The sequence below is a fragment of the Sesamum indicum genome, linkage group LG2 (genome assembly GCF_026168435.1).
Source record: "Sesamum indicum cultivar Baizhima isolate 11 linkage group LG2, ASM2616843v1, whole genome shotgun sequence".
NCBI classification, from domain to species: domain Eukaryota; kingdom Viridiplantae; phylum Streptophyta; class Magnoliopsida; order Lamiales; family Pedaliaceae; genus Sesamum; species Sesamum indicum.
In genome coordinates this window covers 13,776,361-13,848,449 of record NC_142658.1, presented here as the reverse complement: position 1 = coordinate 13,848,449, position 72,089 = coordinate 13,776,361, and the positions used below count along the sequence as shown (strand labels likewise).

General features: G+C 31.1%; 3 protein-coding genes and 1 pseudogene across 4 annotated transcripts; 2 read left to right on the top strand and 2 right to left on the bottom strand.

Annotated features, from left to right (window-relative positions):
• The first annotated feature begins 3,750 nt into the window (after positions 1 to 3,750).
• LOC148789201 (uncharacterized) lies at positions 3,751 to 5,191 on the top strand (annotated as a pseudogene).
• A 21,025-nt stretch (positions 5,192 to 26,216) lies between these two features.
• On the top strand, positions 26,217 to 32,186 carry SCY1 (SECY homolog 1). Its single transcript, XM_011071560.3, has 8 exons — positions 26,217 to 26,510; positions 28,198 to 28,355; positions 28,451 to 28,836; positions 29,105 to 29,404; positions 29,484 to 29,573; positions 30,379 to 30,502; positions 30,964 to 31,127; positions 31,822 to 32,186. Exons 1-8 carry the CDS (start codon positions 26,323 to 26,325, stop codon positions 32,044 to 32,046), a joined length of 1,635 nt encoding a protein of 544 aa, XP_011069862.1. The 5' UTR covers positions 26,217 to 26,322; the 3' UTR covers positions 32,047 to 32,186.
• A 78-nt stretch (positions 32,187 to 32,264) lies between these two features.
• On the bottom strand, positions 32,265 to 38,116 carry LOC105155654 (cyclic nucleotide-gated ion channel 17). The gene is made up of 7 exons (XM_011071558.3): positions 37,787 to 38,116; positions 36,733 to 37,291; positions 35,426 to 35,638; positions 34,967 to 35,268; positions 33,955 to 34,066; positions 33,502 to 33,738; positions 32,265 to 33,400 (listed from the first exon to the last, which is right to left on the bottom strand). The coding sequence occupies exons 1-7, from the start codon at positions 37,813 to 37,815 to the stop codon at positions 32,675 to 32,677; spliced, it is 2,178 nt and encodes a 725-aa protein (XP_011069860.1). The 5' UTR covers positions 37,816 to 38,116; the 3' UTR covers positions 32,265 to 32,674.
• Positions 38,117 to 52,899: 14,783 nt separating this feature from the next.
• On the bottom strand, positions 52,900 to 57,013 carry LOC105155653 (putative alpha,alpha-trehalose-phosphate synthase [UDP-forming] 11). 2 transcript variants are annotated; one of them, XM_020699330.2, is made up of 4 exons: positions 54,601 to 57,013; positions 54,224 to 54,497; positions 53,685 to 54,019; positions 52,900 to 53,202 (listed from the first exon to the last, which is right to left on the bottom strand). In XM_020699330.2, exons 1-3 carry the CDS (start codon positions 56,583 to 56,585, stop codon positions 53,696 to 53,698), a joined length of 2,583 nt encoding a protein of 860 aa, XP_020554989.1. In that variant the 5' UTR covers positions 56,586 to 57,013; the 3' UTR covers positions 52,900 to 53,202; positions 53,685 to 53,695. The 2 variants fall into 2 exon arrangements, with proteins under 2 accessions (XP_020554989.1, XP_011069859.1); XM_011071557.3 differs by lacking the exon at positions 52,900 to 53,202 and having other exon boundaries at positions 53,459 to 54,019; positions 54,601 to 57,012.
• Between the last annotated feature and the right edge of the window lie 15,076 nt (positions 57,014 to 72,089).

Here is a 72,089-nt window from a genome sequence, read left to right as displayed (position 1 = left end):
TCTCTTTGCAGCTTTCGCCACTGGCAAGCAAGTAATCATATGGTTCATTAGTTAGTATACAACGAATTGGTGTGTGAATAAGAGTATTGTCCTAAAATAGTTTTCACACAAAGCTGTTTGTATATTCTCTTTCTGTCCCTTTAGCTATCTTGTTATAACAATACTCATGAATTCTTTTTCTTTAGTTGAATATGGATTCGAAACTTTGTAATAGATTAATCACTTTGTGCACTATTTTTTTTTTTTTATGTCTTGTTATACTACGTACCACATAGCTTAACTTTTTACTATCCAAGTTTAATGCCTAGTACTAATATCCCTCCCACCAGACTGTTATTAAGCGATAACCCAATTTGACCTTGCTAGCTCGGAGGAATACATTCTGTAAATCTCAGTTTGTAATATTTTAGTCATTATTGATTTGCATTGCTACACATTTGTAATTTCGCGGTGTTTTGAAGAATTGAAACTAACTCTCGTAATGGGAAAAACCACTTTTTCCACATCCTTGAGTAACATTGAAATCGAGTTGCAATGGATTTTCTAATACATCGATTTTTGCTCACCAAATGGACATAGCTTGTTGTTTAGTTTTATTCTAATCAATCATGGTCCCTTGCTTTTGCGACTTATCCAGTCTAAATCACTGTAATAGAAAATAGAGACTGGAGTCACAATACCAGGAAAATGGAGACTGGAGTCACAATTTCAGTAGTTGGTGAACAAACTTAAGGTAAAATGCGTCTACTTCGTCCACCAAAATACAGTGTGTATGTATATGCAATCGTGAGGTGGTTGTACATACATTGTGGACTAGTTTGAATCTTGGGAGTTCTTTTGGCAGTTATCCGAGTAATCAGGTCAGTGGTGCGAGTAATTCTTTACAATATCTTATCTATATAGTCATTTCCCCAGATTACATATAGGGGATGTTACTGGTTACTTGTTAAATGATGGCCTTAATATTTGAAGAGCACTTACTGCTGGACATTCCAATGGGTCGATCCACCACGTGTCGAAGTTTGAAGGAGGTCACTCCGGGGTTGCTTAACCATCTTAGCAATACGAAATTGTTATAAAACGTGCCAAAGAACGCATTGAAAAGGAGTAGAATCAACAACGAGGGGTGTACTCGTATACTCATCCATTTCTCGTCTGCTGGGCATTTCCCTCTTGATAACCATCTAGTATTGTCATATGTAGTAGCGTATTATATCTATATCTGTTTTACCAATGATCATACGACTTACAATTGTTCTGAGGGCATGATTGGTACATAGGAATAGTATTAAGTGGAAATAGAATAAAGATAGAAATGAAACAAAAAAGGAAAAGGAATTGCATTTGAATAGCATTCCTATGATTGCTATACACAATAAAGTATAAAGTAATAAACTTGTCATTCCTTAGTTCCTTAGTTGATTCCATTAATATAATTGATAATTAAAAAATAAAAATAAAATCAGATTATGTTTATGACAAATTTGCTCTTTTGTATTTTTTAAAAAATATTTATTTATATTTATTGAGTATGTTGAATGCAGTTATATAACGATAGTGTTTTCAAAATTACTTATGGAATGTTATAAGTAATTTATAAAATATCTCATATATTATTCAATATATATATATATAAATTATTTATTTACATAATAATAATTTATTGACTCATTAAACATATAGATACTATTTTTTGCCGAAATATAAAAAAATAATTTGATTAATCAAATGGACTAATGTATTTAATTAGTCCATACACTATTATTTATTCAGTACCTAATTAAATTTTTTAATTAATAAAATAATTAAATATAAAATCAACATCACTTTTTTCTTACCATGATAATTATTTGTAATACTAGAAACAAAAAAAATACTCAAATTTAATAACACTTAAAACTGAATTCTAAATTAATACAAGAAAAAGAAAACTTTCATTCCCTAAATGTTGGGAATAACTAATACTATGGTTTGGAGAGGGATTGACTAATCCGTTATATAAGGGGATAAGAATTCCCATGGGAATAAGTATTCCTAAACTTAGAACATACCAATCAAGTTGTAGGAATGGACTTGGGAATGCTCATTCCATTCTCACTCTATTCCTATATACCAATCACACCCTGAAGGTTTCATGGCAACCTAAACCTGTTATGTAGAAGTTAAGATAATATTCTGTTGGTTTGTTTTGGCAATTTCCTGAAAGTTGCATACGGTTATTCTCAATTTTTGGGTTCAGTGTCACTCGCTAGATATTAATCGCTCTACGATCCGTGGATCAGTAAATTGACAATCGTCGATATTGCTAATTGTCATTAATTTGGCTCGTATTATCTTGTAGAATTTGCCAATCTTATTTTTTGTGGTTGTTTCATTTATTAGTGCTCATAGTTGAGTTTCCTTAGAGTAACACGGTTACGAGCTGTTTAAATGCATTGGTCATATTACACGTGCGATCAGCGGGGACGCAATTATTTTTTATCAATGAAGCTTAAATTATTATTTACACACATTGCACAACGAGATACTGCAATTTGTTTTTCTTGTATAATTGTCGCCACATTAAAAGAAATAATTATGACCACAAAAAAAATTTCAATGTCGATTGGTTGGTGCATGGATATTCGGGGGCTCACTTTATTTGACGAGTCATTTTATATTAGTTTAACTTTTGTGCTGCTAACAAATTACTATAAACTTGATATATGGCTATATTTACCCCAGTTAGGCCATGTTTACCACATATATGAATATATATCATTAATATGTAATAAGTACATTTATGATTGGTTCATCAAACGATACTTATTTATTAAATGAATATCGTATTTAACTTTGTTTGACATAATAAAATATAATGTGGGAATATTAACTTTACGTTTACGGCAATAAAAGAAAGATCGGTTACCATTGCAGACAGATGGCAGGAGAAAGTAATCATGCTATGTAAACGTCTCTTCATCTGCTGAGATGCAACGACTAATCAAGATTAAGCAAATATTGTTTCCCTCTTTATTATTCACCTGTTTACATAGTGTGCATACACATCCCCTTTAACAAAACATCCATTATAGACATTAAAACGCGCCATAAATGGTGAACCTAAAATGCCTAACATTACATTCGAACTTCTCGTATGCACCAGACTGGACGAAGGAGCAAGACAAGGCCTTTATCAACATGCTGGCGTTGCAAAGAAAATAGGAACACGAGCAAAAGAATTCAGATCGCCCTAATTGTGTTTCCGTGGAGTTCGCATGCAATGGTGTTAATGTATTTCTAAAATGACTTATTCACGGAAATTCTATTTGAAGAAACTCACTTTATTGCACCAGCATTTTCATACTTTCAAGCGGATTTTGGAGGATCATGACTTCATTTGGAAATAAGAAACAAATTGGATACTCGCGTTGAAGGAGTCTTAGAAGAGGATAACAGGGGTGAACTCTTTTTTGTACCCTCATTGCACAAAAAAGTATTCTTTATAAATATAATATAAAGTTGTTACTATAAGGTTGTACTTTAGTTTAGTATGAATATAATATATATAAGGATTCTTTAAATTTTAATTTCTAAAATTATGTAATTGTTTGTAATCAATGACGATGTTATTTACTTCTTTAATGAAGTATAAATATAGATAAAGTTATAACTTTTTCATATGTTTTAATGATTAAAGTATGCTATGAAATTTCAATTTCAGACTTTAGTAATTCAACTATAAGTCTATAAGTATTATTTAGTAATACTATGAGAGATTTTACTAAGAGTAGAGAGATGGTTAGGCCAACAAAAACGCACTTTGCAACTGGGTTGTTAACTTTGAAGCGATTCCATGTTCAAAAGGAGAATTTGAGGAAGATGTTTACATCTGAAAGGTGGACTAGGAGTAGGTATGCGAGAGAAGCACAAGGCAAATTAGTAGCAAGCTATATTTTGATGCCTTCCTTTTGGAACCATGTCCTTTACATAATTAAAATTGCTGGTCCACTAGTCAAGGTGCGTCGATTGGTAGATGGTGAAAGAAAACCACAAATGGCTTATATTTATGAAGCCATGGACTGAGCTGGAAGCTATTGCTACTTCATTTGCCAACATTAAAGAGAAGTACAAAGATGTGTTTGAATTTATTGATATACTAGATGGAATGTTCAACTTCATAGGCCCTTGCGTGCAGGTGGTTACTACTTGAACCCGAAGTTATACTATGCAAATCCTAATGTAGAACAGGATGAAGAGGTTATGCAAAGTTTGTCTGCTTGCATTTGGAGGGTGGTTTCAACTACTGAATTGCAAGATAAAATTCTTGATGAACTTTCAAAATACAAGAAAGCAGGATTTTTTGGGATGCCTTTTGCAGTAAGACATAGTACTACAAAAGCACCAGATAATGAGAATTAAATTTTTTTATTTTAATAAAAGTTGATTTTTTTTTTAACTATATGCTATACCGCTATAGCTATACTTAAGTTGAATGGTGGTCTTCTTTTGGAGGATCAACTCCAAATTTGCAAACTTTTGCAATCAAAATTTTGAGCCTAACCTGCAGCTCATCGGGTTGTGAGCGAAATTGGAGTGTTTTTTTGAACATATAAGTATGTTAGATAATTTATATATTGGTATTTGATAGATATAATTTTTATTTAAGTGTTACTAAATTATAAATTTAAATTTATGCAACTTCATTCTAAGAAAAGAAATAAATTGGAGCAGAAACGCCTCAATGATCTAGTTTTATCAAGTATAATAGAGCTTTGAGGAGGCGATATGATGCACGTGATACAATAGATCCTATTCTTTTGGATGAAATAGATGAGAGTAATGGATGGTTGTTAAGGGAGATTGACTCTTGATGTGACGAAGATAATGCTACAGTATTTGAGGATGATGACTTGACTTGGGTTGATGTTGCACGGGCTGCCGGGGTTGATGAAGATGCTTATAGTTTGCGATCTCAATTACAATAGAACCAAGGGGCACATCAAAGGCTTCTTCAAAATCTAGCAAAAGAGCCTCTTCATCTAAATCTAGTGAATGCCATATAAGTCTTATTGATGAAGAAGAAGAGGAGGAAGAAGAAAGCTTCGATGATTCTAATGAAGAGGAGGCTGAGTATAGATATGACGAAAATAGAGATGATGGAAATGAAAGTGAAGAATATGAACATTATCTAGTAGAATCAGATGATTAGATTTAGGCTTATTTGTTTTTTGATAAACTATTTATGATTTATTTGAAACTTTAGGACTTTTGCTATTCTTCAATGGCTCAACATTGATTGTTTTAATTATATGGAGTTTTGTTATATTGAATTTGTTATTTTATGTCTTATTTAACTCCTTATACATTAATCTAGTCAAAATAATAGTAATTATATAAATATATAGATTATTTCTTATATTTCTCTCATCCTTCCAAATGACGCGCGCCGCGCCGTGCATCATGGCTCCAGGAGCCCCTGGCGCCATTATGCGTCGTGCGCCACTGACTACTATGGATTGGAGGGTAATTTTGACAATGTACAAGTGAAAGTTGGGCGTACATATGGGAAGCTGCAATATCAACAGTTGCTGGACTACGACCAAGACTAAGATCCAGGTGATCATGCATAAATTAAAATCTAGCTTATTTCCAAACTTGTACAGAGCCTTGCCTCAATCTACCGGGCCGGCAAATTAACATGTAAACAGCTCATTATTTCGAATAAGAGCATTTATCCATCTCAATACATGATATATAAACATGGCCTTAAGGGAATCTAAATTATAAAGGATAGAATATTTCATTGAGAAGGGGTAAATTGAAAAATGCCAAACTCCTATGTTACTCTTTCATAAAATATTTACCTAATGTATTATAATCTTATTTACATGAAAAAAGATACAGAAAATTTCAAAAATCACTAGACCATATATAACATAAATGTCATTGTAACTGTCTACAAAATGAAGATAAAATCACTTCCAAATGTCATTATAATGATTACACATCACGTATTATAATTTATTTGCATTAAAACAATCAACATCAATTCGTCACTAATGTCGACAAAAATCTTTATATGTTTGACATCATGACTCTTCCTAGTTTGGATATTTTCTCCCTTTTTCTTTATAAGTTCTTGCCTCGCAACACTTTATAAGATTTTTAATGCAACACACCATTACGGTCAAGCCCCAAGTTCGAGATGTAACACGAGCAATATCACTAAAATGAAACAACTTAGTGATACTAAGCCAACAAAAAATACAATCTCAAATACCCATGACTTATATTTAGCGGTGTCCAAATCGGTTTACCGAACCGAACCGAATTTTCGATTAACCGAAAATTCGGTTCGGCATTTTGAAAAACCGAAAACCGAACTGAAGTTCGGTTCGGTTAAAACCGAACCCAAATTCAGTTTTTCAGTTTAAAAATTATTTTTTTTTTCAAATAATATATTTTAATATTTTAAGCCGAAATTGTGAAAAGGGAAAATTTCATTGACAGCAACAATGCCAAGAATCCGAAAAGAGAAAAAATAACAACATATTTTTTAACTTAGACATTTTATCAAACACCTTCAAAGCAAAATTGTAAGTTAAAATTTTTCCATTTTTTGTAAGAGTCTAAGAGACAAACTAGAAAACCTACCTGTCATGACTCGTCTGAGGTCGTCTTTGCAATATTCCGGTCTCAGTCGTCGTCGGTGCCAAAATCCAAGAGTCTCTCTTTCTTTCTTTCTTTTCTTTCTCTATTTTGTAACTTCTGTTTCAGTGTTTCTCACTTTCTCTTCTCTTGTTTGTCTTATTCTTATTCTATATATTACTAATATAATATTAATATATATAATTATATAAATAAAAATATATTTTATCATTTAAAAAAATTTGATTTTTCGATTCGGTTCGATCACCGAAACGGTGACCAAAAATCAAACCGAAAAACCGAAAACCCAACCGAATTGGGTTCGGCCGGTTTTTCGGTTTTCTGCACACCCCTACTTTTATTTATTTATTTTACTTATTTTTTTTAAGCAAAATACTTGAAGACCATCATTCGAATAAATATGATAAACAAATCCTCAAATTGAAATTAACTTGAAATCAATAAAAAAAAAAAAAGTCCTTATACATCCGAATCGATAATACATAATGAGTCTAATACTAAAAATATCTGTAGGAAATTAAACTTCTACCACAGTCACCATCCCCAATACTGTTCTTCGTCCTTCCATTCCTCTAACTCATTTGCAAGATATTATAATATAGGGAATAATCGACTGATCACCCAATAAATGGCTTTTTCTTTCTATTAGCTTGAGCATGCACAATTATATAATATCAAAATTCATTTATCGAGGGTTTCAAGAAACGAGTAGATGAATAGGTCAAAACATTTCAATCTCATGCACAATGTATGATTTCACTGGAACAAAAGAGACATGAACTTGCATCACTTAGTTTGGTTCAAACGTGGCAAAACTATCATAATTCGACTAAAGAAGATTTCTTTTATGCTCGAAAATATTAAAATCAATTGGTCTAACTGATCATTTCCTTAACTTTTGATCCCGTTAAGATGGACAAGATGTTGTTTTAGCCTATGACCAGACCTCACTTAAAACTAATAGACGGGTCAGAATATATTATCATAACCATACCTATGTCTTACTTAACACCAGTAGGCCGACCAGAAAAATTGTCACTACTACAGTAATGCCCACTTTACACCAGTAGGCGGGTTGGAAAATTTAAAGGCTAGCCCCTAAGCCCAACTTGGTCTTAATAAAGTCTGATCAACAATTTACTTATAATTCTATTGTGAAATAATTTTGACTCATGACCAATTGAGGGAGGTCCAAAGACACTTACTGGATGGTTCTATTTCTTCCACCAAGCCCAACTTACTCACTTAGCCCATAACCCACCAACCCATGCCCATAACCCGACCCGTTTAGCTTTTAAGCCCCAAATACTAACCCTAAATTATTTACTCACTCATTTCTCTCCTCACTTTTTCAGCAGTCGTTCGTCCACCTCTTTCCCTCTTTTCTCACCCCTTAGTCTTCTCCTCCTCTAGTTCTTCAATGGGGCCTTTCCAAGGGTGTTAGGAATATCCTCCACCGCCATTCTCCCCCTTCTATCGTCTTCTTCATGAGCATAAATACTTTCCATTTTCTGTCGATAATAATCCGAACACAATAGCATAAGAATACCTTGAGTTCTTATGTTTTCTTAGTGAAAAATCCTTAGTGATTGATTTAATCCTTTGTGGCTGGTTCTGAGTGAACTTGTGGTGTTTCTCTTGGTGAGAAATAGAGCAACCGTGAGTGCCGGGGTACCGGCCTTCTTGTTGCCGTGTCTTTGACCCCTCCGGATCTTTGGCTCCTTGAGCCTATATATTTATCTACTGCATTATTTTATTATTTAACACCTTTGTAAGTAATTTATTTATTGCAAATCTGATTGTATTATTTAAGGGTTCAAAATTCATAAATCTATAATAGTTGAGTTAGGTTTTTTCGAGCTTCCGCTAAAGGGTAAATACCCAATAGTGGTATCAAAGCAAGGTCTTTGATCCTTCGCCTCTTCTCTTATTTTCGTATTTTATTTATGCTGAAAATTACTATTTTGGTGCATTGTTTGTTGCTGAAAATTGATGCAGTTTTGTACTATTTTTTAAGTGATATTTGTTGTCTTTTATACTGTTTTTGGGGCAAAATTGTTGTTGTCTTTTAGCAAAATTTGCTATTGCTTTTGTACTATTTTTAGCAAGGAAACTGTTGCTATTTTTTACTACATTTGGCCGATAATTGTTCCTGAAAATTGCTATTTTCTCACTGTTTTAGTTGTTGTTTTTACTGTTTTTGGGTGTTGTTTTTGCTGTTTTTTGTGCGACAGTATCTGCTACTCTTTATATGTTCTTGTGCGATAATATTTCTTATAAATATTAGTGTTGATCCATCCCCGATCTCCCCGTCTAACCACTCACTTGGCCAAACCTTGAGGTTGCGGGTATCTAGTTGAGCTTGATCGAGACCCTTTAAATTCTGTAACTTATTTGTTGTGACTATTATCGTATTTATTAAAAATATCTGGATATAATATTCAACCTTTTGACGGTAAAATTAATTTTTCAATTTGGCAACAGAAAATGAAAGGGATATTGATTCAACAAAAAGTTTTCAAAGCTATTGATGGAAAATACTCTGAAAATATTTCTGAAGAAAAGAAATTAGAAAATGACGAGTATGCATATTCATCCATTATTTTGAATTTATCTGACACTATTTTGAGGAAAGTTGGAAAACAAGTTTCAGCAAAAGACTTATGGAAAAAGTTAGAGAAATTATATACAGAAACATCCTTGCCAAGTAAACTACTTTTACTCGAAAAGTTTTTTGTTATAAATTGGATTCGTTTGAACATATAGATGAAAATTTAGATGATTTAACAAAATTAATTCAGGATATTAAAGTAACAGGTGATAAGAATATTGATGATTATTCTGCCATTATTTTGTTGAATGCAATCCCTGATGATTATAGCGATGTTAAAGCTGCCATTAAATACGGTAGAGATAATATTAGTCTTGATACTGTTAGCAACGGTCTAAAGAGTAAAGAAATTGATCTAAAGACTAATAAATCGTATAATGAACAAAATGAGGTAAATTTAGTTAAAGAAAAACCAAAATATAGAAATTCCTTTTATAAAAGACATAGCAAATAAAGGAATAAAATCACAACAGTTTCGAGTCTAGTGATAACGAAGAAGAAGCTAGGGAAGAAAGAAATAAAGATAGGAGATGCTACGATTGTGATAAAAAGGTCACTTTATAAAAAATTGTAAAAGACCAAAAAGGTTTAGCAAAAGTAAAGAAGAAACAAACTTAGTGCTTGAAGAAGAAAATTAAGTGTTTATTGATTTTGTATCAATCTACAATTCTTCGCCTTATGATCACTTTATGTTAAGTGCAATGTTCCTTCGTGAATATAGTAAGTCTCTGTGTCTTGCCTATGTGGCTAAGTGTCATTAAAATGAGCATATGTGGATGTTTAATTTTAGCCTACGTGGTTGTGTGATTGTGCTTTAGTGGCCGAATGTGTGTGCCTAAATGGCTAGTTGAGTTTTTTATTGTGCCTTGGCAATATGCTATAGCTTGATTTTTTATTTGAAAATTAACTTAGTGTTAATTGTTGTGTGCAAATTGTTAAAAGTGCTTAGTGCTAATTACAAAATGAGTTGCGTGCTTACCTTGTGATATCATGTTACTAACATCTCTTTCGCAGGTAAAAGTTTTCGACTATGATAAATGCCAAAGATCCAGCTTTGGGCCAAGTTCCTAATTGGGTCTTGGTCCAAGTTAGAGAATACGAAATTGCGCCATGACCAATTGAGGGAGACTCAAAGACACTTACTGGATGGTTCTATTTCTTCTACCAAGTCCAACTTACTCACTCAACCCATAACCCGCCAACCCATGAAAGCTAACCCTAAATTATTTACTCACTCATTTCTCTACTCTATTTTTCAGCAGTCGTTCGTCCACCTCTCTCCCTCTTCTCTCACCTCTTAGTCCCTCCTCCTCTAGTTTTTCAATGGAGCCTTCCTAAGGGTGTTTGGAATATCCTCCACCGTCATTCTCCCCCTTCTATTGTCTTCTTCATGAGCATAAATACTCCCCCTTTTCTTTTGATAATAATCCGATGACAATAGCATAAGAATACTTGAGTTTTTGAGTTTTCTTAGTGAAAATCCTTAGTGGTTGGTTTAATCCTTTGTGGCTGGTTTTGAGTGAACTTGTGGTGTTTCTCTTGGTGAGAAATAGAGCAACTGTGAGTGTCAAGTTATCAGCCTTCTTGTGGCTGTGTCTTTTACCCCTCCGGATCTTTGGCTCCCTGAGCCTATATATTTATCTATTGCATTCTTGCATTATTTAACACCTCTGTAAGTAATTTATTTATTGTAAATTTGGTTGTATTATATAAGGGTTCAAAACCCATAAATATATAATAGTTAAGTTAGGTTTTTTCAAGCTTCCGCTGAAGGGTAAATACCCAATATCTAGTAAATAAAATAGAAAATTTTCACGATTCCAATAATATATACATATTTTGACAAAGATAAAGACATATTTATACAAAATGCAAAAATACCGGTACACATATATAGTAAACATGCTCGGAACGAAGTATGTATGTATGTATAAATAAAAGGGTTATTTGCCATAAAAATCCTTTGATTCGAATAAAATTTTAAAATGAAAAGTGTAAAAAGGAAAACCCACTTACCTATTTCATTGGTCCGTCCAAATAGATGTCTAGTCCAAATGACCCGTATCCTAAACTAAGATCGTGTTATTACTATTACTATCACAATGATTACTATTCATATTATTGTATCTACGTACATATATATTGTTTATGTATATTCCAGCATTCCTCTCATACTCTAACTACTCTACGGCAATTCCAGGAAAAATTGTCTTATTATTAACCATTCAACAAGCCGACAAATATATAATAATTAACTAGTTTGCCATAACGTCCAAAAAAAGAAAAAACACAATCAAGGCTCAAAGCAGGAATTGGTGTTACTGTTGCTCAACCTATATTAATTGCACAAATTCCCTAAGCATGATGGGCATTTGATCTACATCCCTTTTGATTAGTCAGCCCATTATCATTACACAAAGTCACATGTTTGTCTTGACATAATTCTTGAAATCAATAGGCCAAATACCTGACTACAACTACGATCTGTCAATTTCTTTCTTTTGATTTTCACCTTTAGCTTATTTTTCTCTATTCTTTATAAAGAGGTTTATAATAGGTGCTAATTAATTAATTTTATGATCTGAGTGAAAATTTTAACTTATTTATTTATAGGATTCATAAATGTTCTATTATAAGAAATATGAGTATTACGTCGTGCCATGGTTAAATGATTAACCCAAAATATAGACTTTAAATTTTTTATTATAAGACTTGTACTTTTTTTGTTACTAACAATATGAGGGTTATGACGTATTTTCTTAATAAAATAACGCCAACATACAGATTAAACCTATCTCGTGAGTTATGGTAGCCATCCCCTTCAACGAATTTCCTTCTTTTTGGAACTAAAAATTACTGAACATATGCAGTAATAGATAAAAAATAATAAATTACCTGTAAGGTCTTGTGTTGGCTCATGTATCTCTATAGGAATTCGGGCAGTTTTCAATTTTACTCATTTTCAATTAAATATTTCATTCTTTATAATTTGAATTTCGTTAAATCTAAAGGTCAAGAATATTTTATAATTTAGATTTGGTTAAATCTAAAGGTGAAGAACATTAATGGAACAAAATTAAGAGAAAAGAAATTACTAAATTAAAAAAAAAAAAATGAGAGACTAAAATGGGACTGAAAAAGGAGATAGCCAAGTAACAAAGAGACTTGGCCTATACTAACAGACCATTTCACATGATACCCTTCGAATTGCACCGACACTTAACTGAACAACACAACAATTTTTGTGTTTCAAAGAGTTAATAAAGCTTCAACCCGCAAAAAAACTCTTCAACATAAGGCAATTCATTAATTTGAAGATAATCTAGGGACTAAAAATCGAAATTGTCATACTTGGGGGGTAGGGGAAAGAATAATATTTCCTTTTTAAGCATGGTTTTCAGATAAAATTCACACTAATTTCATGGCGAAGTCTTCATACTTAGGCATAAAATAAATAATTAGAAAAAACGAAATCCATAAAATCTAGGAAAACAACAATTTCAGAATTTAATAATGCAGAGCTTTTGGCCACGAGCGGACAATCGATCAAAACGTTGTACTTACGTGTATTCGTAGGGGAGTGATTGTCAGCTTTTGGTCTAGTGGGCTACGTGTACAAAGCATCACCTATATATATATATATATATATATATATATTACAAGAAAATAAAATAATTTTCACTTCTATATTTGACGTGCCATATGAAACTTTTGTCCCCACATCAACTATATCTCTAGATGATATTAACTATAACTATTATGTAATAATTATATTACACTCCTATTTATGAATTATTTACAAAAATTATTCGAATTTTTTGTGAAATTCCAAAAATGATCTCTGATAATAAAAAAAACAAAGATAATTTATGTAATGATATTGAAGTTTTTATGGGTTGTATGTATAATTTAAAAAAAAAATGTACGAATGATTTGTGTAATGGTGGTATTGTTTATGTTGGGTGTCACTACAGAAAAATAAAAACTTAGGGACAAAAAAGAATGAGTTATAATTTTAATATTATCACTAATTATGTATATTTAGTAACAAGAATGTTTAGTTTGTCACAATAATGATTTTCATGATTCTAATAAAAACTATTATTTTGTAAAAATTATTATTAGTAAGGCTTAGTGACAAATAATGTCCCCAAAGTTGTCATTAAATACAATTAGTGACTCATGTATAGTGAAAATTTAGTGACAACAAATAACAGTTACTATAGTTGTGTCACTAATTGTATTCATCGTCAATTTTGTATATAATTTTTGTCACTAATAATTTACAATGACAAGACCAAAATTACTGTCACTTAATATATATTTTTAGTGACAACTTTGAATCAGTTACTTGATAATTTATGACTAATACTATATTTTCTTGTGGTGTGTATGTAATTTTTTTTCAAAAAATACTTTGTATAAATAAATGGTAGATAAAAAATATAAATATAATTATCTCTTTTTACATTAACTTAATTGTTCTACTTATAAATATTAGCAATTTGAGAGAAGAAATATTTCGAGAGGTAGTAATCTCGAAAGAAACAATTGCAATTCATAGCTCCTATGCATAATCCCTAAGAGGAACTAATCAAACATAGTTGTTTATATTTTAAGAATAGTTTTATTTTTTCTATTTATGCATCTATAATCCCATAAAATGTCCCTAAAAATCGAACCAGTTTAAAAAGATTCAAAATGTCCAATTTGATAAAAAAAAAAAAAATCCCGTACCCAGAGTAGTCGCAAGCCCAAGGGTCCCCCAACCTTAATGAAGGCCCAATCACAACCGAGCCCAAGCTGAAGAATCCCTATGGGCTACTGATGTAGCCTCCACATAAGGCTACTTTAACAGGAGACCTCGCTTAGCTGGATCAGCATTAGCGACATGGACAAGGACATGTGGCACCCTCAATTAGAGGTGACCTTTGATTCGCAAGGTCTTGGATTCCTGATTGAGGGGAGGAATTTCCTCAACCATTTAACTGAATATGTACGAGATTTCCATCCACAATAGAACTTTTTATCCTCTGCAGATGTCTTTATCTCAAGCAGGTATCTTTATCCATCCCTAAGGATTTTGGAATTTTGGTAACTAGGAGACACCTCCCTCTTCGATTTTGTAGGGAGCCAGCCTCATCGCAGTAGCCGGGGGAGGGTTGCCTTTAAAATCCGAACCCCCTCAGCAAAATTGGGTACTTTTCATTTACACTTGCACTACGCTATATCTAAACTACTCTGTTATTCTATATTTTTTCTTATTCGCATACTGAGTTGAGCACTCAAGCGGTAATGATGTTTATACAGGCTCTAGAGCATGCAAATTAAGACCCATAGATCTCGAGTGGAACTGTTCGATACAAGTATTTTTTGCTCACATCACTATTAACGTCGAAAATATATTTTTAAAAACCACATTAAAACGAAAATTGCCAGAGAAAAAAATAAAAAATACCCAAAAATTGGAGAGAGAAATTCTTTTAAAAAAACAAATCAAAAGAAATAAAAACAAAAGGGGGGATTACAACTCAACATAAGGATAAGATCATGATCACAAAAGAACACACAGATATGCGTGTGTTACGCATTTTATGTATATCTACACACATAAAAATAGATAGAAATGGGGTCTGTGGTTTAATGAAAAGGAAAGTGTGGGGTCGGTTTTGTCAGGAAGCAGAAAAGGTGGGGGCGGAAAGTAAATAAGGCAGGCTGTCAGTTTCCACTCCAACCCTACAGCGCCTTTACAACTTTATGCTGCTTGTCCTTCCTCTCGTCAAATCCTCCTTTTTGCAATCACGACAAATTTTACTCTCTCAACCACCCCTCACTCATTGCTCACCACCCAACCACCTTTTTGCACATTACTCCTCCAGCTTTTCTATATATCAACTTGGTCCCTTAACTTTTTAGTTTTTATATTAGTTGTTATTTCTAGTTTGATAGTTATTACAATTATAAAACTAAGAGCTACTGTAAAAACGAACAAAAATGTCTTTCTAGCACTCAAATAAATATATTTTATAATGATCAATTATTAAAAAGAAAAAAAATTATGACAAATACTGATTAATCGCAGTTGTACCACATATGTGAACCGTTCTGTTTACAAATAAGATCAAAACATCAGTATATAGCTAAAAAGATATGGTAAATATTTCATTATAGCTAAAATTATGACAGATGTTGATTAACTGTGATTAAAATTTAAATTTTCGTATTAATTTTATTTAACTATTTTTATTATTTATAATATAGGGGAAAAAATAATTTTTTTCATAATTATTTTTTTATACTAAAAATTATTTTAGTATAATATTAACTTATTTATTTTATAATGTAAAATTAATAAAAAGAAAGGGTTAATCTGTAAAATTACAAACATTAGTCTTTTCTTTTCAATCTATTTTTTCGTACCATATAAGAAGAAGTGTTTGAAATTTATTCCTCTTCCAATTATACCAAACAACGTGAAAGCAAACTATTATTCTTTTCTTCCCCCTCTCCCTTTCACTTCTCATTTCCTCTCATTTGAACCAAACGAATCCTAGAGTTTGAGTATATTTGAACTCATTTGAAATTTATTTGGTTTGTACTTATATTAGAGATTTAATAATTTTAACTTGTGATAAAAAAATTAAAATCATATCTAGTAAAATGTAAACGTATATTCTAATTAAGTTTCAATCAAAATTATTCTAAATTTAAAATCCAATTGAATATATCATTCCTATTTTAATTTGATGTCATTGTATTTTATTTTGAGAATTAAAGTAGTGAGTTTGGTAACGTCATATGAAACAATTAATTAGATTTTTATATCGAATCAACTACTAAAAATTAGCTAGAATTTTCTTAAATTTGACAATATAATTATATTTTGCTATTCGAACTATGACTTTTTATACTTTGGCATCTAAACTTTTTTTCGTTCAACTTGCCATCTCAATTTTACGAAATTTGCACTTTGTCATTTAAACTGTTTTTCAATCGAGTTTTTTGTCAAAAGAAAAAGAAATCACATGCAGTGCATATGTGATATTTAAGGGTTATGTGATGTGATATTTTTCACATATGCATAGCATATGATGTTTTTCTAGCAAAAAAATCAACAAAAAAACCTCATATATATGACAAAGTTTAAATTTCATATAGTTGAGATGGTAAGTTGACACAAAAAAAAAGTTTAAGATACCAAAGTATAAGAACCGGCATAGTTGAGATGACAAGATGTAATTTACCCATAAAAATATAATATAAAACGAGTAAAAATTTAGAAAGAGCAAAGATAATGATCCGAATTGGTATTTAAATCTAGGTGTAATATTATGGACTTAAATTTTAATTAAAGAATTTGATTTCCTCTATGGTTAAAATTCCTTTAAATACGTAGTTTATTATGTTATTTTAATAATATGAAACTGTAAGGGACTAGCTATAATAAAATAAAGAAATTTGGAAGGGTGCAATTGTTATGTGATAAATCTTAGAGGATTGTCCTTGTAATTTGAATAAACCTCAATGGTGATTTCTGTAATTAACTTAAAATGTAGGGTAAAAGAGTAATTTTATCAAGAACATTAGGGTTTTGAATAACTGGTAGATGTAATTGTTTAACTTTGAGAGGGTTTAAGTCTAATTAAATCAAACTTTAAAGAAGGGGTTGTAAATATCTCAATTTATGAAAAAAAAAACATCAATTAAAAGTTAATTATAGGCATTTTTTCTAAGACTTATTCTCTTTCATATGAAGGATTTTTATTTTATTTTTTTTCTCTCTGACTGAGTGTCCTTTACATTGTTCGATTTCTGACCAGATCTTCCTTTGCCTTTGATTTCATCAAGATACAATTATACGCTTAACTAATGATCAAATTTCATTACGATGATGTCTGAATGGGTTGATGGATCCGGGTCTATCAAATTGGAAAAAAGAGCTCATCCTTATGATTCGTCGGGCTTTGGTAGAATGAAGGTGGGTTGAAGGGTTTCTGCTTAGTAGGGTTCCAATTGATTGGGAATAATAGATTGCTTTTCGGTTTTCATTATCCAATTGATCGGAAACGAGTTTATGAGAATGGACCATGGGCCTATGATAAACAACTTCTGATTCTGGATGATGGTTAATGATGATCAAAACCTTCTTCATGTTGATCTAAGGTTTAGATGCTTCCTGTAGCGTGGTCACGGCCGATATCTCGAAGCGCCACCATCTAAGGTGAAATAGTGCGGCTTTTTGACACTTTTGGTGGTGGCGGCCCCTCCCCATATGTCTCTGGTTCAGGCTTTGCCTCATTCCAGTTTAGGCAAAAATTCCGAGATTGTTCGGGAGGAAGTCGAATAAAGAACTACCTCTCGTGCCAAGGGCCGACATTGGACTTCAGGTCATCCAAGTATCGACAGTCTTTGCGAGTGGTTAAGTAGAACCAACCATTCTCGCCCGACCTCTTTGAGGTCGTAAAAGAATAAAGAAACCAAAAGTTACCGAAAGAGGGGGAAGATCTAGGTGTTTCATGACTATGATAAACAAAAGAATATGGCTTATGAAATTGGGAGAAAGTTACATTGGATAGAGATCTAACCTAACCAGAATGTTATTCACTTCAAAGCGTAAACCAGCTTCTAAATGCAAAACAGAAAGAGAACAAAAACCTTCTGGAGGTTGATGCATCCTATCAAAAGAACGAGGAAGAACTATCTCATAATTATCAGGAATGTAATACTTCCGTGTTAATTGTACTATGGGAGTCTTAACAGTACTAGCGATCCCAAGTTAGCGTTTTTGGCGCATCATATCTAAGTACTTTTGTTGGATAGGAACATCATCAAAATAAGCCGGGGCTACCGTTTCCACGGCATCTAGGGCATGATGATGTGATGAGGATGCACGCATGGGGGAAGCGGGGTCGTTTGATGTGCCTACGACATCCTTATGGGAGGTAGCGGACAACCCAGACATCGAACTCGAACTAGAGTCCGACTCTGACTCAGAAACAGACTCTGAATGAGACCTAATACTAGCAAACATATCGAAAAGCAGGAACTTAAAAAGTAATGATACCTGGAAGAAAGAAGCTGATAGAGGGGAAGACTACTGGAGTAGATCGAAAGCGACTAGAGTAGGAGGAGCAGTTAAAAAAGTTCAAATGAAGGGCTAGATACAGGAGAAGAAGTGAACCAGTGCGCCTTTCCATGTGTAACAAGATGATGCCACGTCAGCACCACCAACGGTTGAGATCATACGATCTGACAGGCGACTGATCAACTTCTCTTAGTGTAATTTATGACACTAATAGAAGTAGATGATGAGGGTTATTTATAGTAGATGATGCGGTATCGTACAACTATAAATACTAGCATTTATGAATATATAAGCAAGTGCATTTATTACGTTTTCTTGATCTCATTCATCCTCTCTTGATTGCTTTCGACCCCACATTTCTAACTTAAGCATTGGAGGGCTTAGCCCTCGAACCGACCCAGGGTACCAAGTCCGACGACCCGATTCCAAAATTGTGCAACCTGCATCACTGTTACTTTCTCTGCTTCTCAGCCCAAAAACCCCTTGAACCATCCAACAAAAAACCCCTTTCCCACACAAACGTCTCCATGGTGTAAACTATCAGTTTCATAAAATATAAACAAACAGTGTCTAACCCCACTGCAATCTCTCCTTACCAGCTGCAGCGACTATCGTGCAATCTAGTTGGGACCAATGATCATCCTATCTTGGAACTTCCAAGGGCTCAAGGGCCCTTGGACAGTTCATGGCCTCCATCGAGTCATTTGTCTCGTAACCGATTGTGTTTCTGATGGAGACAAAATGCAACAAACAAAAATTTGAGAACCTTCATCGAAGATTAGATATGTTCAGCTTTTGTGTTGAATCACGTGGGAAGAGTGGACTCGTTTTACTATGAAGAAAGATGACATTTGTTACTCTCCAAGTATATTCCAAACTCTGAAAATCTACATGTAATTATATCAAATCTCAGTAGAGGAAAGTGTAAATCTCATTATTCAATCTTAGAAAAGACATTTGATTTAATATGTCAATAAATAAATAAATTATCTTAAGACTGATTATGTCATATGAGAAAATATAAATTTATTCAATTGTTTCTCTATGTAAATTTAAATTTCACCACCCTGTCCGATTGAGAGAACATTTTTATTCCCAATGTGTTCTTACATTATTCGATTTTGAGGAAGATGAATAAAAGACAAGTGAGTAAGTTCTAAAGTGTTCGTTGAGGTTAAAGGGATCTTTTAACCTAATTCCTTTCTCTTTGCTTTTGTCCACAAGATTCCAGGTAGGACCACACCCAAAATTACCTTTGTACCCTTGGAAAGAAAACCATTGTCCTAACAAGGAATATTCAATCGTCACCACCTTTTCACCCAGCCCTCCAAAAGCTAGACATCCATGTCTGAGTAAATTTCAACTTTTTTCCCAGAGGGAGGATAAAGATAGATAGGAACGTGACAAACAAAGAATAATATATTTTAAATAATGATAAATTACAACCAACTCTTCTAAAATTTAATATAATTATACGTATATTTTTATTGTTTGAAAAATTATCAATACGCATGATTTTAACATTTTGTTAACAACTAGTCCATTTCGTTAGTTATCGTTAGATTTTCATCTATGATATGTGGTAAGTTGGTCAAAATATTTTGTCGACTCTAAATATTACTTTTACTTATTTTTAATTTTTTTTTTGTGGATTAGAATGGTAAAAAAAATTAAATCTCCCCTTGTCAGTTTGTTTTATAATTTTTATTTGTTTAAAAAAATAATAACAAGGGTGCAACCAATATTTTTAGTCCTCCGTCTAAGCGTTATATATACGATTTCATCAAATATAATTGAGGCATTAGTAATTTTTCAAATAACAATGAAATATTTTATTATGTTTTAAAAGAGTTGTTGTAATTTACTCTTTAAATAATTCAAGAAAGAATTAAAAAAAATAGAATAAAAAAACAACAGTGGCATGATTTTTGGGGATAATCAATTTTTCCGTCTGTTAATTTTACCCATTATTACTTTTAGTCATGTAAGTATGCCCTTTATTTAACTAGTGTTATTAGTTTGAAAAATGATGAAACAAAGTCCAATTTCGGATTTTGTATTGAATTTTTACTATTTTGAATATAAGCCAGAAATTGCACGCATGCCAGATAACTGCTTGAATATCTGGCAACTTATCCACGTGTACATCCACGTATATTGACAAACTATATTTTATAAGTTATATTATTTATTATAAATGATATTAAATACTTTTGATATTATTCATAAATTTTAAAAAATAAATTAATTCTCTTAAAATTTTAAAATATTTTTTTAACTCTCTTTTAAAAACTTACATTTTTTATTAATTTTTTAATTATTTTTAATTAAACTAATTAAAATTTAATTAAATTTTTATTTTTTAAAAAATATTAGTAAAGGCACTACCGCCACCATCGACACAGAGGACGGTGACGACATCGCCCTACTCCTTTGGGGCACGCCGTCGTCTAGATCTTTTTCTAGTCAATCGTCCAAATTTGATGGCGACAATCGTAACCTGTGTTAGGGGCACCAAGAGGGTGCCAAGGTAGGTAGGCGGCCGGGGAGGAGGGAAGGGTCACGGGTGGGGTTAGGGCGCTAATTATTTCAATAATTTTTTGAGTTATAATTATACATATAATATAATTCAAAATTTATTAAATATTTTTTTCCTCAAAATTATCTCCAACATGTCTTCCAACTCATATCCAGATTTATACAAAATCAAATATTCCCAAAAATTATTCAATTCGACAACCATATCATCTTTTCAGATTAATTTTTAAGTTGTAATTACGTAGAAAATATATTTTCCTTTTGTAGTGCATGTATAATAACTAATATATTATTTTGATAATTCTGAGACTATACTCCAAAGTAACTAAATATCCTTATATGATATGATTAATTGTCCTCATTATGTCTACCTTAATCACATTTTCCACTAATATTTTCTTTAATGTATGATTAAATTATATTAATGATAGGAATGAGGTGGATTTATGTAAGGGCAACTATAGGACAAATCAGAACACAGCATCTTTTTGTGGATTTGCAGGCTTTTAAGCCTCCATGCTTACCTGTTCCCACTGACACTGTCATTTTTCTAACAAATAATAATTTATAACAATTAAATTTGAATTTTCTCTCATAACCTTTTTGAAATTATAATATAAAATAGGGTCAATGACAGTTAGATTTTGTTTGTTTTTTTTTTATTCAAAATGTGAAATTATACTTCTTTTAAAAAACGTTTTAAAATTACACTTATACCCTCTGCAAAAATTTACTGTTACACCTGATCTCTTTTTGTTAAAATTTAGTCGAAAAATACTGCCATTAGCAAAAAAGAAAAATAGTGTAAATTTACAATTTTATCCCTTATTTAATATTTTTATATAATAATTTTGTACTTATGAAGAAAAATATAATAATGTTAACCACTCCACATATATATATAATAGTTGTCGTGGTACACTATTCTTGTGTGCATATAATAACTAATATTTCATATTTTAAAATATATTATGAATAAGAAAATATATATATAAATCAATACATCAAATTTTCAAAAAAAACAAAACAAAGCAACAAAAAGATAAACTTAGGGATATTACAAACATAATAATAAAATTTGTGCTGCGGTGTCATAACCGCTGTTTGTGAGTGGAAAAAAACCTTCTTTTATATAGTATAGATATATAATATTACATTTATTCTTTTATAAGTATAAAAATATATATAAAAAAATATTAAATCAGAGACAAAACTTAAATTTTTTATAATTTTTTTTTTTGTTTAAGTCAGCATTTTTTATCTAAATCTTAACTAAAGAAAGTCAGATATAAATAGAAATTTTTTGGAGAACGTGTAAACATAATTTCAAATTTTTTTTATGAGAAAGTATAATTTTATATATTAACTTTATAAAATACTCTCTCTCTATATATATATATGGGGGAAAAAACAATTTGGGTTGGCCCTACCCGTCATAATATATATACATAGGACATTGCATGATGTCGGAAAATGTTGGATTTTTGTGGTTTATTAACTTTGGATGCCAAAATGAAATCATTTCAAAATCTTTAAAATGTGTATGCTATTATATAACTAGATATATATTTCATTCTTCTCTAATTTATTTCAAAAGATTTACACATACAAATATTTAATTTGTTTTAAATAAGACAACATGAAATATTAATTAAAATGCTCATGTACAAAATAAGAGTTGAAGTTCGAATTGGCATGATACAAAGTTATTAAAAAAAAAAAACATAACATCTCTAAGAACATTTCTCGTGCCTCAATTACTTTAAATATATAATTGATGGAAAAAATACATTCCATCATACTTTATATAATCAAGATTTTTGGCCAAAGTAAGCATCAATTTTAGTCCAACTAAGCAATTAAACCCGATAAATTAAACTCTTATGCAAGAGACATAATACAAAATACAAAAAGAAAAGAAGAAAAATATTATGACTTAAAGCAATCTATCTTTGTGATATGTAAAATGAGTAAATAACCCTTTATGAAAAAATAATTAAAAAATTACCCCTTTTAAAAAAATAAAGTATATTACCCTCCTATCAATGCTTTAAAGAGAATGATAATTTGCTTCATTTTTCAAGGCACATGGGGTAATTTGCTATTTTATTTTTCACATGGACTTTTTGTTCGTTTCTCATATCACAGGGGGTAGATTGCATTTTTTCCAAAATATTATATATAATATAGGTTTAATTGCATTTACTGCTCCGTATATTAAGAGGGATGGCAAAACAAAGGCACTAAATATAGGGGTGGCAAAAAGTACCCCGGCATTAAAATTATTTTTCCAATTGTAGGACTTCAGTTATCGAATCTATAAAAGTGACTAAAATTTGCTTACATGGACAAAAATTAGGGCTTTTTTTTTTTTGCTTTTGCTGACTGAATATTTTTTTTTATGTACCACGTAAGAACTTATATAAAAATAAAATTATTAGTTTATATACTATAAATTAAAATAAAAGATTAAACACCCCACCCACCCACCTTCCCAATCCATCCCCTCCGTCCCCAATGTCGCCTCCATCCCCTCACAGAAGGGGACGCCGCCACCATCCCCTCACAAAAGGGGGTGACGGCATCGCCAGCCCTAGGAGAGGGGAGGCGATGTGGCGTCGCCCCAGTCTAGCCAACATCGTCATCACCCAAAATCTGTAATTCTGATTGCCCAGATGTGCGCAGGACTATGCGATGTCTCCTAGGCTAGGGGCGGCAGTGTGGTGCCGGGGGGTCAATCTTTTTAATTAAATTTATATTACATAAAATAATAATTTTAATTTTTATGATTTAAAATTATTTATAATATTATAATTTCTTTTTTTTATAATTTTTTAGTATTTATATTTATGTATATATATTTTTAAATTTAAGATATATTTAAAGTGTGTAAAATTATTTATACATGTTCAAAGACGTCGTGCCACGACAACTAGTATATAATATAAATTCAAAATTTATTTTATGCAATTTGGCACTTTTTCCATGTAATAGGTTATGTGGTAGAGGAGAAAAAAAAATATCCCAATTAGATTCAAATAAAAAGTGTTTTATTTTTTTTCCACATCATTGCTTATGTGGCAGGATTTTTGCACTTAAACGATTAATTAAGTGGCAGTTGATTTTTAAAAAAATACCGGTCAACTAAAAAACACAAGAAAAAAAGTCTAACTTTTTGTTTACATAAGCAAATTCCGACCACTTTTAAAAATTTGATGACCGGTGTCCTACAATTGCAAAAAAAAAAAAATTGGAGTAATTTTTGTCACCCCTATATTTAGGGTTCTTATTTAACCACCCCTTAATATATTGGATAGTTGATACGATTAAACCTTTATATATCTATATAAATTTATAACTTGTGGGAGGGAAAAATCATAATCGTATATGAGGGTCAATTCAGATATCAGCCTATTAAAATTTAATTTATTTATATCTGATAAATCATACGTAAATTTCACTATATATAATTATGATTGTCCGAAAACTTATGATCATGAGAGATTTTATTCCCTTCGCAAGTGGTCATGTGAGAACAATAAAAAAGGTAATCACATTTTGTCTTTTGAATTATATTTGTTTTTAAATTTTATTATTTTTTTGTGTTATATTTGTGAATTACCATATTATGTTAGCTTTTCGGTTAATTTTTTTTTGTCGAAAAAACATCGCTTGTGCATTGCGGAAAAAAACATGTTCTTAAATATCACATATGCACTGCAAGTAATATTTTTTCTGATAAAACAAACGATTGAAAAACTCGTAGGGATAAAGTAATTTTTTTTAAAATTAAGATAATAAGTTGACATAATAAAATATAAAAACCCAAAAAAAAAAATTCGAACAATAAAATGTAATTTAGCGTGAACAAAATGACAAGCAATGTACAAAGTCTCCATACATGAAAATCTTGTCTCAAATGATGGTTGATGCAATTATATATGTGTGTGACTAATGATTTTAAGGACAATGAAAGAGCATGCAAGATGTTTGTTTGTTGGTGGATCCAAATCCTTCTTGCATGGGTTAAATATCTAAATTTGTAGGACCCTTTTGGAGTTTGCATTAGTTGTCTTGATTTTGTCATGTCTTACACTTAATTATATAGGGCATTTTTTTAGGGCAGAAACGAGGTAATAAGAACATCCGATTAATTTAATACTGACTCGATATAAATTAATGAATTTTTTTTATAATTAAATTATACTTATAAGGGTGAAGATATATCTCTTTGCATGTATTAGCGTGTGAAGAATATATAAGAATAGTTTGGTAAAAATAACGATTTATTTGATCTGCAGTAAGTCAGTAATAAATCAATCGAAAGTATACATAAATTTTCATTGAAAATTTTATATTAATATCAATAAATTTAGTGAATTTTGACTGACTAGTGATCTATTTGTAGATGAAAACAATGTTAGAGATATTAAATGTAGCTTCTCAAACTATATGGGGTTTATATGTAATTACACTAAATCTTAGGAGAGAAATGTGTAATTATAAAAAAAAACAAAAGAAAAAGAAATTGGCAGTTTGATAACCAAATTATCAACCTCTGTTTCCTTGATGATCAAAATCAAATTCTTCTGGTCCATTTGACCTTTTCTTGTGGGCGTTTCAATGGGCCAACTTATTGTAAGGCCCATAATCTTAATGGGCTTACAGTACAAAAGGCCCAATAAATACCTCTCTCATGGGCTGTTTCTCCTTTGAGATCCATGAGAGAGGGACTATAGCTGCAGCCCATATCAAGCCCAAAATGATGAACCCATATCTGTTTATTATTATCTTTCTTTGAATTCGATTAAAATGTTACTATAAAAATAGAAATTATTGCAAACACGTTATCGATGGCCGTTTGAAATTTTTTAAAGTTGATACTAAATACCATTCAACAAAACTCATGAAACTACAAATACATTATATTATAATTAGGGTAAATTGTACCGGATGCTCTTGAGACTTGCCATAATTATATACTCTCGTTGTTTGAAAAATTACAAATATTCTTCTTCTAAAATTATAAATAGGGTGACAATACTCTCTTGTGACAACTCATTATAGGGAGTATTTATAATTTTAATATTAAAACAAATTATACAGGAAAGCTTATTGTAATTTACTCGTAATTAGCAAAGGAGTATGATAAGAAGCCCTATTGCTTTGTAATGGATCCTAATAGCCCAATACCCTGTAACAAAGGGAAAAGAACAAGGTTTTCTATTTCATTGATGGAATTTAAGAACAATGGAGGAACCAAACTGGGCCTCTGCAAAGGTAAGGAAAAAAAATCCAATCTTGGTTCTCCAAGAATCTTATTTCCAAGCGAAAAATTGAGAGACACAAAATAGTTGGTGGCAATCCAAACGCGCCCGTAACTGCTCCTGGCTCTAACTTCCCACTCTGTGAGAGTTCTTGTTGCTGAGAGGGGATAATGTTGATATCAGTAAGGCAAATTTCTTCGTCCCTTTGCTCCACCACCTCTCTAACTCACAATTCCATTTCAAGAAAACGTTCTTTTTGTGCTAAGCCTCACAATTATGTCCACAAAAACCAGAAGAAGTCTATTTGCAGAGCCACTCTCACTATCCACAGAAAGAACAACAGCAGCGATAAGCAGAGGTACCCGTATACGGAACTCCTCAATTTCTTCAATTCTTTAAGTTCTAAGGGTTTGAGGTTTCTTATTTGCAAATGGGGTTTTGTTAATTTTCTTCGGTTTCTTGGGAAGTCTAGTATGCAAGGATTTCTTTTTGTTTTTGGAGCTTTTCGAGCTCTTCTTGCAAAAGGGTCCTGTTTGTTTTTATTGAACTAATGGTTGGTTTTGGATCATTTAACACTTCTACTGAAAGCTATATATACTTTCTGTTCTGTGGACTACCTTCAATGCTAATAGTGTTATGGCGAGTACATAACTATTGCATTTGCTATGGTGACTATGTGGTTTGATTCTTTGGAGAACGGGAATTCAAAGGACTGGAAAATCTGTAGCTACTCGAATGACAGACCAATTTGTTGATCATGTAATGGATGACCTATTCGAGTCATTTGAAATCTCAAAGAATTTGGTTGTTATAAAATGGAAGTCTTTGACGTATGAACAGACTGTAGAGAGTATAGTATGTGATCATGCATTTAGTTTCTTATCAGGACAAATAGTTTGATAGTAGCCCACTTGTGAACTATAGGAAGACATAATCAGTATATTTGGACAAGTGTTATTCAGCAATCCCTGAAATGAAGGGTCCGGAGAACCCAAAAATGGGGGCCAAAATGATCAACCGGTTATCATTCTTGACATTTCCAAAATGCAGTTCTTATGAAGTGTATATTTTGGATAGTTGTGTAGTGCAGTCATATCCTTTGTCTTTTTAATGTACTCATACTTAGTCTATATTCAGATCTAGCCTAACTCAAGCCAGACCATGCGTTGTAAGATGAGAGTTACTAAACTATAGTCTTCAGATGGATCTCAAACTTATGTGGTATAATGCAGACACTGATCTGAAAAACTATAAACATAGATTTCTGTTTAAATTTGGAACATTTGAAAAAATTTGTGGTCAATACCATACTATTGCCTCTCATGAAGAGAGAATTCTTGAAAAATATTGCTTTATTTGATTTATTTTATGGTTGTAGCTGTTGTCTGACATTCTTCGATCAAAACAAGTATCCTCACTTCATTGGTGATTTACTTATGAAACATTTCCTAATCATTTCCATTCAGTATGAACCACAAAAACCACTATTTTGTGGCCCTCGTAAAAGCTTTCCTTCTCAATGGTGGTACTATACTGAATTCGCTTCAATGCTTATGCTTCTGTGAACTGGCAATTGAGAAAAATCAGACAGCATCACTTAGCACTTGGCATTATATTTGACTCTGAAATTTAAATTTTGTTGAAGATTATTGGAACTCATTGATTTTTTCCCTTTCCAAAATCTTATTATTGTAGGCATATACTCAATTTAGACAAATCTAACTGTACTGGCTAACGTGTTGTATACAGTTATAGGCATTTCTTTAGAATATTATCTGGGATGGAAATCTTGTCATGCAAGTTGTTCGGGTCCAGTAAGACTTCAGGCAAACCTGTAATAATTTCATTATTCAAAAGTCAAGCTCATGCCTGGATAAGTTTGTGAAATGCTAGATATTATTGGCTTTACCAGTCTTAAAAGGATATGATTTTGAGCTTTAATTTCCGCACTTCCTCTTTGAAAGTTGTATATTGTTTACTGATATAATCGATCTCTTGAAATTTGCTAATTTTAAACATGTAATGATGATTGAAAATTGTCCCAGCCCTCAGAGTGCTGTATTTGATCCGCTGGGCATTAATCCTGATGGACTCTCAGATTTAAGAAGTGCTTGGGGAAGTCTTCTAGAATTGTTTTCTCAACCACTTCAGAGTACATCAGGCACCAGAAAAGAGAAAACTTCATCATCAAGAGGAGCGGCAGGTTTGTTTATCATCTTATTTATTTTTGTATGATGTGTTCTATAAATTTTTACCTGCTACTCTTAGCCCTTGATTAGGATTCTTGACATTTTCCAGCTGCCATTGAAGATACCAGCATTGATATTGGGGATTTCTTCAAGGGTCCTCTCCCTGGAAAATTTCTCAAGCTTTTGGGCTATCTGGCCCTGTCACGACTTGGAATATACATACCTCTTGGTGGTGTGAATCGGGAGGCTTTTGTGGGTAATCTTGATCAAAACAGCTTGTTAGGCACTCTAGATTCGTTTTCTGGAGGCGGTATTGGTCGGCTTGGAATAGGCTCTCTTGGTATTGTGCCCTTTATAAATGCACAGATAGTTTTTCAGCTTCTCACTCAAATCTACCCCAAGTTGCAAGAACTCCAAAAAAGAGAAGGTGAGGCTGGAAGGAAAAAAGTGTTGCAGTATACTCGCTATGCTTCTGTTGGGTTTGCAATTGTGCAGGTAAATGATACCTGGCTCTCATGCTATACATACAATTGAAAAATCTCCATCTCTTTCCATTCAGTTTCATGTGCTTAACTGAAAGATTTTTGGGTTTTAAATTTCAAGCCTTGGAAATGCTTGCAAGTTCCTCATGGTGTCAGTTCAAATATATAATAGTTAGACATAGCATCTCCTATTGATAGGTAGATGCCTTAATAAGATCTTTATCCTGCCTACATCAACTATATCAGATTTTCATTCTTTTGCGGACTTCTATTCATGGCAGGCAATTGGCCAAGTATTGTATCTTCGTCCTTATGTCAATGACTTCAGCACTCAGTGGGTCCTCTCTTCTGTTATTTTGCTGACTCTCGGCTCAGTTTTCACAACTTACATTGGAGAAAGAATTACTGACTTGAAACTTGGAAATGGTACATCTCTTTTAATATTCACAAATATCATCTCCTACCTGCCAGCATCCTTTGGGAGGACAGTTGCACAAGCATTTCAAGATGGTAACTATGTTGGACTTGTTGGCCTCATTATTTCCTTCTTCTTGCTAGTCCTTAGCATTGTATATGTTCAGGTCAGTGTTACTTTCTAGTAATCAAGTTATTCAATTGCGGCTGTGCTTTTAATTTATAGAGTTGTGTATAATGTTCCAGGAAGCAGAGCGGAAAATTCCACTTAATTATGCGTCAAGATATACCAGCGGAGCTGGGGGCCTTTCAAAATCTGCTTACTTACCCTTTAAGGTCTGTAAGCCTATTTCTGATGTTAAGTATGTTGGTTTATATTCTTCTTAGTATGTTAAGATGCAGATTGGCTGTATTTCACTTTCATTATCCAGAATTGCTTCATGGTGCTGCTTAAATTTTTACTTCACGCATTTGAAGTTTCTGCTCTTGCTTGCTTTGTTATTATGCATCTCAAACTTACACTCGCTTACCAAAGGTTGATGTTGTACTTTCTTTTAAGGGTATTCACAAATTAGTTTTAGATCATAAAATAACAATGTTCTTTCAGGAAAGTACCTCAAAAGTAATGATTTATTCCTACCAACTCTCAACCATTACTTCTGAGGCAAATTGTTAAGATGCTCAATCTTTCAGTCCGTGGGCTCTTATGTAAACTCATTTCCAATTCAAACATGGACATCCAACTTTTATGCATGAGCTATGGTATCTAATTTTACTGATAACAGCAACTAAGTCTCCTGTCCTGTCCTTTAAGCCCTTGACTTCGGCTCTTACTAAACATCCCTATATGTGAGTGCCATGCAGAGAAAACATGGCTCCTTGGTTACCTTACAAAATGTTGGAATATGAATCTTGAACTATCTGTTCACAGAACAAATCGGAGAAATAAACTTGGACACGCCTTTCTTGCCTTGGATTTATCTTTAGCTCTATTTGCCTTGTCAAACCTTTTACTTTCACAATAATTTGTAGTAGGTTTCAGTTAGCCATTGGAGCATCTCTGTGAGAACATCCTCGTCAGTTTGTTGTTGTAGTTTTTGCTCCCTACATCTGAATTATATTAACAAGTCTTAATGAGCAGGTAAATAGTTCTGGAGTGATGCCAATCATCTTCTCTACATCATCGTTGGCTCTTCCAGGAACTCTTGCCCGCTTCACTGGTTTGAGTTTTCTGAAGAAGGCTGCTGTGGGTTTAAATCCTGGGGGTATGATGACACAACTCTTACGCCTTTTGTGTCTGTTTTGCGTGTTGGCATTTAGATAGTAAGAGTATCTAAATGACTTAAATTGATTAAATTTATTGTAGAATTATCTCGTAGATATAACTCTTGAATCAAATAGGTTTGTCTTATTCGTACCCACCAAAAAACTCGGTGGGCTTATGCTCATTAAAGAATTTGTTTTGATTTCCCATACTATACCCCCCCCCCCCAACCTAAACCCCTTTCCTGGTGCTCTCTTTTGTTTTAAAGGAATATTCTGGGAATTGAAATTTTCAAATTTTGCGTGTTAATTGTAAGTGTAGAAGTTAGCAAATAATCATGAAGGCTATTCCATGAAAGAGTAGGACGAGAATGATAGAAAGAAAAAATGGCTGTGGATTATTGCTGTGATCCGTGAATAACATATAATTGCTTATAAACTCACAGAAAAATATTAATTTCAGGTTCATTCTACTTGCCAACGAACATTCTATTGATAGCATTCTTCAATTACTATTACACATTTCTGCAATTGGACCCTGACGATGTCAGTGAACAGTTGAAAAGGCAAGGTGCCTCGATCCCACTTGTCCGACCTGGAAAAAGTACTGCTGTATTTATAAAAACGGTAACATTCTCTATCAGAACAATATTTTTTTCTTTTAAGAGTATATTGGTTTGTGTGTTATCATGATCTTGATGACCATATATTTTACTTTTCTTCTAATGGTCGAATGTATCTGACCTACTTCAAGTATAGGGAAGTACAAATATACTTTCAAATTCATTATTGAAGTTTGTGTGAAGCTATTTAGAATTGCCACCTTAAAGTATGATGAAGTTTGTGCATAGAGAAGAGATCTGAAGATTGCATATCTTTTCTCGAATTATACACACTACATATTACGTCGAGAATGTGAAATATAAACTCGTTAACTTAGAAAAACCCCGAGTTTTGCTGTTCAAGTTTTTCCTTTCCTATGTTTATTTTGATTAAACAGAACTCCGTAAATTTAAATCTTTTGTGTTTGTTCACTTGATAGAGAGACTTCAAAATTATTGAGTTTATTCCCTTAACTGTGGAGGAATTTATGATTTTCTTTCTGTTGCTTTGCTCCTCATAACTAATAAGCTGCAAATTTTTAACTTCGCATGGGTACTTTGGGTTAAATTCATTACTCGTTATATCTGCTAGTAGTTGCTCTGACATTGGTGCATGCTGTGTTGTTAGTGATGCTCAAAATTTCCAAATATCTATCTTGTTTTAATCCTTGCTCGACGATAATTATCTCAATCTTGCATTTTTGCTTGTTGAATTAAAGGTTCTCAGTCGGATATCAGTCCTCGGTTCTGCATTTCTAGCAATTCTTGCTGCTGGTCCTGCTGTGATTGAACAAGCCACACATCTAACGGCATTCAGGGGATTTGCCGGCACCTCAGTTCTGATTCTTGTCGGTTGTGCAACCGATACGGCTAGAAAAGTTCAGGCGGAGATAATATCGCAGAAATACAAGACCATAGAATTTTATGATATTGACAAGTACTGACCAGAGTGCACAAAAAACTTTTAGTAGGAATCATAAATTTGAATTAGACTCTTGAGACAGTCCAATTGTAAATTTGCTTTCTTGTTTATTCTCATTTTTTGGTATCTCATTTTAATACAGCTTTGTAATTTTGCCTTAAATTTGAAACATTCCAGATGTGGTGCAAATTCACAAAGAACAGCATACGTAAGTAATTTTAAACAGCAGGCCTTATAACATTTATCACAAGTAAACAAGCATACCTTAACGTTGTTATCTTGTCAAATGTTGTACTCTTACAAAGTTAAAACTTAGAAGGTAGGAACTGAAAAGCGCCCTTCTGGGCTCAGTTCTAATCATACTCTGATCTTAACCAGTTGTGGCAGATTGGAAAAGCAACACTACAACTGGTAGGTATTAATACAGAACGGCTGTAATCTTCCAGCCAGCTTGAGATCCCATGTTCGGACATAAGTTTACCTGATAAGAGAAAGGCCCGCTTACAGACTTCCCCTTTATGGGAGAGAGTACATCGTATTGAATCATAATAACCTACTCCAGATGTCTGAACATTAGATCTCTTTCAACTTTCTGTCACGCAGGCACCTGGCACTGAAAGTGGTTAACGTTGTCTTAGCTGAGGCTTTTGCTAGTCGTCTGGCTCATCTGAAAAGTCGGGCTCCTCCGGTTTTGGTAGTTTTGGTAGATCTACGTCTTTAATCTTCTGAACTCCTCTCCTTGTATTTGCAGCAAATCTTGAAGCCAGTATTGTGACACCTAGGTTCGAACTTATCTTGGAGGGCGTTGAGCTATTAGGAGACTGATCCAGTTCCCCCTCTTCGGTGTTATCTTCTGTCGTTTCGTCCAAAACAAATGACTCCATCCGTGCAAGATCTTTTGCCATCTTTCTCCTTTTATACCTCCGCCAAGCGGCTTGTATGAAGCATGCAGCCCATGTCCGCCAGTGATGAGAGTAAAACCGGAACGTGTGCTGCAACTTCTTGCTGTGGAGCCGTCTAAATTGATTAGCAACAAACTTGAGATCTTCAGCCCGCAATGCAAAAGCTTCCACTTCAACGAGGGCTCTAACTGTCCGAGTCGAAGAAGGCAAAATGACGGCTGATTTTGGGAGCAAAGCCCAAGCAAGAAGCTCCTCTCCACAGAAATCTCCAGGTCTCAGGGTAATAGAATTGAAGAAACCAGTCCGACCCCCGTTTGTGGTGGAACTCTCGAGTCGACCCCTGATTATGAATAGCATCTCAGTCACAGGGTCACCCTCACGAACAATATAAGTACCCTCGGTGCATAAGGACGAAACTAGTCTTTCGCATATTGCATCAAGCAACTGATCATCCATCTGTGAGAAAAACGGTACCTGGCAAATTTGGCCCATGGAGACAAAATATAGAGGTTAGCATGCTTCTAATCATAAATATGTTCAGAAAACTACAATACATATAGTTGTCAGAAGTATACACGTCGGACGAGGTCCAAGCATAGGTGACGTTGAATATCACGACTAAGATCAGCAGGTAAACCACGCAAAATAGCTTCTTCATCTACTCCTCGAGTTGCAAGCCATTTATACTGAACAAAACGCCTGACGCGTTTCCTCAAATCTTCAGGAAGTTGGCGATGTCGCATCCACTCCTCAGTGTCTCGTCGTTTAAGCCTCCATTCCTCAAGCCGCACTGTTAGAGACTGCAAGTATGTCTACAGGCAGCAATAGAGGGTAGTAAATCATACAATCGGTGAAAACAATGCATAGAACTCTGCTAATGAATGGTGTAATGGGCTCTCGGAAAAGAAATCAGCAAATTATATTGTAGTTGAAAGTTTGTTGACCATGTAATAAATTTAATTTGCTTTACAGATAAGGAACCATAAGGGTTTAAGGTCGTTAAAAATTGAGTGAATCTTACTACTGACCTGCATATTTCCAATAAGATGTGCAAACAAAACAAGACCAAGGATGGCAATGAGAATGGAAAATGATGTTTCTCCAATAAATGTGCTTGTCGACAAATTCTGCCCATATGAACTGAGAGTGCAAAAGAAACAAGAGTTAACTAGTTTCATTTTCAACGAGCTAGTTGAGAGAGATAAGCAGTGGAATATTGAAATTGAGTTCCCAGTTCTCAGACTAAAGAAAGCAGACTATACTCAGATGCACGTCTAATGTGTTCAATTTTCAACTGATAAGTAAGAAGACGCAGCACCTGTGCACATCCATCTCCAAGTAGAGCGAAAAATGTCGAGAATTAATACGTTAAACAATTACATGTGAAATTTTCATGCGCCTCTCACTAGTTAGCTTACAAACCACAGTCGCAAGGCTATTTAAGTACATAATGATTCCGGGAAGAGATAACTGACATTGACAAAGACGATTTACATTTGTATATATCAGTAAAAAGACCATATTATCAGAAGCACTGTCTGTTAGATAGTTAATACTATATTAGAATGATTCAAGCATTACTTCTAGAAATCTTAATGGAAGAATGGAAACTTTCCTTTGATATGGAGGGTAAATGATCCCCAGTTAGCTGTATGTCATGCAAAGCATACGGTAAGTTAGCATCAAATGCCAGATGATCAACGAAAGAAAGTAATACTTTGAATTCATATGGAAAACCTCATGTTTGACTTAAGCATTATTCATGTTAGTGGTTCGCTGCAGTGAAGCAGGAACATAAAAAACATCAGGTATCAAGTGAACATTTTTGATTCCACAGAACAAAGTATATATTATACTGCCATATTTTGAGAAGCTTCTGGCAGGTTATTCCGGAATAGGAAAATTAACCCATTTTATTCAGTCCATCTCTACAAATTAGTTACAGAAAAGCAATGGTTACCAAGTAACTAGAACGCCAACTTATATTGATGCGAATATGATAAAATATGGTAATTGTCAGGGAAAAACAGTAAAATGTACCTTAAGTTCTGTAAGCCCCACCATAAGCAATAGAAGTACTTTCGAACAAAAGTTGAAGCGACAACTTGTTTTGTGACGGCATTTTCAAAAATTCCAAACTTGAATGTAATATCCTCATCAGGATCACAACTTTGGAAAACATTTGTGCTGTTGATCCAAATGTCCCGTTGTCTACTGTCAGGAGTGTCACAATTCAAGTATTCTAGCAAACATTTTGTGGGGTTGACTTCTCTCTTGCATATTGATTTCCAACAAGACAAGTAACGGTCAACTGACAGTACATACCATGCCGCACCCAAGACCTATAATGACAAAGTAGAACTCAATTCAGAAAAGAATGACCATCTTCAAGCAAAAGAGTAACAAACGTTAAACCCTTGTTAAAATTACAAATAGACAATAGTAAGTCAATGAAATATGCATGATTGCGGACCAACTAAGAAAGATAAAACTACATACATGGCTTGCGAGCATGTAGAGAAGCAAATTGTAGGCAGCCCCTGCCCAAGCAGTTTTGGTGACAACTCCAGTTGCTTTTATAATTTGAGAACTTAATGGAAAAATGAGGTATAACCGAGGAACGTATTGGAATAGTACAATTAAAGCAAGGGCATTGTTATTATGATTCGTCCGATGGTTTCTCGTCGCCGGTATGATGAACCAGATGACGATCTGTAACAGATTAACAACTTTAGAAAGAGGAAAAACAGAATCACACATAAGAGAACCACAGTTAAAAGACAATGTCATCATCCTAATCAACTCTAGGAAAGGGGAAAACCAGAAATCCATATATTGGAATCACAGAAAGAGGTCATGTTTAGGGTCTTCAATATACAAAGAAAGAAAGAAGAAACAAAAGGTGACATCTTATGATTTTAACCCAGAATATGATATGAACAAAAGACAAGAACCCACTATGTGTTAATACTGAGAAAAGACTCAAAATTGGAGAATGTAGTATGACTGCCAGCAGAAACACTGTAGGAAAGTTGAAAGTGTTATTTGCCTTATAATAAGAACAATTACAAGTTTAGTATCATGCAATCCACTGCTAATTAGTGGTTACTCAGTCAGTTAAAGTCTTAAAGATCAAGCAAACCATCCGGTTAATGGAGTAGAAAAGCTGGAAATGTTCAAACTGAAACTACCAGTATGAGGATGAAATAGCTTTCGGTTTATTTTTCCGTGATTGGAAAGAAACTTAATTAGCATGTCCCGTAAAGGTCAATTATGAAAGTCAAGCTTCTGTAATTTTTAAGAGTAGTACTAGAAAGCCACAACTCGAAGAGATGCAAAACTTTATACTCAAAGTTAGTATAATCACTTCAAATCATAAGGTATTATCTAATACCAAGATAATGAAATCAGTTACTTGTTTTATGACTGAATTAAATATAGCATGCTCCTAACCAAATTAAACATAATTCTCCAGAAGTAACCAAAGCTGTCTCCTTATATCAAAGAAAAAGGTACATATAGAAGACTCATCTAAAAGATAAATAAGGAATATCTGGAATCAGATTTCACCTTAGCTGCAACAGCAGATAGCAAATGACAGTTCCCAAACCTGGGCTTCGTGCCCAAGCAGAGACCAAATGTAAAACAAGAACATTTCCATTCGTCTAATTATCCTTAGAGAAGCAGAAAAACAACCATATGTAACAGAGAATTGGACTAAGCAAATCATCAAGACAGAGGAGACTTTACATACAGGGATGGACAGGTACAAGGTTGAGACCATAATAAAGTCGTAGAGGAAGTACCTGAGGCAGAGGCAATGTAGCAACTAGATCAATGAAGAAGTCAGATCTTATATATCTTCGAGCGATTTTCTTGGGATCTCTTACAAGCTCGCCCCTACCAAATACTCGTGAACTTGGAGCCACATATGCCGTCCTAAACTTAATCACCACGTGCAAGAGATAGAAAAGATCGGCAATAGTTCGGAAAAACGTCACAACAATCCGCAGCTTAAAATCTGTCTTTATGCACCAAGAACCCTTACTACCTCCTATACTTGGCAAATAAAAGTACAAGGGGTCGACGAAAAGTGCTAATAAGCAAGAAACTATGAAAACTCTGTTCCAGTTTAGCACAATGTCACTACCAGGATCAAGTATATGCTTGTGTAATGGTTCATGATCCTCAGGAAACACCTTTGAACCACCAAACTTAAGGGAATCAATAATTTTGCATTTTCCCTCAGAATTTAATAGTGTCGACGCCAATTTATGTCCTGCTGATGACTTCTCCATCTTGGACGAGCCCGTTTTCCCTCCCCACAACATAAAACCTTTTTCTTGCTTTCCATCAGAACAAAACCTATTTACATTAGACACAAACCAACAGAAAATTAGCAATCCATTTTCTATCAGAACCCACAAAATGGAAAAGACATGTATCAGTTAAAATCTGCTACTGGACTAAATTACTGATTCAGTTAGTTCTTATGGCTCAAGTCTCATGTCCTAAATTTCAGCACTCCCGCTGTTGCTTTTTCCTACATTTTCAGCAAAACCCAACAAAATATAGCACTTCCTCAAACAGATGAATCAGGTATAGCGAAAGAGGCACAAAGTAGGACATCAACTCTTTCCCACTATTTTGGATCAATTAATAGAAAATTGTAGCCATAGTACAAAAAAGATTACTTCCTTTTCAACTCAACTCGAACAAAATCCAATCTTTCCAGAAAAATGAAACATGCCGGCCATCCAGGAATTATTCCGACTATACCCATCATTTTCTCCCAATTTTTTCCCAGTTCTTGCAAGATAAACAACAGTTTTAGCAACCCACTTAGCAAAATCTACATACCTCACAAGCTTCTCATTCTTCATCTCCATTCTCGGCAGGCATGAGACTGAATCCCTCTCTCTCTATCTCTCTCTCTCTCGAAATGGAAGTCCAAGACCGTATATAAAACTATCAAGAAAAGATACAGAAAGAATGATCTCTTAGTAATCACGATTAAAAGAATAAAACATTCTTGATCACCATGCTAATATGTCTGATGAGTGTCAGACCAGATTTGCAGAGACCCAAACAACTGAAAAAGTAAGGAAATTTTATTAGTATTAGTTGGAGAGGGTGTGCGGGACTGTACAGGGATGTGTGTGTGATTGGTTCTTGGATTTGGAATAATACGACTGGATTTTGAAGCTAATGCATATGCAATCAGTCCACAGTTGTTTTGACTTGTTGGCTAATCAAATAGGCGACCAAGATGGAAAACGCATTTGGATACCAATAAAATATATTAAATCATTGAACTATGTATGATATTGTCACATTTTATTTTCAACTCTTTTGAATTGAAATATAAGATAAATAATAAAATTATTTCTTGCGGCCCAATCAATCGTATTGAAATGGGTGTTTGTAAATAGCTTGAGATAAGTTATAAAGAAAATTGAGTGTATTTGAAAATAAAAAATTAAAAAATTTAAGTATTTAAAAAAATAATTCAATATTTATAATTTTATTAATGAATTGTTTTAATTTAAATTAAATTAATTTTAACAATTTAAAAATAAAAATTATAAAAGAAAAGATTTCTTTCAATTTGTTCTCAACAATAAATTAATAAACTATTATTTTAAATTCTTGTAAACACACCATAAATTTAGGGGCACGATGTTTAGAAATTTTACTTGGAAAATTGGAATGGCTGCTTTTTGACCTGCTAGTGGACCTCTTCTTTTTATTATTATTTTTTTAATTAATTATATTTAGGATCCTTATAAAAAGTATAATTACACTTTACACCCTTTTATTTTTAAAATTTTAAAGACCCTCCAAAAATGCTCGATCTACAACTGCACTTTTATTATATGATTGTGGCCAAAAAATATTTACGTTAGTAAAAATTTAACTTTTAATTTTTTCCATCACCCAATAATTTTTATATTTTTCTAATTAAAATATCATTAGGTATATATTGAGACTCGTAAGAAATATAAAGATAATATATATAGTTAAAATCGATGAATAAAGTAAAGTACTGTTGTATTTATACTTGTTGAAGATAGAAAAAAAATTACCATTTTTTACATTTTTTCCTTCTTTGTTTAATCTTTATATACTGGAAAGAAAAATGGCCCAAACCACTGGCTAGGCCCTTTCACTGGACGGCCAAAATTACCACAGGCCCGAGGCTTCTTTATCCACCAACCCGGTCCACTTAAAAGATTTGACCCGGCTGCTGTGTATTTAATCCTCCCTCTCTCTCATTCACTTAGCCCTAACCCTAAAACCCCTAATCTACCGCCTGTTCTCTCCTTCTTCCCCAGATAACCCTTTGGGTCTCCCCATTCTCCTTGAATCTCTCTATGTTTCTTCCTTCTCCAGTAATGGCTATTAAGGGACATTTATGGTCCACCCTCTTTATATGGCTGGTTTGTAATGGCTTTTGGATATCAGTTGAATATATTTATTGTCTTATTCTTCTCCATTCTCTGAAATACTTACAGCCTTAGTGGCATAACCTTTGTGGTTCTGAAAAAGCCTTTATGGCCATCCTTGGTGGATACTGAGTAAGCCTGTATAGCTTCTTAGGTCTTTGGCCTTAGTGGCTAAGGGATCTTGGCTTTCTGAGCATGATTCTGGATTTTGTGTTATGTTCTGTATCTATCTTATTCTTTTCATTATATTGTTACTCTTAGTCTGTAGATTTCTTGTAATTCGTTATAGGAATTTAACCAACCCAAAAGGCTTGTAATTAATTTTTATATTTTCTTTAAATTTACTGGAGCTGGTGACCGATCCATCCATAACATATACATATATGTAAATATACAAAGTGAGGTTGCGGATCAATTGGTATAAAAACATTTAGTTAGACGCTTTATCTAGCATTGTATAACTAAAATATATGTAAAAAGAATCATGATCTACAAAAGCAATATACAAACACGACTTTAGTTATTTCATAAATCTCAAACAATTATTCTAATGACACTACAAAAAAAATGTAGAATTTGTAACGGCTTTTTTGGAACGGCCTTTATAGCAACTTTGTAATGAAAAACAATTACTGACATCACGTTTTTCGTTAGAGTAATTCGGAATGGATTTTGGAATTGCTACAAAAATTTGGAACAACTTTATTTTTGTGAAAGTTCACCGTTCCAAAATCTAGTCGAAAGGCCGTTCCAAATATATAATTCTCTGTGGCAAAACACCGGAACAAATTTTTTATGTTTTTGGAACGGCCGTGTTGCTGTTGTAAAATGACCACTTAAAAAAAAGAACATTCGTTTCAAAAATCGAATATAACGCCATTACAAAACGTAATACACTTGAATAGTCCACAAGCCGTTTCAATAGCCATTCCAATTATATAAGTGAAATATTTATAATATTTTATGAATAATTTTTACTTTTCAAAAAAAATAAAAAATTAATATTTGGAACAACCAAAAATCTAAAAAGTGTGTTACAAGGGTCGTTCCAAATTTATAATATTTGACGAATCTATTTTGACGCCGGCTCAAAATGTGGAGAGAAATTGAAATTTTGGAACGACCACTATTAAAGCGGTTCCAAAAAATCGGTCCAATTTATTTGTTTGGTAGAAATTTCTAAAAAAAATTGGGAAAATTCAATTTTCAAATGGCCGTTCCAATATGTTAATATATAAAGTCATGTAAAAGTCGTTACAATATACGTTTAAATTTCAATACTTATGTTTTCAAGTACGATATCTTATAATCCATGCACCGAATTCATGCCAAACTTAAATACATATAAGACTATGTTCATTTGATCACATCTGCCGGTTTGATTTAAAATCGCATGGCTTGATTCAGTGATGCGCCAAATTGAAAGAATACTATTATGTCCCAGATGCAATATCTCGACATACATAAACCCAATTAGTCCAAAACTTCATCATATGAATTATTTTGTGTGTTTGCTCATATCTATCAGTTTAATCTAAATTTTAACGGTTCGATTAAGTCATGCAGTATAATAATATATATAAGATGATACTTACATCAGTGTAATACTAATAATTATGAAAATACAAATTTATTTTATATTGTAAACATATATCAATCTCAATTTCAAATATTTTATATACTTCAATTGTTTTGTTCCACATAATGGATATTTTTCTTCAACAAAATTGTTCGTTAATGGATTTTTATTAATTTTTATATATTTTTTTAAAAAATAATTCTTTATTTGGAAGTTCTTTTTGGAACGGCTTTATAAACGGTTGACCAATACGATATCGTTTTGATTTATGAAAAGTAACATATAAGAATTTTGAAACTCATTTTAGAAAGCTTTATGACTATGGCCATTCCAAAATACTAATACAAAAGGTATACTTAGCAGATTTTCTCCCATTGTCAATTCATCTTCTCCAATTTACCCCCCTCCCCACCCAAATGCCCCTCTCTTTAACCACCCACCACTCGCCGCCACCACCAAATCCCTCTCTCTCTCTCTCTCCACCTTCTCCACCAAATCCCTCTCTCTCTCTCACCACTCACTACCACCACCACCATCTTCTCCTGGCCACTGCCACAATTGCTACTCCACCAGCAACAGGTAAGTTTTTACTTTTATTTTTGTTTTAATATGTTATTAATTTTATTGAGGAGGAGGAGGAGGAAATGATAAGAATGATACACAATTCGAAGGTCTATATCTTTTCTGATTTAAATCAACGATTTGTATTCGATATACAAATCAATGGTCGACATCCATTTCATGATTAGATCACTGGCTCAATTTTTTTCAAATTACAAAAATAAATTTATAAAAATTATAAAAATAGATTTATACAATGAATAATAAATAAAATATACATACATGTGTATAGATATACATATATTCAGTATTTAAAAATTAAAAAAAATTACAAAAAAAGTAAGGGTGTAGCTGTGAAGGCGGAGGGAGAGGTAGGGGTCGGCGGAGGAGGAGGCGGGGAAATGTAGGCGGAGGCAATGGCAAAGACGGGGGTGGGGGGGTGTTGCATGAGGAAAATGACCAATTTTTCTTTTTTTTAAATTATTTATATTTTTATAAATTTTATATGTAAATAGTATGTATGATCTGAACTATAGATTATTATAGATAAAATATAAATTATTGATTTATTTTATATAAGACAGTTGTAAAATAAAGATACAAAAATAAAAATTAAAAAAAAATTTACATGCAGAACACCACTCGCATGAGGGGGGTATTTTGTAATTTCTTTAAATATTGAGGGAGTAAATTACTATTTTATTCTATATAAGAAGGCTTATTACCTTTTTTTCACTATTATAGATAAATAGTTGCAATTTACAAAATTTACATACATCATAATTTTTAATGATAAGAACGTTTGAAAAAGAAAAATGTTCAAATGTGTAAGTTTTTAGTCTGTCATTTCTTCTTCTTCTTTTTTTTTTTTTTTAAATCATATAAAAAGAAAAAGTATATCACGGTTTCTTAATTTATTATTACCAGTGCCAAATTTTAGTAGGACTATAGGTTTTAATTTCAACATTTAGTATATCATATTTTTTTTATATTAAGAATTATACATTTTACACATTATTTTCATCCACACTGGACTAAAGTTTGATATAGAGATAATTACATCGTCCTCTATGGAGGTTTTGTATAATTATATGTAAACGCTTTGTGGTTAATTTAAAAATTATGTTTAGTATTCCTGACGTTTGTTTCTGTCTAACAAATAGACCCATTCATAAGTTGAAATTCACCAAGTTTGTTGATATTAGCAAAAAAGTTGAATGCAAATTTATGTCCTTCGATTAATTTATTACTTACTTATTGCAGGTCAAACAAAAATTTTCTAACCAAAAGGGTGAAAATAAACCTCCTCACATGCATTAGCGTGTGGAGATGTATAAAGGTAATTCAACCAAAAAAGAATTTTTTGCTAATATTAATAAATTCAGTGAATTTTGATTAATAAAGAGATCTATTTGTTAAAAAAATAACCATTAAGGGTATTAGATGTAATTTTTCAAGTCACAAAAAATCCACGTGTAACTATACCAAATTTCAAGTAGATGTGTAATTTTCCCTTTAATATATATACACATTATGTCTTTCTAATATTCTTCATGCAATTAAAACAAAAATAAGAATTACTTTGCAACCTTTATGACATCATTAATTGTCATATTAGACGACGGCGTGTTTACATTAATGACAATAACTGTCGACTGATCTTCATTTATAGACCACATGCATATATACTTATGACGAAATGGAATTGGTCCTTACTTCTTACACATTATGATGTTAGATTTGTAATAAAATTTTCATTTATTACCCTCTAAAACTCTTAAATATAAATTTCTGACATGAAAAATTTTAACATGAAACTGCTTTTGTGTAGAAATAAATTGTAGGAAAAATTATAAGTTAAGAAGTAATAAAAGTTGAAAGCGTTTGAAAATGAAGTGAAAAAAAATGAAGTTGGAGTGTTTGGGAAGATAACTTAATATTTACAATTTTACTAATAAGTTGCAGAAGTTAGGGATGGCAGATGAGTCGAGCCGGCTCGCGAGCTGATTTTCGGCTCGACTCGAGCTTGAAAAATTCGAGCTCAGTTATGGCTGTTCACCAGCTCGCGAGCGTGAATATTTTTTTTTATTTTTTTATATATATTTTTATTTTTAAATTTTTTATATATTTAATATTTGATCAATTTTATAATCAAAATTGACCATATGTTATAATTATTAATCAATATCATACATTTTATTTTGGATAATAATAATTTATGGTACTTTTATTTATACATTTAGTCTTTATACAAAAATAAATTTAATCAACAACTTAGTAAATTATAATATTTTTTATAATTAAAATTATTATTTAATATGATATATAAAACTTTATGTTATATTTTAATAAATATTTGTATTACGTTATACATTTTTTAAATTGACAAGTAATTCATTTATGAATTTTTATTCTTTATAAATTTATGTCAAAATTTAGTAATTTTTATGAATTAATCTAATAATAATAATAATAATAACAATAACAACAATAATAATAATAATAATAATAATAACAACAACAATAACAACAACAACAACAACAATAATAATAATAACAATAACAATAATAATAATAATAATAATAATGATGATGATGATGATGGTTGAACAATTCTAATTATTATTTTATTATATATATAATGAGATTAAAAAGTTTAATCAATAATTATGATATCTTAAAATTTGGGCACTCGATTCATACGAAATTTAAATATATACAAGACTGTGTCCATTAGATCATATCAGACGGTATGATTTAAAATCACATGGTCTGATTCAACGATACACCATCTTTAATGATTACTCTTATGTTTCGAGTACGATATCTCGACATCCGTATAACCAATAAGTCTAAAATTTTACCAAATGTATTTTTCTGTAAGTTTTTATTATATCCAACGGTCTGATCTGAATTTTGATGGCTCGATTAACCCATGTTGTTCAACAATGTAAGATGAAAGTTACATCAATGTTATACTAACATTTATAAATATATAAATTTTGCAAATTGTGAACATATATCAATTTCAACTATAAAATATTTTTATGTATTTCAATTGCATTATTTCAGATAATTGGTACTTTCCCAATAACTTTAAACTGTTCAAAATAATTTTCTTTTTTTTTGTACAATTTACTAATTATATTACTACTAAACTAATCAATAGTTTATATTTATAACAATAAATTAGAATTTCATACTATATTTTGGTATATTTATAATATGGTATACATTATACAATTTATTTTATTACTTATAAATTTATGTAAAAAATTGGTGATTCCCATTATTTAATCTAATAATAATAATAATAACAACAATAATATAGTAATCATTATACAATTTATTTTATTATTTATAAATTTATGTAAAAAAATTGGTGATTTCCATAATTTATAATAATAATAAAAAAAAAAAACAGTTTGTTCGAGCTCGAACTCGAACTGGTGAGCTCGTCGAGCTCGAGCTCGAAATTACAGAAGCGAGCTCAAGCTCGACTCGTTGCCACCCCTAACAGAAGTTGGTTGAATGTTATTTATAATCTTTGATTTAAACCAACTTAATTTAAACAGTTTTAAAAGTAGAAATTGTAAAATAAAAACACTAGTTTCGATTATAAACTAATAAACGATTAAAATAAACGTTTGCAGACATCCCTTTAATACTTCTTAACTATATTTTGTTGGAATAATTTGAAATCGCTTTTTCAAATTCTTCCCTCAAATAACCCTAGAAATTGTTTGGTTTGAGAGACTTGAAATTAAGAATTTCAAATCCACAGTAACAAATCATTTAATTTTGTTTGGCTAATTACAAATTACAAGGAATTTTAGATCCTTAAACTCATAATTCGAATTATATCTTGTGACATTATAATGAATTTTAAATCCCTTGAATATTGAGTTATTTAAATTCCTGTCATTAAATCATTCCGTCAAATTCAAATCCTTCCACCAATAATCTCTCAGTCAAGTAGTTAAGATTGAAATTCCATAACTTAGTTTGAAATTAGGGTTCGAGTCTCAACGAGATGTGGGTATTTGTCTCACTTCTATATAAGTTTATTGTAATTTGTGATTTCATAATTCTAAATTATATTGATGTATTGATTGGAATTGATGTAATCATGATTTGTTCAATTTATTTAAATATTAATGTAATAATATAATTATCAATTCTATCTCAAAAAATTTCCAATCCTTCTAATCCAATGTAGCACTAGTGTTTTATAAATAACCCTAGCCAAACATCCTCTTAGTTAAAAATCATTGTTTAGATTGCCACACTAGAAGAAAATTTACTATTGTGTATGGACTAAAATTGTTATATTAACCCATGGTTAAATAAAAAACGATGTAAAAACTCGGATAATCTAATATGAAAAATTATTTTTACCATGATTATGAGCCCATAGCAATTATTTTAGCTATAACATATGTTTTAACAATACTCGTAAAAAACTACAGTCAATAGTCGTTGTCTGATCATAATCAATATATAATTGTTCACTATGGTATTTATTTTTAATTATAATAATAATTAATCATGATTAAATATTAAATTTTTTCAGGTGTTGATCGAGAATTATTAAATTGGAGGAACAATTAAACCATGTATGGAAAAATTGTCATAAAAAATACAAAATATTTAGAGGAGTTGTTGGTAAGAGAAATCCAAAAGGCAATATGGCCCCTTTCTAAAAGCATATGTGTTTTCTTAAAGGGAACAAATATTATAAAAATTGAGCACCTTTTCTTTTCATTTATGGCTCAATTATTACAAAGAGGGGAGAAAAATAATTTTATTTTGTTCCTAATTATCTATTACAATTTTTTGTTCCTAATTATCTAATACAAATTTGTAAAAAGCTAATGACCAGCCACACTGGAACTAAAATATGACCCAGACTCTGAAGTCTGATTGAAGGCATAGTGGAAGTTTTACACAAGGGCTAATGTTATTAATTATAAGTTTTGCCATGTTAATTTTTAATATTTAATTTATGATACTTTAGTCCCGATACTGTCACGTGCCCTGCATTGATTATAGGAATTAATTGAGTATCTTATAAGTTTTAAGGTTAAATATATTTTGCACCCCTAAATTATGTATAAAATGTATTTACACCTCTAAATTATAAAACGTACGTAAGAAAATGGTCCCTCATGACAGATCAATTTTTATTATGATGAAAATACCCTTAGTATTTATACCCATGAAAATATGTTTGTTACAATCATTCTCCTAAATATAATTTAAATTATTATAATTTTTTAAAAAACACTATTTAAAGTTTATGAATTTTATACAGAGTATAGAATCTGTATAAGGTTTATAAGTTTACAATCCTTATATTTTTCACATAACTGGTGAAATATTTATATAATTAAGTTTTGCTTGTGCTATTATATATATTGAACTATTTTTTTAGAATAAACTATCAATACAATTTCAAAATATTACACCGATCATATTTGTAGACACCATAAAATATGCAAATCTATAATATAATTAATATATCATATTCTTTAATTTTTTGAGTAATGATATGATATATTTTTATTATGTTAACATGTAATTGAATAAAACTTTATAATTTAATATCACATACTTTTTCTATAATATTATATGCATTATGTATTTACACATATTTACATGTATTTTTTAACATAAATTGTATACTTTGTAAAATATATTGATATATAGTGAGCTTATGTTTTTCTTTTCTTTTTTTTTTTTTGGTATTACATAATTTAGAAAAATTTATAAATTTTAAATATTATTTTAAAATAAACTTTAAGTAAAATTTTAAATTACTACAAGTAATTTTGGGAAAGATCTTTCAATAGATATATTTTAGGAAGTAAAATAAAAAGTATTGGGTGTAAGTGAGAAGCGCATTTTTATCTTAACAATGTCAAACTATATTGTCAGGGGTGTTTTTGTTACTTTTCATACTTTAGGGGTGTAAATGAGATTACATGCATAGTTCAGGGGTGCAAACTGTATTTAAAACCTCCCTCCCTGACGAGGGAGCTTTTCAAGGAAAAATCATGTCAGTTTGTGGCTCTCTGTGTTGAAGCTAGCAGCTAGAGGATCGATGTTAAGGCATTGGCAGTCACTAAAATAATGCAAAATATAGAGCGGGTTTAGGAACCATTTTTTATCATTTGGCACGGTTCGAATTGAAGAAATTATTTTAGACAGGATTTTGGAACGGTTTATGAACCATCGTTGCAAACAACATTACTAATATTTAAGGACGGTTGGTGACCGAAAGGTGGGAAGGCGAACGGTGGTGGCATAGCGAGAGAGAGAGAGAGAGACAGTGCGAGCGAGTGAGGGAGGGAGAGGAGGAAGGGAAAGAAAAAAATCTGTTAAGTATTGTTTATATACTTAAATTTTAGAACAGTCAAATTTTTAAAAATCGTTCCAAAGCCCGTTTCTAATAAACAAAACGACGTCATTTCAGTTGATGTACATTAGTCAGATTCTTGATTTACTTAGGAACGGTTGGTTATAGTGTTTCAAAATTCGTTCCTAACTAAGAAAAACAACGTCGTCTTCAGTTGTTATTTAGATTATCGTTCCTATATTTAAAAAAATTGTTCCTAATATTGTGCGAAAATTCTTTTTTCTTTTAAATAAAAAATGTTAGAAATACCGTTCCACACATATTAATGATCAGAGAGAAGTAGACCATAAATTAATTGTGACCATTGCAAATATATAATTTTTGAATTAAAAATTGATACATGTTCATAACATCAAGTATATTTGTATATATAAGATTGTTAGTCTTACATAGATGTAAGTAGCATCTTATACTGTTATACTTGATCGCTTAATCAGAACGTTAAAATTTTAATTAGACCATTGGATACGATTAAATTGATAAAATACTACATGCGTTGAAGTTTTGGACATTTTTGGAATACGAATGATGAGATATCGTATCTAATGTACATTCAACGAGGTTCAAAATGATGCAATTGTCTATCAGATCATGTGATTTTACATTAGACTGCTAGATATATTCACATATGTACAATATTGTTATACGTTTAAGTTTGGAATTGATCAGGCTCGCGAATGTTGAGATATCATAACCGGAAAGTGAACAAGGAAATTTTTTTTATATTTAGGAACGGTTTGGAGTATTCATTTAGGAACAGTTTCATTTAAAGTATAACTAGGAACGGTTAATTTATACATTTAGGAACAATTTGATTTTTATTCATCTAAGAAAGGTCAAATATTTAACAACCATTCCTAGGTGTGATCTTCGCTCCACTTTTTATTTAGGCGCAAAAATTAATTTATTTGGAGCAGATTTAGGAACGATCAATTATTTTGACCATTCCTAGCTTTTGAATTTCCATCGTTTTTTTTGTGGAATACTGTAATATTTTCAGGAATACTTTTTTATATATATGCCCGTTCCTTGTGAAAATTTAATATTATTCCCGTTTATTTAGGAACTGTTAAGTAACAGGAACGGTTTAATTTATGACTATTCCTGTTTGGAACGGATATAGGAATAGTCTGAACTAATATCGACCGTTCCTAAGTTGAACAATTTTTTTTGAAAAAAATTTATTATTCGTATAGAATAATTATAGAAATATTTAATCAGTAATTTTTATAAAAATATTTAAAGATGTTTGATTACAACTATAGTAAACTTTCAGTCATAATTATTGTCTTCTTCAGTTTCGTAATCCTCATCAAAGCTATCGTCGTTAGATTCGTCATCAGATTCACCATTCACCATTCGCCATTCGAAATGTACCTGCTCCTTGATGATTTGCAACAGAAAGATCAAGGACTAAAATCGTTGAATTGGAACGGTTTTAGGATCACAAATTGGAACGATTTTTTATCCGTTGAATTATAACCGTTGTACTCTCTTTGGGTCGGTCTTAGTAATACAGTATTAATTATATGCAAAAGTCGGTCCAAATTGGAACACATTGTGTAACGGTCTTGGTAATACAACAGTTTTCAATTAAAAATCCAACTTAGGAACGATTTTTGTAATATTAGACCCATATGGGCACTAAAACCGTTTCAAACTGCACCTCATTTTGAAATACATTTACTATCTGTCATTTTTTTTACATCAATTGTCTCACATATATGAATGGTCAACTCAAAACCGCCCCTAATTTTATTAATGTGTTCCAAAAAGAATTCCAATTGTTTACCGCTAGAAATTTGGAATATTCTTAGAAACAGACATTATAACTATTATTTTGAAACATCATTTGGAACGATTTTTTCCATAAAAAAATTAGACATAAAAATTATGGATCATGACGTCATCGATCACTTTCTATTCCTCTTGAGTTCCAATGCCTATTCTAATATGTAACGGACTTTAGAACGGTTTCATTTTCCAAATGGTTTCTAAAAATTGAAAATTTTACTGTAATAAAATAAAGCCTATCAAGCTAGCACGAAAATTTTCATAACGTATCATGATTATTTGATTTGACTACTATAAATATTTCTATCTAAATTATAACGTATCAAGCACAAGTATAAAAATATACATATTTAGAGGGGATTATATCATTTATTAGTTATAAAAAAATAAAGTTCATAATTTTATTTATATTTCTGTTATTGGAACATTATCATATACAATTATATTCTCAAAATAATTGGTAGTAATGTTTTATAACCATTTAATTCTATCGTTTGCAATTCACTCCTAATTTAGGTGAAACTATTAAATAAATAATTTAATCCTTAAAACTGAAATTTTTTATTTTGAATTACTAATTATTATATAATAGACAAAAAAATTCAATATTAAAATAAATAGTCTTATTTTTGGATTTTCTATAAGAAATTCCAATTTAATAAATTCGACCGTGTTTTATTTGTAGCTTTTTTTTAGCAATTTGGTGAGTTTTAATTTATTTATTTTTATTATATTATTTTTGTGTATCACATATATTTTCTTTTAGTATCATATCCTGTTGTCCTTTATTTTTAAATTATTAATGTGAAATGAATTTAAACTAATTATTTATTAACTATTGCTAATCAAATTTAAATCGAATTAGACATTCGTAGTATCAGTATTTGTATCGTAAGGTTCTATAACTATGCTCATTTTGTCAAAATATTGTTTACATTCTTCATTAACTTCTAAATTTGAAATATTATTCAATAAAATATTTCTTTTTTGCCTTTATTTGCAATTTTTTAATTTCATATTTTTGGTGTGATTTCTTGATCTTATTCATATGAATCTAATTGGTATTATCTATTTTTTATTGAATAATATATTATATTTTTACAAATTTAGAGGGTGTTAAACTTATTTAAAACATTTTATACATTCCTACATCTTATAAGATATTTTAAAATTTTAAAAATATTGAATTATATCTTAGAAGTAAGCTTTTAACTAAAGAATTTGGATAAAATAAGGCTAGAGCTTATAGGATATTAGAGTGTTTTAAATCATAAGCTCTTTATATTGTAATAATGTCTAACATTAAGTTAATTATTAGAATTTACTTATAACTATTCGACAATCTGTTCGCTTCAATTGGCCGAACCGAGACTGGCCAATGGACATAGATTGGGCTACAAGAAAATAGAGAGGGCAACACATTATTAATCTGGCTTAACGTGCGCTACTGGCTTCATGTGTGTATCATATTTGAAAGGAACGGAACTTGAGACGTTTTGAGCACTCTGAGCGAGAACCGACCGCACTTGCTGGACTCATTGTGGAAGAGGTTAGACAGAATGTTTTTAGTGCTTCTTTAGCTCGCTCTGTTAGTTCTTGTACGTTGTATAGACTTTGGCGTATCCCTTGGCCTGTCGAGGGAGATGTCACTCATTGAGCACTATTGTACTATACGATTGTACTATTTATTTAATGAAAATTACATTTATCAAAAAAATAAAAACTATTAGAATTTAAAATCATATAAGTGGATAGTTACTTTAGAGAGTAAACATCAAGCATACAAAGATTAAAAGTGAAATACACAAAATTGTAAGAGTGATTCTGTCTATTGAATTCTGTCTATTAAAAAATTAAGTAATAAGAGATTCTATGAGGAATTTAATTTTTATACCCAATTTTCAATTTTTAATTAAAAAAATAGTACTTTATTTGCCCATAACCATTTTTATTCTTAATACTTATTTATTTTTGTAAACCTTAAGTTATATAAATTTGTTAATCTTGACATTTAGTCTACGACTAATATGTTAGTATATAGTAATATCTAAAATCTTACTTTTAAAAGTTATCATTATTGTTTATTTTTAATTTTATAGTGTTTTACCTTATTTTAGTAATATTAATTATACATTCTTTTTTCGTATCCTTTCATTGATTTCTTTTTATTTTTAAATATTTTAAAATTTATTGATATACTAATTGTTCATTCTTTCTAAGAAGAAATTATATAAATTGATGAATAAATAAAAGGTAGTCACAAAAAATACAAAGTTATAATAAAAGGAAAAATATTTAGTAGTTCTAATTCCTCTCAACTACTTTAATATATTTATCTTTTTTTCTTTTATAGAATTAATCATTCTTTTATAATTAATTTATAATTTATTATTAAAAAATTACTTAAGTAAGGATGTGAGTGTCTTTTCACTATGGGGAACAAACACCTAGAGAATTCGTACTTTCTCATTGACCATGGATTTTATACGGGTTGGTGATGGATTTTAATTTCATTAAAATTGAGTTAATTGTACTATATATTACTACCTATTTTTACATTTTTAACTTTTTAACATTTTTATAAGAAACAAAATTTTCAAAATTCATTTAGTAAATTAATATTTTTTAAATTAATAAGAAACAAATTAAAGAAAAGTGAAGAATTTTATAAGTAGTCAAAATTCATATGTGACCATTTAATTATTTTTTCTAACTAATAGTATACAATTATATTATAAATTTGAGTAAATTACAACGACCTCCCCTAAGGTTTGGTATAATTACGAATACTCCCTTATTGTTTAAAAAACAAATACCCCCCTAATTTTAACAGTCCTCCAACAATTAACCCAATCCGTTAGGTTTTCATCCATTTTTTGTGATGACCTGACCAAAATTTGTTTGTGGATTAAAAATTATAATTTTATTTATTTTTTAAAATTTGTTATTTTTTTATGAACTAAGTGGATAATTTTTTTATAATTTTTAAAAAAATTTCATCCACCTCGTTTCATTTTTTAATAAGTTTTTAATTTTTTTTAAAAAAGGTAAAAAATATTATAAGGGCAAAGTTGATAATTTTATACTTCAATCCAAGGATTACATAATTTCATCAAACATCAGGGGGTATTTGTAATTTTTCAAACAATAAGGAGTATTTATAATTGTATCAAACTTTAGTGGAGGTCGTTGTAGTTTACCCTACAAATTTCCATTAACATATCAAATATCAACATATATAATAATTTATAATGAACTAATATGTACTATTATTATTACTATTGAAAATTAATAATTTATTTTAAAAAGAATAATGGAGAAATTGATTACAATATGGCTGTATGCTAATCTTCAAGGCTAATCAAAGTGGACTTAGCCACACAGAACAGTTCAGTAGCATTGCAGACATTCATTGAGGGATTAGCAGTTTGTTAGAACAGCAGGAGTTCCTTAGTATTCATCAGTTGTACAGACAGATCTGCAAAAAGGAACAGATCTTACTGTAAGAAACTCGAATTCTTGTGAGCTTTCCACAAATGTATGATTCAGAAATGTATGATTTACATTGTTGTCTAGGACATTATAAGATGAACACAGTTTTTCCTATACACATAGCTACCTTCTGTCAGTATCTTGGATACTTCAAGCATATCTACTTGCTTCTCTGTCAAAATCAAACAAACGACGAATCCCTGGTTGAAGGTTTAAACCAAAAATGTAAAACTAAACACGGATTTCTGCGAATCTGAGAAACATTTTCTGAAAAAACGAAAAACTATGCTTGGAATAGTCGACGAATGCAACAGGGCACTATGAACAAAGAGAGACCTAAAGTCACTTTCTTGACTGTTTATCACATTGCTATCTACTGGTTTCAGATTCCTGTAACTATATGTATCTTATGTACAAGTTGTATTTCTCCCTAGAACTAGATCAAGCTTCAGTTTTGTGCTGATTTACCACTTCAGATGTCAAACTGATCCTTCAAAAGAAACTAGATTCTGAGGCTGCTTCGGCTGTTGCTGTCCCGACGCGGCTGAGAGGCCTTGAAGCATTCTGATCACTTCAACTGTATCATCAAGGTAATATTTTGCCATGCTTGGTTTTTGACCGACCGTGCAGGCGAACACTTCTGCTGTATCGGGTAGTGAACCGTGGGCAATGGAACTCGCAATAGCCTCAAACATTTCCTCATCAGACCTGTCATCGCCTATGCACAAAACGAAGTCTGCTGGCTTCCCTTTATACCTCATGCTTTCCATGAGATTCTTCACCACCACGCCTTTGCTCACTCCCTGCAACCGACAAACAGATTACATATTGTAGGAAAGACGAAATTTTACAGCAAGCAACGGATGGAATCTCCACCGAGTTTGACATATGGCATTGACACAAAGCAAATTAGACTTCATGCAGGTATCAATATCTAGAATAGAAGAATCAACAATCTTGATTGACAAAAATGTAATCCTAACTCACTTTAGTTGTATGGAATATACCTGTGGTTTCACCTCGACTATCTGCTGGCCGTTTTTTACTACCACGGGATCATTAGCAAGTACACTTTCCAAGTGATCAAGAAGCTCTTTTGCTTGGCACGAGCCGAAGTCAGGATCAGCTTCTTGATGATGCCAAACCAACGCACTCTCCTTCTGCTCTATCGATGAACCATCAGTAGCCTCTGTGTAATGCTCCATTATCGGCAACACAATTTTTTTCCAGTCCAAATCAACGGATAACCGGCAAGATTCCCACTCGGAGTTTTTAGTCCACCTGCAGAAATACAAAACAACCAATTTTAGCAAAGAATGCAAATGAGAAAGTGTTGAAAATAAATTAGTCACATGAGATTAACATCAAAAGTACACAAATTTACCTGTTGAAATAACCGTGTTCTGCAGACAGCCCAAGGTTTTCACACTGAGAGAACCACTTGCCAAGTGAATCCTTTCCTCTGCCACTAACAATGAAGACGATATTTTTCGGGTCGTTGCATAAACTGTTCAGGACCGAAATAACTTCAGGGCTTGGAGATTTATCTACTCTATCCTGTGGCATCATCGTTCCATCATAATCAAGAAGGATAAGCCTGCTGTTTGTGCTTTTATAAGCAGACACAATATGCTCCACTGAAAGCTTCCTAAAATTAGGACCCAATGCAACGACTCGGCAATTCAAGCCAAATCCGATTCCCCAACACCTCTTCATGTAATGCTCGGCACAAGCTCTCTCGAGGTCCTGATCGAAGCTCCTAGCCCAATACGCAACATCATGAGATGTAATATACTTGTAGTGCTTCTCGTGCCGCAATTCTTTCTCAGAATCCGCCATTGTAATCCCCAAAAACATAGCCTCAGCAACGCTATTAATATCCCAGGGATTGACCCGGATTGCGCCACTGAGCGATGGAGAACATCCAATGAATTCCGAAACAATAATAACACTTTTTCTTGATGTGGCAGAGTTTTCAAGTCCCAGTGCCTTGTCCAAAGCAGGGCTGCCCTGTCTAGACACTGTGTATTTATAAGGTACTAAATTCATCCCATCTCTAACAGCATTCACCACAACACATTCAGAAATCACGTAATACGCAACTTTGTCTTGGAAGGACACCGGGCCGTTTACACAAACTATCGGCTGATACTCGCGACTACCGTACTTCCGGTTAATCTCATTAGCAACTTTGTTGATCTCATTTTGAACCTCTTGAATATCCCTGCCCTGACTCCTTGGAGCATTCATGATCTGAACAAGAACTACACTTTCCCTGTATATAGGATTCTCATCCAACAGCAACCCAAATGCCATAAACTTCAAACTGATGCCTTTGAACATGTCCATATCGTCGACGCCTAACAAAACAGTCTTCCCATCATATTTCTTCTTCAATTCCTTAACCTTCTGTGCAGTGTCCGGCAATGACATAATAGATTGAATTTGGCCCATATGAATCCCCATAGGAAGGATCTTAATACTAACAGTTCTCCCATAATAGTCCAACCCAATATAACCCCTCTTGGATTGATAATCCAATCCAAGCATCCTACTGCAACAAGACAAGAAGTGCCTAGCATAATCAAACGTTTGGAATCCAACAAGATCACAATTCAAAAGGGCCCTCAAAATCTCCTCCCTAACAGGCAATGTTCGATAAATTTCAGAGGAAGGGAAAGTGCTGTGGAGGAAAAATCCAAGCTTTAATCTTGGATATCTCTTCCTCAAGAAAGTAGGAAGAACCATGAGATGGTAATCATGGACCCAGACATAATCCTCATCAGGGTTTATTACCTCCATTACTTTGTCAGCAAAAATCTTGTTTGCTGATACATAGGACTGCCACATGGCCTTATCAAACCTAACACCATGACTAGGTGCCAAAGGGAGCATGTAATGAAACAAAGGCCACAAATAGTGCTTGCAGAAACCATGATAGAATTTGTTGACCAAATCCAAGGGTAAGAAAGTGGGCACACATTTGAACTTATCAAACAGCAATTGAGCTACCTCTTCTTGGTCCACTGGATCAACCTCCACACCCAAACACCCTACATAGACAACCTCGACATCTGGGGGGAACCCATCTCTTAGTTGCAAAACCAGGGAATCTTTGTCCCAATCGAAGCACCATTTCTTGCCGTCTGATGAATCTCTACAATAACCCTTCAATGGAAGCTGATTCGCAACGATTATTCTCCTCTCTTGACTGAGAGATGAAGATATATCCGATTCTTGGCTTCCCACATTATTTCCATCCTCATAATCTGATATAACACCCGGCATGGAAATCACTCTCGGGATTCGAGTCCGATCACTCGAGTAATCGTCGAGGTTTAAGAGATTGAAACAAGATCTCGACAACATAATCGAAAACCCAGAGAGAAAAACCGCAGAATCTTGGATTTTAGAACAAAGAAACAAGAAATAGATTTGTTCAATGTGGTCTGAACAAGAAAGCTCAAGACTTGAAATTTAGAAACAAGACTGTTCCAATTCTCTGTGCGTGCGTGTTTTTATTTTTATCGGTGGGTGTTGAAAACAAGAAGAATGTGTTTCATGAATCTTTGCAATAACAGAAGGAAGAAAAGATGGATATCATTACATGATTATGGGAATTTTCAACGAATTGATGGGGGAGATGAAACGCAAGGAAAGTTTAGTTTGAAATGAGGATAATTTATACAAATATGAAGAGGTGATCTGTACAAGGAAAGGTGGCATGGTAGAAGAAGAGGTAAGGATAAGAACAGAGGACCGACTTACCAATATGGGACTCTACGTAACGAGGTTGGTTTGGAATTTAATGTCCGAAGATTGACTCCACAAACCCCCCCACCCCCTATAAAGATTCACTCCAGATCTTCCATCATTATGTTACTATACACACACACCTACACACATGTCTCTCTCTCTCTACATATATAAATATAATTCTTATATGTTAATATTTTGACTAAATTATGACAGACTGTATCGAAATATATCAAAATTATAAATATTCTTTTAGAATTAATGTGCGTCTATAAACACTTCTACAATGGGCTGTCAAGAATGATATTTGTTAAACGATCGTTAATTTCAAAAAGTATTTATAGTTTTCCAAACAGCAAGTGTGTAATTGCAATTATCACAAATCTCAAGAGAGTCAATTGTAATTCGCACCGACGGCCCCTTGAGAGATCTACTTATAATTCTGCAGGAGACGTTACTTTAGAATTTATCAATATAATTTATTTTTAAAAATTCAATTTTCTTAATTGTCCTCCCTTTTTCATTTTTGTTCTATACAGTAGATTAATCCTCCTTCCTTCAAAATATAAAAGCAGTATAAATTTTTATTTGATATCAAAAGAAAAATAAAACTAAGACTACAATCAAAATTTTAGCTAACTTTTTTCTCTTATTGTAGGTCCCAAATCGAGTTTTATTATGTTAGGTTTGAATAATTTGTGATTTCCTAAGATACGGCATCAGGGAGCAGCCCAGGAACAGATTTTGCTTTTTGAAAAGCAATTTCAGTTCATATTGTACTACCAATATTCAAAGTCTTAATGGTGCATTAGTCTTTTTCTTTTTCTTCTCTTTTTTTTTTTGGCTTTATTATAAAAAAATTCAGGTGTTTCGACTCCGATCAGCATTGCAGATCGTTAATTGGATTATCATAGGGTACTTACGAATCGCTCGGCGATTCAATTCTCACAACAGTAGATAAAAATCAAACATATAATTTTCGAACAAAAAGGGTTCGTTTTCGCAAATTGAACCAGCATGTTGGTGTAAGCAATGTTCCCGTGGACTAATAATCTTTTCAAAATATTTTGTAAGATGTTGAAAAGTATTTTGACAATTTTTTTAGAGGATGAACTTATAAGATTTAAAAAGAAGATGCTATGAGCTAGCTTATAAGCTCATTCCGGCAAAGTGAGAAGTTCTCAATTTATTTTTAATAAAATTTTAAAAACTCCTGTAATTGCATTAATTTCATTATAAGCTCTAATAAAATATTATAAAACTTATAAATTTATAAAATATTTTAGGAATAACATATTACTACTTACATAAACCACCCCCTACCTTTTAAAAACAACATCATTTATATAAACAATCCCAATTTTTTAAAAAATTACATATACATCCCCCAAATTCGTTAACATTATGACACAAACTATTTTTATGTTTTGCTGTCAGGAATAATTTGCATAAATATACCATAAATTAGGAGTTATAGATACAATCGTCCCAATATTTCAGATAAATTCAGCCAAACACCATCTTAACAACGTATTAGTCCGATAAATAATAATTTTCCACGACAATCCCACCTTTTATATATATATATAAGTGGAATATTCAAAGAAGTAGATTAGACCAATCATATTCTTATCTCTTGCGTTTTAATATGTTTTATGCCAAGGAATATTACCCCTCCAACAATGGGCTTTTTCTTTTTTGTGTACTCTTTAAATTTGTATTTTTGCGGCATACTTTTTTAAGTACATCCTCCACAAGTTAAAAGGTGGGATTAGATAAGGCAGCACACCACACCACAACACAGCACAGCACGCTAACAAAGACTTGACTTAGAAAAATAAATGTGAGTTATTACCTTCCACGACAGTTTGTGGTCGGATTTGATGTTTCTTGTAAAATTCTTCTCATAACGCATGTCTCATGTCAACCTACTTTTCTATTTTTATTATTTCTTTGTTATAATAGGAGAATTTTGGGTTGTTAATGCTATTTAATGTCAGTCTAATTAATGTAATATTTTTAGTTAATTCAGAATCAAAAATATATATTGGATAAAAAAAATTGGAACTTCATCGAATCACACCCGTGTTATTATCCTCAAATATTTTTTTTTTTAAGATAAAAACGATGAACTATTATTTATTGAATAATTCGGTCGCAATCATCAATATCAAGTATTTATATCTAACACGACCGACAACTATAACAGTTATATGCTGATCGTCAATATTAAATAACTATACTCTAATCAATACCTATTATTGAAAAAGAACAACACCTACTATTAAAATAAAATAATATCCCACACGTTGGTGGAGTTCGAACTCATAACTTTAAAATCAAAAAATCTTAACTTTTTCAATTGAACTAAATCTGATGACGGACGTTGTTATCCTAGGACTTGTACTTTGACATTTATGCATAGCCCCACGTACTAGTCTTATCATAGTATTTGATTGCATGTTATCCTTTGCAATTCATGTTGGACTCCAATTGTGTTTGAATTGGCAACTTCAAATTAATTATTCCTATTTGACACTATTTATGTTTATCCAATTCCTAGGGAATATTTCGGTTTGGTTAATCTTGACCAAAAAGCATATTTATAAATTTTATTTATTATGTAAATACTCTTATGTAGAAAAAACGACATTCAAGTCAAACTAAAAGGTATCATTATGTAAATGCACAATATCTAGTTAATTGTAGAGACATATACATAATTATGCCTGTATATAGTTGGGAATAATGATTGCAGTATACGTTGGAGTTGTGTATTATGAAATCGAGACAAGAATTAATTTTTTTATTTTTAATATAATTGCTGTCCTGTTTTGATGCTAATGAGAAAGGGAATTTGTCTCTCAAAATAAAACGATTTACAATATCAAAGTAGCAGCACCACAAATTTTGAGAAACGGTGAACCAAACAATATTTTGGAACCCTTTTAATAAAAGACAATATTTTTACTGTTAGCACTTTGAAATGCTCTAAGATGTTTTTCAAGTCGAATGAATGAAATGAAATGAGAGAAGTTAATTATAAAAGTTGGAAATGTATCATTGAATGGACATATCCAATCAGAAAATATGCATTTAAAAGGTTATGACTTTTCATCCGAATGGACGCATCATTTCACCCAAAGGACATATATTTCACCGAAATGGACGCATTATTTCATCCAAAGGGTTTCGCCAAATGGGCACATCATTTCAATCGAAGGACACATCTATTCGATTGATTAGACATTATTGTATGATAATTGGGCGTCATCAACCATCATCCACCTGTCACGAGCTTGTTATGTTACACAAATCGTAACCAATCACTTCTTACGATTTAATTTTATAAGTTTATTCTTTAATTTGTCATTCACCATTTTCCAACACATATAAGATTAATAATTTATATATTATTGAATTCTTATATTATTATTTTTTAAAAGTTCGGAATACATTAGCATATAGTATGTAAAATTTATATCGTTAATCAGAATGCACCGACGGGAGATAAATTTTACATTTTGTCTGGTAATTTTATTCATGTTATTGAGAAATTCAAAATCACAAAGTAGAGAATTTTCAAACATTGATAATACCTAATTAATATTACATATAAACTCTTTTTTTAGTATATATATGTTGGTTTATAAAATGTACAAACTAAATACACAAAGATGTTATGAGACAATTTCCTAGGACTTTTTAACAACAAATTATTACCCATATACATAGGGTATTTTCTAGTGAGATATATGGCAAAAAACACTTATAAAATTTGAGACGCTTTGAGTATACGGAACGATCACCGAGCATCATAGCCACCATTATTGTGGAAAATATTAGACAAAGGATTATCAGTATTAATTTATCTGATTCTGCTAGTTCATGTGCGTATATAGATTATGACGTATCCCTTGGCCTGTCGAGGGAGAAACCATTAGTTGAGCACTGTTGTACTGTACGATCTTGTTTTATTAATAAAACTTATATTTACCAACAAAAGAAAAACACTTATCAAATATATTACATATATAATTGATTCTTTGAAATCTAATGATGTTGCATTTTGTATTTTATTTTACGGAAAATTGTTATTTATACCTTATGAAAAATGAGCAAAAAATTTTTTTTTGTGAAAAATAAAATAGCAAATTATCCTAGTGTTTTGCAAATTGAAGCAAATGACCCCTTATCTAAACCATTGATAGTGGGTAATTTGCTTTATTTTTCAAAACATAGGGGGGTAATTTGCTGATTCTTTTTTTACAGAGATTCATTTGCTCATTATTTCACATATCACACGGATAAATTATATTTAACCCTTTTATTTTAACATATACTTTATATATTCAATGTGTATATATCAAATGAAATATATCATACAACACTACTGTTTAAAAAAAAATTAATTTAATTTTTAATGTTAGCTATAACTTGTAATTGGAGTTTCTTTATTTGCCTTAAATATGCCATATCACTCACAAGTGTGGATATTTTACTTGCATTTATATCACTTAGACCTCTTATAGATCATGTTAAAAAGATTATTTAAATTCTATTAGGGTTAGTGGGATTTATTATTCCACCAGGCCTCCTTCAGGGAGATTGTACGTGATTTTACACATGTGTCTCTAAATATAAAAATATTTGGTCCAAAATAATTCCAGTCTTTTAGACATCCATACAAAATTATATGATTTCTTTCTCTCACTTATTTCCAAAATTTAATTTATTTCAATTTTTATCGATAAAAGTAAAATAAGGTATATACTGCGATAATTTAATTGTATTTCAATCTATGCCACCTTAATCACATATCTCAAAATAAACCAGGCCTTGGTCTAGTTGTTAAAGTTGAAGTTCTATAAACGAATTTAAGGTCATGGGTTCGAGGTCCACTAAATGTATGAGTATTTGTCTCAAATTATGTGAATTTATTGTAATTATTTTATAGTATTTAGTTATACTGATACATTGATCAAATCGATGTATTAATTATTTAATTTATTAAGATATTAATGTAATCATATAATTATATATATATATAAACGTAGATATCTAAGCAACCTTTTGACATACACACGTAAAATTGACAAATTATTTTGCCATGAAAGAAAAAAATAAAATAAAATGACGCATGACAATATTGAATTCCAATAATTGGTATCGAATTATAGTATAAGTTCATATTTTATAATAATAGTTTATTTTATTTTATTTTCTTGAATGTATTTGGTGTGAAATTTGATTTGAAATTACCAATTTATTTTATCAGTATTTTTTAATGTATCGAATATCATATAAAAAATAAATAAATACTTTTCAGATTACAGTATATATTCCGCAACTTTTCGTTTCAAAGAACCCAAATCATTGACTTTCATTTTCTTTTTCCTGAATGAAATTATCCTTAAACTTCTTACATTTAAAAAACTTATTTATTGTTTTTCGATTTCAAAATTAGTGTTTTTATTTGTAATCATTTGTTAACAGTCCAAACGATTATTTTCTAAACTATAAATAACTACAGGTTAAAATTTATGACAAGTTAATATTATTTACTACAGTAAAATAAAATTGATGCGAAGTTTTTGTCATAATTAATCAACATTTGTTATGATTTTATTTATGATCAAAAATATTTACCATAATTTTAACTATAGCTAATATTTTAGCATCGCTTGCGGAAACAACGATTAATAATTGTTGCACGGCTGTTGTTAATTAGTAATTGTAATATTTTTTTTTATTTTTAACCATGACAATTAACCATAATGAAAAGTCATATTTTTTCAAGTGAAAAGTTAATAAACTTAATTTATGAACTTTGAACAATTTCAAAAATTAAAATAAATTATACAATTAAAATTTCAAAACTATATAATAGAGATCAATTTGAAGAATAGTTTCAAAATATTTCTTAATATACAAAGTCGAGAACAATTTACTCCAAAAAAAATAAACTAATTTCAGTCTCAAACTGAGTTTCTGAATTAAATATAGAGTAAATTACATCTACCTCTCCTGAAATTTGCCACAATTATGAACATATCCTCATTATTATACAAATATCCACCTCAAATGAAAAATAATTATGTGGGCCCTAGAAGGTGAGGTAGACATTACTATTTTATTTTTTTAAATTTTTTCAAAAATAAAAAGATATATTTGAAAAAATATAAAAGAAATTGAGGGTAGATAAAATAAATAATCTATAGGAACATTAGTCTATAAAAATAGTTTCAAAAATTCTAGAAAATATATAAAATTACAAGTCATTATCCTATAGGGTAATTTTATCAGTTCCTAAAAAAGATTGGGTAAAAACCTCAAAGCTAACTAAATTAGCTTAGTATTAGACGAATGTTAAAATTAGAAAAGTATTTAAAATTTCTCAAAAAATAATGAGATATTTGTAATTATATCAAATTTTATAAGAGGTAGCCGTAATTTACCCCCATTTATATATTGGTTGATTTTTAAACATATATAAAAGTATATTTTGAAGAAATAATTATTAATTTATTTTCCCTTTCGTATATTATATTGGGGAAGATATTTCACTTATTTGCCATATGCTTTCATCGTACTTAGTATCTTAATTAATCCTTCATTTGAATGGCCATTGGATGCCTACATGCCCTTATGCCTTTCTCTACACGCACCAACATTGAACCCCACCTCTTGAAAGTTGTGTACATCACTTAGCGCACGCAATTCCAGCAAACTTCCAAAACTCCAGCCTAACACTTGCCAAAGTATATACCTTTTTGAAGTTACACGTGTAATTGTAATTTTTTAAAAATAAGAAAGTATTTGTATAATTACATCTAACAAATGTTGATATAATTTACATACCTGATATATATATATATATACAAGTTCGATATGATCCAAACTCGTTAGATGAAATTTAGCAGATCTTTTAGGTATTTTTAAGGTGAATAGCAATTTACTCCCTTGTGATATTGACAATGAGCACGTTATCCTCCTATAAAAAAATATAGCAATTATCGCCCTGTATTTTTTAAAATGAAGCAATTTACCTCCTTATGATTCATTTTAAAAATTGCTTCATTTTAAAAATCATATAGGGGTAAATTATTATATTTTAAAAAATATAGGGAGATAAATTGCTATTTATTTTTTATATAAAAGGATAATTTACTCATTTGTAATACTATAAGGGGGTTGTTTGCAATTTTTTTCATTTTTTTTTAGTATTAGGGTTTTTTTTTGGAACAAAAAATTGACAGTCCCATCTTGCAAACTTTACAAGAACAATGACATGGACTCATGTTATTGGTTGGAAGGTGATGTCCGATTGGTCATATCTCGTAACCACTAGAACAGCGACTTTTGAGGCGAGAATGATAGAAGAGAAGAGCGCCTTTCGATGGTATGGGAGAATGGGTGCCACGTTTAGGGTTTTGGGGCGGGTAGGCAACCACCATCCCGTCAAACTCGTGTTGATTTTTCATTAATTGTACAGATAGAGTTCGATAATATCTAGAAATCTGCTTCCGTGATTCATCAATGCTCTCTCCGGGGGAAGCTGCTTCCCCGTAGGAACCAACACTCTCAACTTTTATATTTTATTTTTATTTTATTTTTAAAAATAATATTGTTATCCACTGTGACCCTACGGATTTATTCACTACGTTATAAATAACTACAGGTCAAAAACTATGGTAAATGAATGTGTTTTATCATAGCTAAATAAAATTAAGGGATAATTATATTTGGACCCCCAGCCTAACGTATGATTTACTTACACAAATCATCTATTTTTTTGAAAAATTACACTACACCCACCAGAAACGTCAATATTATTTATATAATCTACCCTTCTTTTTTGAAAGATTATACATATATCCCTGCGTTTTTTCTGTCAGGAGTGATTTTTATAATTATGCAAAAGATAAGGATGCTTTGTGTAAATAAACCATAAATCAAGAGGTGTAAAAATGTCATTGTCCCTAAAATCGATACAAAAACTTAAATATGACCAACATATGTATCGTAGTTTTTAGTTAATACAAGTATAATATTTTTTATAGAGCGGAGGCAGTAAAATTTAAGAGAATAATTGAAAAACTCGTCTCCAATTTTCAAAGAACTTGTCGGAAAAAAGTAGTGTAGTTCTAAATATGTTTCCACAATAGAATTTGCGGGTATTTAAAAGAAAGATTTAAAAAAAAATGCATTTGTTGGTTATTGCATATCAGTTTTGGCATCACTTAAAATAACAATTAATAATCATTGCACAGCCGTATACATTACCATTCACTATATATAATTTTTCACGTTTAATCATATAATTAATTATAATAAAAAGTTATTTCTTTATTTTTAACTATGTGTGTGCATAATTTTCAAAATATATTTTAGAGATACTTATTTAAATTGTATTTGTGAATTAAGTATATTATAATTATACATTCATGGAAATATGGTCAGCAAAAAATGATATGAAAAAATGTGATTCTTCTTAAAAATTGAATAGAAAGAGATAAAACCTTTAAACAATGGGCTGTGTGAGAAAAAAGAAGAAAATATTAATGGTAAATACTATTTCAAAAGGATAATTTGGTCTATTGTGGCGCATCTATATAATAAATAATTTTTCATATTTTAAAATATATTATAAATAAGAATAAAATATATAAAATCAGCACATTACAATTAATAATAAAAAGAAAGAAAGAAAAAGACAATAATTTATTAATTAATGTAAATTTTAAAAAATTGAATAAGTTAATTATTTTAAAAGACATTTTTGACTTCATCAAATATTGGTCGGCAGTGTTATTGACCGCCATTTGTCAGAGTGAAGGGGCTATTCTTTTTATATTAGTATAAATATATATTAGGGTAGTTTTTTATGCTATTGATACTCTAAATATAGTATTTATTATCATATTTCACTTTGTAAATTTCTACATAGTTTTGTTTTTTTTAATGATATCTTCTTAAATTATTAATTACTTTTGCATTTTATCATGGTTACGATAAATCCAAAATATAAATAAAATTTTTAGTTCTAATTATAAACAAATAATTAAGTTAATATTTTATTCTGTACATTTAAAAAAATATGCAAACTCATAATGAACCAAATTAATTTTACTAGTATATATGTATATACATAAAATGACTAGCGTGAACGGCAAGTAGAATAATCGATGTAAAGGTAAATTACAACGAGCTCCGTCGAGATTTGGTATAAGTACGAGTACCTCTTATTATTTAAAAATTTATCAAAATACCATGATCTTTGATGAAATCATTTAATCTTTAGACGAGAGCTCTGGAATTATCAACTTTATCATATTGTATTTTTTTTTTCCTAAAAAATTAAAAAAAATTTAGAAATCCCAAACAAGGTGAATGGGGAAAAATTTGAAAATACATACCCACTTAGCCAATAAAAAAAATAATCTTTTTAAAAATAAATAAAATTATATTTCATAATCCACGAGGACCTAACAAAATTAATGAATTAAGCGAGTATTTGAACGATCGTTAAAAATAAAAAGATATTAATAATTTTTTAAATAATAAATAAATATTTATAATTATTTTAAATTTAAAAAAAAGTGGTTGTAATTTCACGAGGTAATCAGGCAACCTTTTGTCATATAAATGAACACTAGTGCATGAATTGGAGAAGCATACAAATCACTTTTAATATCTGAGTAGGTAAGAAATCTTACCCAACTACTTTTGCTGTCCTATCCAATAATGATGGCACTAATTTACGTTAGAGATGCTAACATGCATGTTTGTCATGTCGGTAAGTGTGAATTGTTTTTTTTTTTTTTTTGTTATTTTTATATTTTATTTATATAAATATATTTGTCATATATATAAAAAGTTTGTTATTTATTTTATTCTAATAAGAACTTTAAATATACAACGTGTATATATTAAATAAAATAGAAGATATAACATTAATTTACCTTAGGATTTATAACTTGTGTAAACTTCTCAATTTGCAGCCAAATGATGCAACTTACGATGAGATCAACGTCCCATGGTTTGAGATAATTGGTTTGTTTTGATCGTAATTTCACAAAATTGTCATTGAGAATGTATCTCTCTAAGAGTTTATAAATTGCATAAACCCTTTATCCACAATCATTGTGGGATTTATGACAACATCAACAACTAAATTGCATATTTGGTAATCCCCGCAAAAGGGGTTCGTTCTTTTTTTTTTTTTTTCTTTTTTTGTCTCGTGATTTAGGAGAATTTTTTTTTGGGGGGGAGTCCCAAAACATTAAAATAAATTGCACAGTTGGTTCCATTAGCAACTTATCATCCATTTTTAACAAAAAACGGCAATTTGCAATTTTTTGTTAAAAAAATTGATTGAAAATTGCTAATGTTAATAACTGTGCAACTATTTTTAAAATTTTGGGACCAAAAAAAGATTTTCATAATTCACGGGACTAAAGAAGACATCGATCTTTCTTGTTGGGACCAAATATGCAATTTAACCCAACATCATAAGAGATTTGAGACGAGCATATGATTTCGTGTATAGAAATGATGCTAAATAATATAATGTACGATGTGACCAATAAGTAGGAATAAACGACACTAGAAGATTTATAACATTTAACTATGATTAATTACCATAGTTAATAATAAATAATCATAGTATAATAGTTATTTATCACAGCCACGCAATAATTGTTGGCCATTGTATTTAAGATGGTGGCTAAAATATTTGCTATGGCTTTGCCCGTGTAAAATAATTTTTTCATGATGGAAAAACTAATTTCTTGTATCGATTTTATTTAATCATAGTTACTAATAATCATTTATCATAATTTATAATCATAACCACTAATATTGCAGTCAATAATAATCTTTTTTTTAGTACGAGTAGAATTCGATAAATTAATTCACTATATTATTTAACACATCGAATTTTAATTTAATATAATTTGATTTTATTGAACCCAACGCTCCTCATCCAATAGAGGGCGTATGAAAACTGGGCGGCTGGTTATTAAAACAAAGGGAAGAGGGTGGCGTTGCGCGCATCGTTCCGACATTTCACGGGCGCACGCTTTTACATTGACTTGTGTCCCTTAGATGGCATTGGCAGGTGGCAGTGGCACACTGGCACTGACAACAGAAATCCTCGTGACTACAGCCAATCAGATTCGCACACGTTGTTGGAACAACGTGAGTTTCGCCGTCCTAGAAAAGAGTTGTGTGAGGTTCTGTTGGATGGATCAGATAGTTATCCGAAAGAGGAGACTCCCCTCAAGTGGGACCCAGTTGACAGTCGGCCCCACCTTATCCAATTAAGTAATTACAATTATTATTATTTTTCTTGGGTGAGAACGATAATGAAGCCAGTCTATTGAAGTATCAACCATTAATTCCACATACTCTTTTTGCAGAGTAATAATAATACAAAAGTATTCGTATAAAAAATTATCAATATTTTTTTATTATTTAAAAAATTAATACTATTTTTTTAAACAAAAAATATTTATATAATTTTTAGACTATAACAATTATTTCTTTATTCTTATTTTTATTTTTTATAAAAATATAAAAAAAATTGAGGGTGGGTAAAATAAATAATCCATTTAGAATCATTAGTTCGTAATATATTTTATAGAATTCTAAAAAATATTTTAAAATTATAATTTATAATTCAAAAGGACAACTTATTATAAAAATAGAATGAAAACCTAATGGAATTGGCTTGTTGTAAGTAGGATGTTAAAATTAAAGGAGTATTTGTAAATTTTCAAACAACGAGAATACATTTATAATTATGTTAAATCTTAAGGGAAATGGCTGTAACTTACCCTATTTATAATTAAGTTTTCAGATTGAGTCATTATTCAATATGGTATCAGAATTAGGCCAAATAAAAAATCATATATTCAAGTTTTACCGCCACTCATTCATGAAAAGAAAATATTTCATGTGTATGTGTAGAGTTTGCACGTGAGGAAAACGTATGAATATATTAATTATAAATTCCTCCTCTTTACAAGGGGTCATGTCCAAGATTCTCCTTTTTGTTGGGGAAAAATAATTCATTTCTTTTGTTACATACAATTATTTCTTTTTAGTAAATAAAGGTAATAATTGATGCGTTATTGCAAACAATCAAAGTCCCAAAACTGTACTTTTTTCCATTTTATATTGATACAACATTCAATGAGATCGATGTCTTGTGCTTTGAAATTATTGTTTATTTGGTCGAATCATGTGAATTTGTTTTATGAATTAGCGAAAGTATCATATCTCCAACGAAATGCTTTTTCAATAACAAACATAGAGCATTTTGCACCTATAACTTTGATCTACAAGCACGTCCTTTGTTACCTTTCTGGATCGGTACTCTCTTTTCGCCCTCGTCGATTGCTACCAGAGCTATCCACCCAAATTCACACGACTTTTTAAACCCTTGGAGACTTTGGTGATACTCCAAGAGAGAATAACGAGAATATTTTGGAAGAGGTTTTTTGTGAGAACACACGTAGTATGAATTATGTTTGTTGTATCCATAAGAGCACCTATCTTTAAGTGTGTACAAGACGAGTCTTGATCCCACATAAATATGGGAGACTGTAAACACTGTATCAGAAGAGGTCTCATGCAAGAGGAGTCCTCCCAACCAGAACTTTGGAAGACTACAAAACTCTAAAAAATATGGATGTATATCTAATAGTTCGAAACATTAAATTTGATTCTCTTATTTTATTATTATTTTTTATAATATTCGATTCACTGTATCATTCAATCCATTCAAAAATTTAAAAACCAATTCAATATATCAATTCTTCCAAGTTAACGAATATATATGTTACAAAAAAAAAGAAAAATAAAATAGCAAAAAACTACTGTAAAAATAGATTATATATATATATATACACTCATATTGGTAAAACTTCTAATTATAATTTTTTGATTGTGAAAAATCACTCGGGCAAGGCTGATTTGCCAGCTCTGGACGTAGTTTGCAAGCCTTAAAAGTGCTGGAAAAACAAAGGCATCTGCTGTTCCAATCTTTGACAATGTAAAGCACACAGCAATTGCCAGCAATCTTCCAAAAGCACCACCCTAACACATACAAGGGGCTTGCTTAGGGTTCGCTTTAAGTATAAATATTTTTGATTATTTAAAAAATTATACAAATTATTTAAAAATTTTACAAATATTCTAACAAATACCCTTAAAAATGGGCTGTTACAAGAAAGTATTTGTTAGGGTATTTATAATTTTAAGGAGGTGTTTGTAATTTTTCAAATAAAGAGGGGGTATTTGTAATTCCAACAAATATCAGGATAGCATATTATAATTTATCCATTATTATTTTATTTCTTGAAACCACCATCGGTTTTCTAATAATATTATGTTGATTAATTAAAGTAACATATGGCATCACTTGTTTTCAACTTGAGGACATAATTGCAAACACACATAAAAAAAAAAGAAATCAATTTTAATTAAAATTCAGAAATATTTTTCATTCATCAGATCAATCTTATCATAAATGTAATTACATTTGTTATGTAATTAATCATTCTCTTTTAATTTCACAACAATTAAATATAATATACTTATTTTATAATTTATTTAGATATGATCAGATCCGATTCGAGTTAAAATTTATCGAAATTGATGAGACCTCTTTTTTTCTTTCTTTGGGACTACTAATGTTAATAAGCACCGGATATTCTCAGAAACTTTATAAGGACAATGACCTGAAATCGTGTTACTGGTCCAAAGTGTAGACGTGGTTGGCCTTTGTCATTTATCTCGTAATTTAATGGAAAAGGCGACTTATGACTGTGCACCCACCATCATATCTTTTAGTAGATAGGAATTCAGGAAAACCACGCTTTCGCCACTGTGGGAAATTGGTTGGAAATTATCCTTGCCACGTTTACCAGATTTGAGTCAATTTCATGGACCACCATCAAAACTTGTTCATTTTTCATTGATGCCACCCATACATACATATATACATACATACATGCACACATACATACATACATATATATATTGTCCAATACTATTAACTCATGCATCAATTCGACTAATTTATTATTAATTAATATTACATTCTATATCCATGATAAAGAAAATAAAAAAAAAATACAAGTAACCCTCATGTGATATTACAATAAATAAATTATTTTTTATAAAAAATAGTAACAATTTATATTCTTGTAATTTTAAAAATACAATAATTTACCCTCCTATATTTTTTTTAAAAAAATAAAGCAATTTACCTAATTAGACAGGAAGGTAAATTATTTCATTATAAAAAATACAGGGGGAGGTGGGGTAAGTTGTTATTATTTTTTCATATGAGAGTAGTTTATTCATTTACAATATCACAGGGAGGTAAATTACATTAAACCCTAAGAAAAAAGATTTCTTCCTTGTATTATAAATTACTATAATCTAAAAATAAGCATAAAAAATAATACTATTTGTCACATTCAAACATAATCGATACAATAACTTAAGTTCTGCCCATGAATAATCGGCATCTACTATGATTTATCCATAATCTTTAATTTATCATAATTTTTAATTATAATTAATATTTTTAACATCACTTATAAAAACAACGGCCACAAGAATTATTAAAAAAAGCACATCAATACTGACTGTTTTGTGCTGAGAATTTATAGAGAAGAAGAAGAACCGCCAAGTGTGTATATTTTAGTGGAGAGAGGTCAGCCACCCTAATATTAAATCAGACATGATAGATATGACAGTAGTTTTAGCTATAAACAACGTGCGGTTGGTTGGAATAAAAACACACTTAAATACAGTTTTACGTTTAATCATCACATTTATAATTTTAATAGTGACAAATATTCTCTAGAAGTTGTTACTACTAAGAAACAGAGACAAATAGAAATTGTGTATAAAGTTGTTATTAAGAATAATTAATATATATAATATATGTATAGTATCGATTTAGTGACGGCAATTATCATTATAAATGCATAATCAATTGTTTATAGTGACAACTTTATATACAATTTTCACTAATAATTATATCGTAATTACAAGATCAACGCCATTTTAAGATCATTTTGATATTTTATTTTTTTA

Excerpts from the sequence above, each read along its gene's own strand:
- SCY1 (XM_011071560.3), top strand. The coding sequence starts at position 26,323 with ATGTTGATATCAGTAAGGCAAATTTCTTCGTCCCTTTGCTCCACCACC. Across the intron at positions 30,503-30,963 it reads TGTGGGTTTAAATCCTGGGG|GTTCATTCTACTTGCCAACG; the intron begins GTATGATGACAC and ends TATTAATTTCAG. Across the intron at positions 31,128-31,821 it reads CTGCTGTATTTATAAAAACG|GTTCTCAGTCGGATATCAGT; the intron begins GTAACATTCTCT and ends GTTGAATTAAAG.
- LOC105155654 (XM_011071558.3), bottom strand. The coding sequence starts at position 37,815 with ATGGAGATGAAGAATGAGAAGCTTGTGAG. Across the intron at positions 35,269-35,425 it reads TCTACATGCTCGCAAGCCAT|GTCTTGGGTGCGGCATGGTA; the intron begins GTATGTAGTTTT and ends TTGTCATTATAG. Across the intron at positions 34,067-34,966 it reads TGGGGCTTACAGAACTTAAG|TTCATATGGGCAGAATTTGT; the intron begins GTACATTTTACT and ends TTGCACTCTCAG.
- LOC105155653 (XM_020699330.2), bottom strand. The coding sequence starts at position 56,585 with ATGTTGTCGAGATCTTGTTTCAATCTCTTAAACCTCGACGATTACTCG. Across the intron at positions 54,498-54,600 it reads GAACACGGTTATTTCAACAG|GTGGACTAAAAACTCCGAGT; the intron begins GTAAATTTGTGT and ends GTATTTCTGCAG. Across the intron at positions 54,020-54,223 it reads TAGTCGAGGTGAAACCACAG|GGAGTGAGCAAAGGCGTGGT; the intron begins GTATATTCCATA and ends TGTCGGTTGCAG.